We start from the raw sequence: 72,089 nt of genomic DNA on the forward strand, positions 1-72,089 counted from the left end.
CAATAGCAAATAATACCCTACAAACATATAGCAGGATAGAACTGCTCTTTGCCCCAAGGCTGATCATCAAACTCAGTCCACATACCACCTTAGCCTGTCATCAGCCATCATCTGTGTCATCTCAGCCACACAAGACCCAGGACTTGGCTCGGTACTAGTCCATGCAAATGTGACCCTCAGGCCAATAGTAAGTGGAAAGTGGTGCCACAGCCCAGCCTGCCAGGGGGTCTCCTTTCCCTGAGAACCTGTTTCCTTTTCTGCTGTCTGGAGGGCCCACCTTCCCCGCAATGTTCCTCTGCCTCTTGGCTGCAGCACATCTTCCTGTTGTTTACTGCCCATGTCTGATCTTTCATCTGGGCTGCCCCTCTCACCCCCATCCCTAAGACAGCTCACAGAAGCCAAGATACCATGGGCTGTTCTGCCACCCTCAAGTTTGTTCCTGACATGGTTGCTCTGTGTCCCCCAGTTCTTGAAAATGTGTCTGACTACACTTGTTTTTTATAGGCTTCTCTGACCCTCCTGACCTCTCTGTTGTCCCTTCCCGTACTCATAGCCTCAGCTCTCATTCTCAGCTCATTGACCAAGGAGTTCTGACAGACATGTCCTAGGCCCCAAAAGTGATAAAGTAAGCCTCCCTTTCTTCCAGAAGGTGAAAACTCCACCTTGCCTCCCAAGTCATACAGAAATACAACCACCTCTTCCTAAAGATGCACTCGTATACTCCCATACCCACAGACAGCTGCCTCACACATGTTCAGACTCTCCTAGATGGGACACCATCCCTATCTTCACTTCTGAGTGTGTGCTTATAGGCTTACATTCCCAGGCAGACAGACACACACCCAGGCGTACATGCACAATCAGGTGCCATATGTACACACTTGCCATAAGTACACCACATATACTTCCACACCCACTAACATATCTAAAAATTCATAGGCACCTTATAGTCACACATGCCACATGGAAGTACACAAGCATATGCATGTGTACCCATCAGGAGAGAAAAAATCTCAGAAGGGGGTATGACATCCAGAAATACACACAAATGCACACACACACACACACACCTAGAAACTAACACACATTACAAAAGCAGCTATACTCACTAACACATACATGCACACATATATACACATGAAAAGGAGAAGCAAGTTATGTCTACCAAAACTACCAAAACTACCCAAATCTCAAGAAAGAAGGTTAAAGATGCATTTCTAAGCTTCTGGTTCTTCCCTCTTCCCAGGCCTAGAATATATAGATGTGAAGCCAAATGATCTAACAGTCTCTGTCTCTCTCTTTCTCTCTCTGTCTCTCTCTCACACACACAAGCATGCACAGAGACATGCAAGTGCGATCTCACACACAAACACACACACACACACACACACACAATGCTCTCTCACATATTCTCTCTTACACACATACACACAGACAAGCAAGTGGGCTCTCTCACACAGAAACATGTGCACATACATGTATTCTCTCACATACTGTCTCTCTCTCTCTCTCTCTCTCTCTCTCTCACACACACACACACACACACACACACACCTTCCATTGAAATCGTGGGGGGGGGGGGAGTTGAGGGCAAGCAGCATGGTTCCAGGTTCTGAGCAATAGTTAACTGTGAGTAGGTGGCAATTACAGCCTTCCAGGAGGCCTGGGTCACAGAAGAACCCAGTTCCTGGTACCCAGCCTGGACAGCTGCAAAGGGCAGAGACATGCAAGCTTGCTTCTCTGCTCCTTCTGTTCACTGTTCCCTGCTTCCTCCCCCTGCTGTGAGGCCTCCCACCCGCCCTGGCATGACCCTCTTGGAATGCAGCTGTGAAGAGAAAACACATGTATCTGCTGTTCTTTCCAAACACTAGTCTCAAGAATCTTGCTAGAGAAAGAAGAAGATAGAGTGCACGTGTGCAGAGGGTGATGAAGGAGTGAGTACAAACAACCTACATGCCAGGTCAGGGAATAAGAGATCAGGATGCAAAGCTGCAGACAGGTATCTGGGAGGAAAAAGAGGAGTGAGGAGGGAATGGCAGTGGAATCCTACCCCGTGAGCCAGAGCTGCCAACGTAGCAAAGATTTCTTCAGAACTTCCAAGGGGTCTCTCAGCACCCCGTTCTTCCCTGCAACTCTGTAAAATCAGACTGATTCCCTGAGAAAACCTCAGTCCATGGCATGTCGGCCTTTGATATGAGGCTTGGGTCATGTAACTAACAAATACAAAGACTGAGAACTCCTGAAGAACGTCAACAGCAGAGGGCCTCAACATAGGGCCCTGGTCATTGAGCTCATGCTGCCTGAAGAAAAGAATGGCTCCTCCTTCCCGTCACCATGTGACTGATGCCCCCAAACCCTCCACCCTCAGTCAATAGACTCCCACAGGGAAGGTTAAAAGAGCTCCAGCAGCCAGGAGTGGGGCTACCCAGGCCACACCCTGAGGTCCAAGGACCAGGAAAACTGTGACACCCAATATTCTCCAGCCAGGTTTGTAATCATGACCCATATGCCTCTCCAGTCCTGGCAAGAAGTGTGTGGATCAGTGATGAGATTACATGAGAATAAAACCAGCAAATAGATTTTGTTTTTTTAAAAAAAAGCCTCTGAATTATCAGTTGTGTGTTGTTTTGTTTTGTTTTGTTTTGTTTTGTTTTGTTTTGTTTTGTTGTTTTGTTTTGTTTAAAGAAAACTGTCAGAAGTGGGCATGCCAGAAGAGTGGAAGAAGCTGTGTACCTAGAGCAGGAATCCAGTTAGACCACTATGCTAGGGTTTTCCTCAAAGTATCTCACAGTCTATCTCCATCAGCATCTGTGTTCCCACATGTATACTGAAAACAGTTCCATGAGTGTAGTTGGCACCAGAGTGGATATAGGAAAGCAAAGGGGGAACTAGTGGGATGCACCATATCTAGCACTCCAAGAACCCATGGACTGCAGTAGCCTTCCTCTTCCACTGCACCCTACTGTGTCCTGCTTTGCTGTAGGGAGGAACCACTAGCCAAAAAGTCATGTTTATGGCTTTTGGACACCAATGGTGGTAGCAAACCCAGGGTCTGTTGTGTCTCTCTCTTAAGGCAGAGAAGCCAAAAGTGCACTGGTTGCTGTGAGCTCCTTCCTCGTATCTGCCTCCCAGCCCCACTCCAGGTTTGGCAGACTTATCTCTTAATAAGGATATGAACAGGAAATTACTATCTTTCTCTGTCCCACATGATCAAGAGTGTGGACCTAGCTGTCAGTGAGGTCTCTGCACAGCTAAAGTAAGCCTTTGGTGGGTCAGACATTGTGATGTTTGGGAAGGGAAGATGTGGGCCATTTGTCCTTGGAATGGTGGAGTCAACCAGCAGATTATCAGGCATGTACTAAGTCCTTGGCTATGGATGGGAGCCCCCAGGGCTGTGGAAACATCACTCATTGCACTGAGGCAAGTGCCTTTCATTCTTTGATAAACATTCTCTCTTTTAGTGACACCCCCGCCCCCCCCCCCCACACTGCCCTGCATATCCTGGGGTACGATCATCCTTTTTCTCAGTCTTCATGGGTTGGGGCTGCTTGTACTACATTCAGCCTTGGAGAAATAATAGGATTTGGAATCAGAAGGTTTGACTTCCTCACTTTCACTGGGCTGTGTGACAGTGGACAAAGACTTTCATTTATTTGAGTCTCAGCATCCTCAACAGTAAAGTGGCTGTAGCAATGATAATACCTATTTAACAAGATGGCTAGGAACATTAAATGAGGTACAGGGTGCACAACCGCTTTGTATAGTGCAAGGAGGGACTAAGCAGATACTATGATTCTTATGATTGCTAAACATAATAATAGATAGCAACATGCACTTATGAGGCTGGTCACATTCCCACCAAGGTGGAAAAAAGACATCTCTGTCCTGTCTGATTTCTCTGGAAATTGCAGCAGTGTCTATGGCCAGCGGTTTAGTGCAAAGGTCAATTTTCTCATTGTCATTTTACTAGAATGCAAAGCTCCATGGGATCAGGATTCTGTTTGTCTGTTTGCTCCATTTGCTGATATATCCCAGGTGTCTGGAATGGTACCTTGTGCGCATTAAACAGTCAAAAAATATTAGGTGTATGACTGAAGGAATATTTTTGAGAATCTAGTGGAAAAGATGTCAATAATAGTGATGATAAACACTTTCAAGTTAGTGAGGCACTCCCACAAAGAAGTCAGCTGACAGCGGAATATTATTTCACTCATCTTTAAATGAAGGACATGGAATTATTTTAAAATATGAAGACCACTGAAGCTCATGGGGGCACGTGTAGTGAATCATTAAGCTAGAGGTAAATTGTGCAATAGCAAAGCCAGAAAAGTTGCTAGGATGCTCTGAGGATGGCACAGGATTCTCCTCCCATCCTGGGGAAGATTTCTGAATGAGGAAGGAATGTAATTCATAGTTACAGCTCTTGTAAATTGAGCACCTGTTACATTCTGGGCATGTATTTCTATTACCTATGTTATAGCATTTCACCCTCACCACACTGTGTGATAGGGTTCATAGTCCTCCATTTTCCAGATGAGGTATCTGGGGTTCAGAGAGGTTAGGCAGCTTATACAGGGCCATGCAAGGTTTGTACTAAATGGCAGAGTGAAGATTTGAAACCAGGTCTCTCCAAGTCAAAATATGCACTTTGCTCTTAAATATTAAATGGCACTGCCCTCCATTACCTGTAAGCGGTTTCAAAATGTGAATATGGGATATGCCAGCTTTTAGGCAAAGTCTGAAACCACTAGATGGATATAGATACCATAAATTGACAGGGAGGCACATTTACACAGACTGTCTGTTAACAGAATCTCAAAATGTAATACATTAAGCTCTGTTGTGCAAAGACAAAGCGACTTGCTTGTTGCCCATAACTAATCCTGCTTTTCCAGTACACACTCCAATGGGTACCAAAGGTGGACAGGTAGACCACTTACATTTCATGATTAAAGATTCTTCAGGGCTCTTCCAGCTTGGCTTCTCCATTTCAAGCAATTATTGAGTCAATTCTAACTTCTACTTACTTTTCCTTCTCCTCTATAAAATGATGCCACAGACTGTGGCTAAAATGATATCATGGTGGCAGTACAGAGGCACCCTCAGTCTGAGTGCTATTCTTTGGATTCTGTTTATGTGGCAATGTAGCCTGAATACTGCTTCCTTACTGGACTTTTCTCTTGCCAGACTTATGGATCCCCTTGAGATTTGCTTGAAACTCAAAAGTTGATGCCAATGTGGGTGCCCAGTGTGACATTCACTACAACAATGGTCTCTGGTCATTTTTCATTACACACTGTGTACTAGGTTCACTAGCGTGCCCCCAAGATTCATGTCTACCTCAGATTGTGACTTTATTTGGGAACAGGGTCTTTGCAGATGTAATTGGTTAAGATGAGGCCATACTGGATTAGGGTGGACCCTAAATCCAACATGACTGTTGTCTTCATAAAAAAAAAATAGAGGATAGAGAGACAGAGACTCACATGGAGGAGCACACCATTAAAAAAATGGAGGCAGAGACTGGAGTGATGCATCTAGAAGCCAAGGAAAAGTCAGGATTGCCGCCACCCTTCAGAGGCTAGGAAGAGACACGGAAGGATGGTGTCCTCTAGACTGGTACTCAGACTGGTACCTCTAGAATTGTGAGAGAATTGTGAGAGAATACATTTTCATTGCTCTCAACTACTCAGCTTGTGGTAGTTTGTTACAGCAGCCCTGAGAATCTAATACATGCACTGGTAACAAAAGATTTTGAGCACATATCTCCAATATATGCGTATTTATTAATTTATAGATTACATACTAGTGACACTGTATTAGTATGCAATGCTCATCATAAAACATACACTAAAATTAGATATTTAAAAGGATGTGATAAAAATAAATATGCTTAGAATTTCTAGCGTTTCCTTCCTGTACCTCAATGCTCTTCTTACCCACCTCACCTGACGTTGTAGACCGATGTGCTACACAGTCCTTTCACCTCAGTTAGGGTAACCCTGATGCACTCAACAACATTCAGCTGCCTTCTGTACCCTTCCAGAAGGCTGGCGAAATAGGCTTAATCTCTTCTAAAGCAAATGGGAGCTGAGGAAGTTTTAGGGGTGTACATATGGGTCTGATGTCTCCATATCCACTCTGAGTGAAGTGTCTTCACAGACTGCAATAACTCTCTCTTGTCTTCCAACAATCATACTGGCTCCAATGTTGTTGGCACATGCTGCTTCTATATCCAGCTTTCTCATTGATCTAAGACCACCACTTATAGGATTTTTCAGAAGATGATATCAGGACACACATATCTAATTAATATTATTCTCTCTCTCTCTCTCTCTCTCTCTCTCTCTCTCTCTCTCTCCCTTCCTCCCTACCTTCCTCTCTCCTTCACTCACCTCTCTTCCCTCACTTCTGAGAAAGAAACACTTTCTTTTACTTGTAAGAATCAGTGACTGAATTCTCCTATATCATGCCATCCTTCTTCTCAAGGGGACATACACCCTTTCCCCCACCCCAGGGCCATTATGACTATTGGAAGGTGAAAGATTCATTGCAAAAATAATGACAAATATTTACATTTATTATTTCAAACTGGTATTCCCATTTTACAACTTTGCTTCTGGAACTTATTCAATCCTGTGAGGGAAAAAAAAGAAGGTGAGACCATCATGTGCACTGGCCTCTGTCACCTGTCACTGGCCTCTGTCACCTCACTTAGATGAGAAGTGTCAAGGTGGGACTGCTCCTTTATTGAATATAAAACAAGAGGAAACGGCAAGTCACCAGAGGTGAACATGACAGCTGATACACTAGTCTCCAATTTCTACCACTGTTCCTTGGAGAACCTAGTAAGATCTGAATGTAGTGGGTGCAAGGGGCTTTTATTTCCTGGGAATGTGCAGGGATATGCTTAATAATCTTCCCTTTGGGGTAGAGGAGAGCAAACTTTCCAAGGGATCCTGCCAAGATTTACCACTTCCAGTGCGCTAGTTGTAAGGATGGAAAGTAACTGACTGAGACAGTTCCCAGGCCTGATGTGTATGTTTGTGGGTCAAAAATTGATGGAGGGAGATGATCCCTAATTCTTATGAATGGAATGTGGAACATGTAACCATTCCACAATGACAATAAAAACCAGAGCACATGGTCTGACCAAGGGTCCTTTGTTTCTATTTACATCTCTATGTTTCCACTATGAAAGTTATACATATTATGCACATTAAAGCAACCTTTTAAATAGAGAAAAGAAGAAAGGAATGACCCCAAACATGCTCAGACATAACCCTCTGGCCCAAGAACCAGAAAAAAACATGACTGTCATTATGCCCCAGAGGGGCTTCTAATCCAGGAACCCTTTGTTTCTCCAGTCCTGGCAAGAAAGTCAGCAGATCATATTTTCTTCAACAAATAAATGGCATGGAAAAGATGAGGGGGAAATGCAAAACATTAAAAGACTATGCCACATATCAAACATATGCAATGTGTGGGACTTTTCAGATCCTAATTTGAGCAAACAAACTGCACAAATGCATAAATCATGTATAAATACAGGTCTGATGAGGCAATTGGGGAAATGGAAAAGTTATTATTGGGTAGTAGATGATGCTAAGGCAGTCTTGGTCATTTTCTTGGGTATGATATGTGCCATGGTTCTGTTACAATGGATCCTTATCTATTAAGGTGTATTTCTGGATGAAATGAGTTGATGTCCACATTTTGTTTCACAGTACTTCACAGAAACAAAACAAAGCTTTTTTTTTTTTTTTAAGTATGATGAGGGATAGATGAACCAAGAATTGAAGAAAGTTAATGACTGTTGAAGTTGATGACTCTTGAACTTAATGGGTACACAGAGTGCATGGTACTAGTCTTTGTGTTTTTATGTGTTTGAAATATTCCATAATAAAAAGTTAAAAATAAAAAAAATGAAATGCTGGGATTACTGAGGGTAATGTGCGTGTAGAGGGTGGGTTAAAGATGAGAGAAAGAAAAAACAAGAGATAGTCATGTTTATGGGAACAATAGCAAGTAAAATATGAAAAATGCCTGTGAAATATCAGTCACATATTTGTAGACTGTGTGCCAATTGCAGATTCTGGCAGATAGAAGCCACCCTTAAACAAATGGTGCTGGAAATAGCCCTGCAATTTTAAGCAACGTTTATTTACTCAAAGAAAGAAGTTTGAAAGGAGCGGATGTCTTCCTGATCTCTTAAACACATTTTATTTTAGAGAAATCACTTTTTTCTTATTCTTGTTGAAGGACATGTAAAGAAATTTTGTATGTAGTAATATGCACCTCTGGTAAGAATGTTGAAGGTGGACAGGACGTCTGGGTGGCTCAGTCGGTTGAGCGTCTGACTTCAGCTCAGGTTATGATCTCGCGGCCCACGAGCTCAAGTCCCACGTCGGGCTCTGTGTTGACAGCTCAGAGCCTGGAGCCTGCTTTGGATTCTGTGTCTCCTTCTCTCTCTGTCCCTCCCCCACCCATTCCCTCCCCCACCTCAAAAATAAATAAAACATTTAAAAAGTTTTAACAAAAAGAAAGTTGAGGGTGGTGTGCTTGAATTTTTCTTAGTTAAAAGAAACCAGGTGACAGGAATTATTAACTCTCTCTTATGTAAGGTTGGTAGAGAAAATAGTTGAGGTGCAGAGTTTTTAGGGGTCAGAACCAAGGGCACGTCTCCTAAGCAAAGTCAGAGCCACCTGCAATGCAACAACGATATAGCAAGGGAATCTTGCACTCTTTAGGAAGTTCTGCCTAGGGGATCCTCTGTCTCTGGGGATCCATTACCCTGGGACAGGGCATGGCAATCTTTCCACTGTTGTCCACCAAATACCATACTCTGTTCGTTGCTGTGCCAGTGGTAGAACAGGTGTTGAGACAAGTTCCCCAATTTGTGTGCATGTGAGTGTGTATGTATGTATGTGTGTGTGTGTGTAGATGTGATGGGTCCTCTCTGGAAAGAGGAGGTGAGAAGCTGTCCCATTCTACAGAAACTATATTTTAAAAACAAAAAATAGAGAAGTGTGCAGTGAACAAGGTGTGCTATTATTTTCTCATCTTTTATTAAACGTACAACATAGACACATGACAACAATTTGTGGAAACAAAAAAAAAAAAAAAGAGGAAAGAAAGTCAATGTTATCTCATCGCCATAAAGCTCCACTGTTTGTTCTGCAATATATTTGCTCCCCTCTTATGGTCTGTGCATATGCATGTTTTCGATGACTAAGATCATACCATAAATAAGATTTTATGTCCTGATTTTTTGACTTGACTTTGATTTATGAACGTAGGCATATGAATCCTCATAAAGGTACAAAAATTGAATTGTACTTGCCCACGCACTAATCAGACTGCGGTTTTCAAGATGACAAAATTAGATGTAATCAGACCTGTCCCTGAAAATCCAGAGAATTTGATCTACATAGGTCTGATTGTCTCTGATGGTAGATGGGAGGAGCCCCAAGTCTTAATCACTGGCACACTGTGAGACGGGGGCTAGCAGGAGGAGAGGAAAAGAGGATGGTCTAGGGTCACCACTTAACACTGGAGTCACTTGTCCTTTTCACCACCCAACTCATACAGAGTGGGCCAACCCTGCTCCTGGGCACTCAAGATCATTAAAAATGGAGCTGCAATAGGATAAATCCTAATGAAGAATCAGGGAATCAACTGAAAGCCGAAGAGGCTCTATCTTGATTTCCAGAACCCCTGCCACCTGTAAATGAGAGCCTGCATGGGAAAGAAACCTTGAGACCACATACATGCAAAGATGATATTCAAAATAATTTAAAAACAGTTACAGTCATTTAAATGAAAAAAAAACTACTGATGATAAAAATAACACACAATAGAGCTTGTGGCTTGACACCCCACTTTATTAAAGTGTATAGACATTGCTTGATATGATTTCTAAACTCTTTTGCAGCTCTGTCACTATAGGGAGCCCATCAAGGTCCACATGTCCTTCCTATTTTCATTATTTCAGTGTCTAGTTTTCCAGAATGTTAATTCTCTCTGCTGGTTATTTGAAGTAAGGTGTAAACATAAAGTGTATTGGGAAAAGACTTTTGAATATTTACTGTAATGTCTCTGTGGACCAGACAGAGATCATTGAACATGATGACCTACCACCAAAGTAAAACATTTGGGAGATTATATGACAGGTTGGCTAAAATCCCAGACTTTCTCCTTAGCTTTACACTGGTAACATCCTTTCAAATTCCAATACGTTTTCATCTGTGTAGTTTCTCATTAACTCCATTCTCTCAAGCACAGACAATAAAGTTTGGTAAATTATTTCAGATGGTGTTCCTTCCAAATTTCATATTTTAAGTAAAATTTTACAAAGCTTTTCCGGTTGAAACAGTGGAAGGGTAAGGGCACCTGGTTGACTCAGTCAGTAGAGCATACAAATCTTGATTTCAGGGTCGTGAGTTCAAGCCCCATGGTGGTTGTAAAGCTTACTTAAAAAGAACAAAAAGAAAGAGCCTGCTGAGAAACAGTGGAAGGGTGACCAACTGACTGGTTGGCTCAGGGGTATCCCAATTTTAGTGCTAAAAATCCTGTGCCCTGGGAAACCTCTCTCTAGGACATAAAAAGTCCTGGTTTTCACACATGAATGCAGAAGGTTGGGGGGAAAGTACAGAACTCTTATGGTGGCCCCCACAACTGGGGATGAAAGCAACAGTGCTTTTAGTGTCAAATGGACACCACATGGATTACAGCTTTCCCTAGTTGCTGTGGCTGTTTTGCCCCCTGACTGTTGATATTGACAACCATACTTTGGGGTTCACAGTAGTGATCATGAATTTTGCATCACCTTGTGTGATGTGAGTTGAGTGCAACTTAAGCGTGTTGTAATCCTGAGCTTTGAGTCCCTAGCCTGGCACTCAGGAGACACTTAGGAAATGGCTACTGAACAAATTTTCAGGCATTTGTCCCACTGATAGATACACAGATGTGTGAAATGATGTTGTACAACTGTATTCTTTGCAGCATGACTGCATGACAAATAGAAGGAAATGGTGTCTATCATAAAGGAAATGTGCATCTTATGCATTTTTATTTATTTATTTATTTAAAATTTTTTTAACATGAAATTTATTGTCAAATTGGTTTCCATACAACACCCAGTGCTCATCCCAAAAGGTGCCCTCCTCAGTATCCATCACCTACTCTCCCCTCCCTCCCACCGCCCATCAACCCTAAGTTTGTTCTCAGTTTTCACGAGTCTCTTGTGCTTTAGCTTTCTCCCTCTCTAACCTCTTTTTTTTTCTCCCCCTCCCACATAGACTTCTCTTAAGTTTCTCAGGATCCACATGAGAGTGAAAACATATGGTATCTGTCTTTCTCTGTATGACTTTTTTCACTTAACACAACACTCTCCAGTTCCATCCACGTTTCTACAAAGGGCCATATTTCATTTTTTCTCCTTGCCACGTAGTATTCCATTGTGTATATAAACCACAATTTCTTTATCCATTCGTCAGTTGATGGCTATTTGAGCTCTTTCCATAATTTGGCTATTGTTGAGAGTGCTGCTATAAACATTGGGGTACCTGTGGACCTATGCATCAGCACTCTTGTATCCCTTGGTAAATTCCTAGCAGTGCTATTGATGGGTCATAGGGTAGATCTATTTTTCATTTTATGAGGAACTTCCACATTGTTTTCCAGAGTGGCTGCACCAGTTTCAATTCCCACAAACAATGCAAGAGGGTTCCCGTTTCTCCACATCCTCTCCAGCATCTATAGTCTCCTGATTTGTTCATTTTAGCCACTCTGACTGGCGTGAGGTGGTTTCTCAGTGTGGTTTAGATTTGTATTTCCCTGATGAGGAGCGACATTGAGCATCTTTTCATGTGCCTGTTGGCCATCCAGACGTCTTCTTTAGAGAAGTGTCTATTCATGTTTTCTGCCCATTTCTTCTCTGGATTATTTGTTTTTTGGGTGGGGAGTTTGGTGAGCTCTTTGTAGATTTTGGATACTAGCCCTTTGTCCGATATGTCATTTGCAAATATATTTTCCCATTCCATTGGTTGCCTTTTAGTTTTGTTTGTTGTTTCCTTTGCAGTGCAGAAGCTTTTTATCTTCATGAGGTCCCAATAGTTCATTTTTGCCTTTAATTCCCTTGCCTTTGGGGATGTGTCAAGTAAGAAATTGCTGCCGCTGTGGTCAGAGGGATTTTTCCTGCTTTCTCCTCTAGGGTTTTGATGGTTTCCTGTCTCACATTCAGGTCCTTTATCCATTTTGAGTTTGTTTTTGTGAATGGTGTCAGAAAGTGGTCTAGTTTCAACCTTCTGCATGTTGCTGTCCAGGTCTCCCAGCACCATTTGTTAAAGAGACTGTCTTTTTCCCATTGGATATTCTTTCCTGCTTTGTCAAAGACTAGTTGGCCATACTTTTGTGGGTCTAGTTCTGGGGTTTCTATTCTATTCCATTGGTCTATGTGTCTGTTTTTGTGCCAATACCATGCTGTCTTGATGAGTACAGCTTTGTAGTAGAGACTAATTTCTGGGATTGTGATGCCTCCTGCTTTGGTCATCTTCCTCAAAATTACTTTGCCTATTCGGGGCCTTCTGTGGTTCCATACATATTTTAGGATTGCTTGTTCTAGCTTCAAGAATGCTGGTGCAATTTTGCTTGGGATTGCATTGAATGTGTAGATAGCTTTGGGTAGTATTGATATTTTAACAATATGTATTCTTCCAATCCATGAGCATGGAATGATTTCCCATTTCTTTGTGTCTTCTTCAATTTCCTTCATAAGCTTTCTGGAGTTTTCAGCACACAGACTGTTTTACATCTTTGGTTAGGTCCATTGCTAGTTATTTTATGCTTCTTGGTGCAATTGTGAATGGGATCAGTTTCTTTATTTGTCTTTCTGTTGCTACATTATTATTGTATAAGAATGCAAGTGATTTCTATACCTTGATTTTGTATCCTGCGACTTTGCGGAATTCATATATGAGTTCTAGCAGATTTTTGGTGGAGTCTATCAGAATTTCCATGTATAATATCATGTCATCTGCAAAAAGTGAAAGCTTGACTTCATCTTTGCCAATTTTGGTGCCTTTGATTTCCTTTTGTCGTCTGATTGCTGATGCAAGAACTTCCAACAGTATGTTAAACAACAGCGGTGAGAGTGGACATCGCTGTCGTGTTCCTGATCTCAGGGAGAAAGCTCTCAGTTTTTTTTCCCATTGATGATGATATCAGTGTGGGGTTTCATAAATGGTTTTTCTGATGTTTAAGTATGTTCCTTCTATCCTGACTTTCTCTACGGATTTAATTAAGAAAGGATGCTGGATTTGGTCAAATGCTTTTTCTGAATCAATTGACAGGATCATATGGTTCTTCTCTTTTCTTTTATTATTGTGATGTATCGCATTGATTGATTTGCGAATGTTGAACTAGCCCTGCATCCCAGGAATGAATTCCACTTGATCATGTTGAATAATTCTTTTTATAAGCTGTTGAATTCGATTTGCTAGTATCTTATTGAGGATTTTTGCATCGATATTCATCAGGGATATTGGCCTGTCGTTCTCTTTTTTTACTGGGTCTCTGTCTGGTTTAGGAATCAAAGTAATACTGGCTTCATAGAATGAGTCTGGAAGTTTTCCTTCCCTTTCTATTTTTTGAAATAGCTTGAGAAGGATAGGTATTATTTCTGCTTTAAATGTCTGGTATAATTCCCCTGGGAAGCCATCTGGTCCTGGACTCTTATTTGTTGGGAGATTTTTGATAACTGATTCAATTTCTTCACTGGTTACAGGTCTGTTCAAGCTTTCTATTTCTTCTTGTTTGAGTTTGGTGAGTGTGTGGATGCTGAGGAATTTGTCCATTTCCTCCAGGTTGTCCAGTTTGTTGGCAGATAATTTTTCATAGTATTCCCTGATAATTGCTTGTATTTCTGAGGGATTGCTTGTAATAATTCCATTTTCATTCATGATTTTATCTATGTAGGTCATCTCTCTTTTCCTTTTGAGAAGCCTGGCTGGAGGTTTATCAGTTTTGTTTATTTTTTCAAAAAACTAACTCTTGGTTTCATTGATCTGCTCTACAGTTTTTTTAGATTCTATATTGTTTATTTCTGCTCTGATCTTTATTATTTCTCTTCTTCTGCTGGGCTTGAGGTGTCTTTGCTGTTCTGCTTCTATTTCCTTTAGGTGTGCTGTTAGATTTTATATTTGGGATTTTTCTTATTTCTTAAGCCTGGAATGCAATGTATTTTCCTCTCAGGACTGCATTCACTGCATCCCAAAGCGTTTGGATTGTTGTATGTTCGTTTTCATTTTTTTCCATATATATTTTAATTTCTTCTCTAATTGCCTGGTTGACCCATTCATTCTTTTTTTTTTTTTATAAATTTTTTTTTCAACATTTATTTATTTTTGGGACAGAGAGAGACAGAGCATGAACGGGGGAGGGGCAGAGAGAGAGGGAGACACAGAATCGGAAACTGGCTCCAGGCTCCAAGCCATCAGCCCAGAGCCTGACGTGGGGCTCGAACTCCCGGACCGCGAGATCGTGACCTGGCTGAAGTCGGACGCTTAACCGACTGCGCCACCCAGGCGCCCCGACCCATTCATTCTTTAGTAGGATGTTCTTTAACCTCCATGCTTTTGGAGGTTTTCCAGACTTTTTCCTGTGGTTGATTTCAAGCTTCATAGCATTGTGGTCTGAAAGTATGCATGGTATGATTTCAATTCTTGTATACTTATGAAGAGCTGTTTTGTGACCCAGTATGTGATCTATCTTGGAGAATATTCCATGTGCACTGGAGAAGAAAGTATTTTCTGTTGTTTTGGGATGCAGAGTTCTAAATAGATCTGTCAAGTCCATCTGTTCCAATGTATCTTTCAGGGCCCTTGTTTCTTTTTTGATCCTGTGTCTAGATGATCTATCCATAGTTGTAAGTGGAGTATTCAAGTCCCCTGCAATGACCACATTCTTATCAATAAGGTTGCTTATGTTTATGAGTAATTGTTTTATATATTTGGGGGCTCCGGTATTCACCGCATAGACATTTATAATTGTTAGCTCTTCTTGATGGATAGACCCTGTAATTATTATATAATGCCCTTCTTCATCTCTTGTTACAGGCTTTAATTTAAAGTCTAGTTTGTCTGATAGAAGTATGGCTACTCCAGCTTTCTTTTGACTTCCAGTAGCATGATAGTTCTCCATCTCCTTACTTTCAGTCTGAAGGTGTCCTCAGGTCTAAAATGAGTCTCTTGTGGACAGTAAATAGATGGGTCTTGTGTTTTTATCCATTCTGATACCCTATGTCTTTTGTTTGGAGCATTTAGTACATTTACATTCAGTGTTATTTTTGAAAGATATGGGTTTAGAGTCCTTGTGATGTCTGTAGATTTCATGCTTGCAGTGATGTCTCTGATACTTTGTCTCACAGGATCCCCCTTAGGATCCCTTGTAGGGCTGGTTTAGTGGTGGTAAATTCCTCCAGTTTTTGTTTGGGAAGATCTTTATCTCTCCTTCTATTCTAAATGACAGACTTGCTGGATAAAGGATTCTCAGCTGCATATTTTTTCTGTTCATCACATTGAAGATTCCTTGCCATTCCTTTCTAGTCTGCCAAGTTTCAGTAGGTAAATCCATCACTAGTCTTATCAGTCTCTCTTTATATGTTAGAGCCTGTTTATCCCTAGCTGCTTTCAGAATTTTCTCTTTATCCTTGTATTTTGCCAGTTTCACTATGATATGTCATGCAGAAGATCGATTCATGTTATGTCTGAAGGGAGTTCTCTGTGCCTCTTTGATGTCAATGCCTTTTTCCTTCTCCAGATCAGGGAGGTTCTCAGGTATGATTTCTTCAAGTACACCTTCAGCACCTTTCTCTCTCTCTTCCTCCTCTGGAATCCCAATTATGCGTATGTTGTTGTGTTTAATTGTGTCACTTAGTTCTCTAATTCTCCCTTCATTCTCCTGGATTTTTTTATCTCTCTTTTTCTCAGCTTCCTCTTTTTCCATAATTTTATCTTCTAATTCACCTATTCTCTCCTCTGCCTCTTCAATCCAAGCTGTGGTCGCCTCACTTTATTTTGCAGCTAATTTATACCATTTTTTAGCCCCTCCTGACTGTTTCTTAGTCCCTTGATCTCTGTAGCAATAGATTCTCTGCTGTCCTCTATACTTTTTTCATTCCCAGGGATTAATTTTATGACTATTAGTTTAAATTCATTTTCTGTTATATTGTTTAAATCGTTTTTGATCAGTTCATTAGCTGTCACTACTTCCTGGAGTTTCTTTTGAGAATTCTTCTGTTTCGTCATTTTGGATAGTCCCTGGTGTGGCATGGAACTGCAGGGGTCTTCCTCTGTGCTGTCTGGAGTAACTTGCATTGTTGGGCGGGGCTGCAGTCAGACCTGTTGTCTGCCCCCAGCCAACTGCTGGGTCCACAGTCAGCCTGCATTTTTAAATTATGAGTCTTAATCTGACTTTTGTGTGTGCATCAAATGCTGTTATTTGTTTGATACAGTGCTCGTTTAACTTTCACCTTTGTGAATACTGGGATAATGTTGTCTACAAATTCAAATAATGAAAATGAGAATGATTACAATATCAATGCCAGCATGACCTGAATTAAGGACTCTGTTTTAATGGACAGATTGAAGAACATACATAATTGGATTAGAGAGACAAATGACCTGAAACAGAGCATACTACACAAAATTGAGAAAGGAATTTTGTGTCAGACATAGTGGACAAAGGGATGTGAAAGCAATTACAATACTCTCCAAAATATAATCAATAATAGTATAACAACTTTGTATGGTGATGGATTGTTATACTTATTATTGTGGTCACCAATTGAAACCATGTGATATTATATATACTTGAGTGTGTGTGTTTGTGTGTATAATCTTGGTATTGTACATGAAATTAATACTATATTTTATGTCAATTATTCTTCAATATAAAGACTGTCCCCAAAAACACCAATGTCTACCTGTAAACAGAGGCTGCTGAACTAGCTTGGGCATACTAGTCGTACCAACACACACTATTGTTTCCTTTCTGTGATCTTTCTATAAAGCTGAGTAAAGTTATATATCCAGATTCATAGGTTGTTATGAAAAGGCAGATGAACAAAAGAGGAGTTCAGTCATAGATGTGTTGAGTCCTTGTAGCAGAGAGCTAATTCTATCAGATCATACCAGCAATCATACTTTCTACAGTATATCAAGTAATGTCTCAATTCACAGCAACAGCTTACAAAAAAATGTCCCCCTAGCTCTTGTTTAATTTGATTTGAACAATGGAGTTTCACATAATCTCCTCGAATTCTATGAAGATTTTACTAAAACCACAGACACATATACAATGATTGTTGATATCTTGTCCAAATACAAACTAGATTTTGCTTATATATCTGCATATTGAAACGACAGGGAAAATGTAAAATTTGTGAATTCTATTCAGTCTATTAACTTTTTACCAATGAAAGTAAAATGACCTTACTTACTAAATCTCCTGCACAATTTGTCCACAACACCGATAAAAAAAAAGTGTTGTTTGTTTTTCTGTAGTTTTGAAGCTTAAATAATGAAATTTGTGGTCATTTTTTAATTTTCTCAAGTCTTGCAAAATCATATCATGTAATATGATTTTTTTGAGATGCAGTTGTATAAGATGACTATCATTGATGCCAACGAAAGGAAAGATGCTAAAATATCGACCTGCCCATAAAATCATATTTTCAAAGTGTGTAACAAGAAGAATGACTTCATATATTTGGAATAGATTGAAGATGAGAATGGAGAAAGGATTACAATAAAGCAGAAATTTATATTCTGTTTCTCCAAAAATTTTTGGAGAGGTCATAAGGAGCTTAGAAAAGTATTGACTGATTGCACCTGATTTGTTCAATGTTATGTGTAGTTCACAACAAAAACTCATGTAGCTATAAAAATGACTCATTCTTCTTTAGAAATAAGACTGCTTAAGAAGTCAAGAAGAAAAAAAGAAGTCAAGAAAAAAGAAAAATGTCAACAGCAAAGGGCAGCCATGTTTAACAGAAAATTTTTGACTTCTTTACTAAAATTGTACTTTATATGGAATCCAACTTCAATTCAAGAAACTTCAAATTTCTTCTGAGCTTTAAAACATCTTTCCTGAGAAAAAGTAATTTTACATACAAAGACATTGCATGCACTTTGGAGTGTTTGGAAATTCTGGACATTTTAGACATGGGCAGCCTGTAGGATGAACTATTTATGTGATGATTAACAGACAAAACAAACCTAAAATAGAAAATGGATGGACATTATCGGATACAGAAACCAATTTCTACAAATCGAAAATCTGCTCTTAATAGTAAGTAAAATCCTTGTTTAGATGGTTTTGTTGAAAAGATATTGATGACATCACACTGTATTGACACTAGGAATCAGTTTAATAGGGACTTGATAAGAGCAGAGTTGCAAGTCAAAGTAAATTTTAAATTTGTATGCTGCTTAACCACTACATAAAAGAGGGGAAAAAGGGTATCCTAAAAGCTGCAGGCATTTTAGGGAAAAAATAAGTAGAAAAGAAAACTGAAAGCATAAAATACTCCACCATATTGTAGGACGGAATGAAGCAAGTTAATTGTTTTCACTAAATTTAGGTAGTATCTGTATAATTAGTCCAGCTTTATTTGTGTTCTCTTTTAACAAAATCTAACATGTGTGCATGTTAAAAATAAATGATGTAGCCAACAAAATTTAAAAATCCAATAAAGTTTTTAAAAAGAGCTAAATTGCTATATCAGAGGAAAAAAGTATTGTAGAGGTATCATTGTATTTTTACACATACCATATTATGTAACTTGTCCTGGTATTAATTACTACTACTTGCCATTGTTAGTCTTATTGTTGTTTTGTTTAAACAATGGTATTTATGAAATGGAAAAAAACAGAATAATATGCCATTGAAAGTAAACATCTATCTTTCATACCTTGTGTTAATATAATAACATACATGTGTATCATTATTTATTAAATTGTGCTTTCATGTCTCCTATGGTTGTTTCCAAGATTAGCATTCTAAGAAGATTGGTCACCCAAAAATTTATTTTTTTATTTTAAAGACTTTTTTAAAGTTGGCTTTTCATTTCCATAGATAAGCTTTACAATAAAAACTATGCGTCTAAGTTGCAAAGATATACACATCATCTTTTTGAAGTTCCATTAATATTTCATGGCTAAAAAGTATTATTTATTATTATAGAGTAGATATTCTTCAAAAATCTGATATTTTCTGAGTATTTTTCAATCTGTTCTTTGAACATTCAGATAAATTATTTTTGAGTTTTCTATCATCTCAAATCCGTGATTGTATCCCATACATGATGATTATTTAATTTGTTAATGATTGATGACTGTAAATTTAACTTATTTGATCCACTAACATAACAGAACATGACTGTCTGTCTGTGAAATGTGTGTTTAGCAATTTCAACTTTTAGCTATAATTTTTGAGGACTATTTACATCTAACATTTACATTATGTGTAAAAAAATTGTGACTTGAGAGTGGGCTCTTGTGTCTTATGGCTCCATTATCTATTAGTTTGTGACATTGAGCAAATAACTTCATCTCACTTATAAAATGGAGAAGATAATAGCAACCACTTTTTTGAGGTACTTTTTCATTTAGTCAACAGATGATTTTGAAGGCTTAATCCATGTGAGGCTTTCTTCTAGGCACCAAGGATATGGCAGTAAGCAAAAAGAAAACCTCCTGTCCCTTGGGCCACTTTGATTTTATTGAAGAAGACATGGCGTAAATATATATTATGAAGTGGATAATAAAGAAAGGAAGAATACAAAAAAAAAATCCAGGAAAAGGAAAGTAGATTGAAAGGATTTTGCTACCTTAGATGGCTGCTTAGGGAAGGTCTCTCTGGGTGATATTTGAGCAGAAATATGAATGAAGAAAAGGCGAAATATGGGGGAAGACTGCCCCAGGTAGAGTAACATATACAAAGACCCTGAGATAAAAATAAGTTTACATTTTGAAAGGACAGAGCTTACATATGTTTAGCCTTTACTATGTAGCAGACTCTGTCCTGAGCACTTAATATTTATTATTTATTTAATTCTCTCCACAACTCTAAAAGGTACTACTATGGTTGTTAGTCTCATTTAAAAACGAAGAATTCAAGGCAGAGTGTGTTTAAATAACCTGTTGAATGTCGCACAGCAAGTGCTGGATAATCAGGATAAAAACCCAGGTTTGAATCAACAGACTGTGGTGTTAACCACTAAGCTACTCTCTTATGCCTATGGAACCTTCCATGTAATTGATGAGGCAAGAAAGGCACAGAAAGGGGCCCACATTTGTGTGATTTGCCCACATTTACACAGCAAGTCAGGAGAGATGTTGGGACCAGAATCTAATCTCGGTGCTAGAACTGAAGGCCTGGTTATTCCTTCCCAAAATGCTCAATTGAGCCTCCTGTTAAGTCAGACACTATGCCAGGCACAAGGGACAGAGGAATAAGGGTGACCCAGAGAAGAAGTCCCTGATATCACATCAGAAGTAAAGTGATTTATTTTTTTAAAAAATTTTTAAACATTTATTTATTATTGAGAGAGAGAGAGGGAGAGAGAGAGAGACAGAGCACAAGCACGGGAGAGGCAGAGAGAGGAGGAAACAGAATCCGAAGCAGGCTCCAGGCTCTGAGCTGTCAGCACAGAGCCAACGTGGGGCTCGAACTCACAAACCGTGAGATCATGACCTGTGCTGAAGTTGGCCGTTTAACCGACTGAGCCACCTAGGCGCCCCAGAAATAAAGTGATTTATGTAGCATTACTGTAAATTTTGTGGTTAGTGTCTCTCCCTGCTACACCCTATCTTTCTCCATACTATTCTTGTCCTTTCCTGGCTCTTTGCCTGGTGACATATCTGTCTCCCTTGTTGAACTGTGAGATCCATGATGGTAGGGAGAAGGTTTGTCTCAGTCAATCCTCAGTTTAACATCCAGTAAACACAAAGGGAACAGAGATTTTGAATAAATTTCCAGGTATTCATTCTACTGATAAACATAGATGTGTGAAATGATGTTGTACAAGTGTATTCTTTGTAGCATTGATTACAATGGAAATAACTGCAATATTTATCATAAGGGAACTGGTTAAAATTATCAAGGGCAGAAATCTTAGGCAGCCTTTAAAATATAAGACAATTTTTTTTATTTAAAAAATATAATCAGTATTCCACATTTTATTTTTTTATTTTATTTTTTCTTAGGATTCTTCCTAAGTTGTCATGAGTTTACAGGTAAGAATTGCTAATAGCTCAAGTTTTAAAGGTTGTAAGGAATTTTGGGGACTATCCAAACAAACCACCTATTTTCTTACTTGGGTAAAGTGAATAAAAAATGATGTGTAACTTGCATAAGAACACCTCTTTAGACTCCCAGGAAGTTATAATATGTCCCATGTCATGAGGACCATGAAGCCTTGGTGATAGGGAAGCAGGTAAACATACAGGTGAGACATTGGCTGCATTTGAGAGGCATTTTTCCTCATTTTTTCCCAGCAAAATGTGCCTCTTCTACAAAGAAATTTCCTTGCTTGATCAAGAAACTGATGAAATTCTTTACTATGGTGAGGGTGATCCAGGCTTGAGGGCTAAATGTCATTCTTTGAAGGCCTGGGTCTGCAATGTAGGGATGAGCTGGAAGGTTTCTCTAGGTTACTAGCATAAGAAGAGCCCTATAAGACAATCATCTTCCCAAAAAGCTGTATCTCATTATGGAAAAAGAACAGAGACCCATGTTAACAAAAACAGATTTATCATGTCCCAAAGAAGACAACTATCAAGAATTACTCAACTTCCCCACATTCCATCAACCTCTCCAGGACTGGATGTTGCCCTTTATGTCAGGTCATTCACCCAGTACCAACCATATAGCTTTACTCATTCCAGGTCCAGTCACAATTTCTCTGCTGCATGATGCTTCCCTGAGACCAGAATTATGGGTAGGCTTCTAATGCTCTTGTTACACTTTTTGTCTTTGAAAAGAATTCTGTTGGCAACAGCAAGAGTCACCTATTTACTGATCTCTCTGGGCATTGTTGTATTTAGGGACCTAACCCAGCCTAGGAGAATGTAGACTCTGAGATATGATAGCAATGGAGACAGAATATTTACAGAGAAACTTGGCAGTCAGAAGGTCTGGCATGGAATAAGAGTACTCTAGGACCTCAGTTCTGCTCCTGGCCCTGCCACTGATCCCCTTTATGACCTTGAGCAAGTCATTCCATCTATTTCTGAGCCAGTGTATCCTTAAAACAGTGAGAAAACTGAAGGCTAAAGGCTCTCTAGGGATCCTCCCAACTCTCAGATTCTATAAATCCATAAACTTCATGGATTCAGAGTATTACCTGGTTCTTGTTCCAGTAGAAAAAGAGGAATCAAATGAGTTCCTGGTTAAGGGCTTGGACTCAGTACTCTGCGCCCCAGTTCTCCCTCTTAATGACTTCATGATTTGGGGAAAAACATATGCACTCTCATATTCTTTGTCAAGTAGAGCTGACAATAAGAAAGACCCCACTGGTGTGCCTATAGCACAGAAGAAGAAAAACTCAGTGAGGTAAGGAGAGATCTGGTCAATGAGGATTTATATAAAGAAGTCTACTTAGGTGATGATGCCCTGGTTATCTGCATGAAAATAGACTTCCAGAGAGATAGCAGTTCTCATTTTCTAAAAATACCTGGGGGACAAAAGGAATATTTGGACATGGTAAAGTGGGGCAAAAAATGACTTTTATTTTAGTTCCAACTGTGTGCCCTGCTTTATACTAAATACCTTGTAAACAACATTATATTTAGCCCTCCCAACAGCCCTGGGAGGGCTGTGGACAAGGTTCTGTTACTGGCCCAGTGTCACCAGTTAGTAAGTGGTAGATCTGGGATGTGATTTCAGTTTAAGTATGTCTGATGTCTCAAAGTTATCTTCTCCTCTTGCCTAGGCCTACCTCATCACATCTCCTGCATCACAAAGAAGTAGAAATTATAGGGAAGTTTAAATTCTGTGTTAGAGGTGTGGCCAAAAAAGGCTTTAAATGATAAGCTTGCAAGTAGAATACAAGTGTATGTCTTTTTAAGTATACCATTCTGAAAGCAGATCAATTAGGGCATGATTAGATTCTCAATAAGGCATAAAAAAATGATTCTTCACACCTGTCCTTAAAAACACCAACTCCTCTGGTACATTTAAAACACAATCCAGTTTCCTCATATTTTATTTTCTCTTCCTCAGCTCCACCTGCTCCACCCCTACCCTGAGTCCCTTTTTCAGATTTGGTATACCCTCTTGGTATAAGAAAAAGGGAACTTACCCTGAGTGGTAGCCAACATGACAAAATCATGACCTGGATTTGCAAGTAAAGTGGTTTTTTTTTTTAGTTTATTTATTTATTTTGTGTGTGAGAGAGAGCGAGCGAGACAGAGAGAGAGAGAGAGAGAGAGAGCAAGTGGGGGAGGGGCAGGGGGTAGAGAATCCTAAGCAGGTGCTGCACTGTCAGTGCAAAGCCCAATGCAGGGCTCACAAACTGAGATCATGACCTGAGCTGAAGTCAGATGCTTAACTGACTGAACCACCCAGGGGCCCCATAAGGAAAATTTTAACATCAAATATTCCGTGTCTGTTGTCCCACTGTCTTCGATTATCATATATCTCTTTAACAAATGGGATAAAATAGCAAAATAAAGAACTCTGAAAAAATAAGTTGCTTTGTACTTAAGCAAGAGTAGTTTTAAGAATGGTATAGGCAGAAGCTATGTGGGGAACTAAAAGTGATGTAGGAGATGAGTATGTGGCAATGATGTAAGATAAACACATGTAGAATAGCTTGGAAGTGAAAGGAAAAAGAAATAATATCAGGGACAGCAGCATCATGTGAAATTTATGAACTTTTGTTTTAAACAAGAACCTCAAATCAAAACCTTACAATATGTTTTTAATTTCTTCTGGTGACAATATATACCCCAGGAGGAAGCACTGGCAACTGAGGAACACTTCTTATGTATTATAGGGATAATGAAGAGAAGTTTTTGAAGAACCATCATAGAAAATCTAGGATGTCTATTTGCTGTATGTCTAGAAAAATCATGACAGTTGCTGGCATAGAGGGAAGAGTGTGGGAGTAAGGCCTCTTGGCAGTCAGGAATGGGTCAGAGGAGGATGGTGGTGCAGCATCCAAAAGAAAACAGGATTCCTTTTCCTCTAAAACTAGAGGGAAGGTGTGGAGAATAGATGGAAATAGGAGTGTATTGGAGTAGGTGGCATAGATAAATCAGCCACTCTTATAAGTATTTTAACCTTAGAAAAATAGGATATAAAGTCAACTACTAAAGCTAAGTGTAGGATGGAATTCATTTTGTTTATTCATTCATGCATTCATTCAGCCAGCATATTAAGGATCTACCATATAGTGTGATTGGCCTGAGGGATTTACAGACATGTAGTTCCAACTCTGGCCCAGAGTAGATACAATTGTGTGTTTGGAAAGAATCAAGATAAGGAACTGAAAATAGTGTGGAAACAACAGAATTGGACATTACAAATCAGTATTGTACCACCTAGGAACCATATCCTAATAGGCAAGACCACCACAGGTAGTCTTCACCACAGGTAGGTGGGAAGGATCTATGGCTAAGGGGCTGGTATTTATTGTGGGCACTCTGGAAAGACCAGGGGGAAGGTGACTGATTAAAGTGGCACACAACATACTGGTCACAGCATTGAAGCTAGAAAGGAAAACTGGTGTAAATAGAGAGAGATGATGGTTTCACATATGGTAAAAAGATTAGATCTTACAGCCAGGTCTCAGAACTCAGTCAAGCATATGACATTGGGTGAAGCTATATATCTAGTAATGGAGCAGGATTTTAGCCTCCTCCATCCTGTGTATCCTTAGGAAAGTCAATTAGCCTTATGTGACTATCCTAATCAGCCATTGCCATAGAGACATATTCACCTGTAGCATGGGCAATTTTGTTATTATCAATTGATAGATTACTCTCCAGGTTTGTCATCTAGGTTTGTCAAAAGCTGTCTGCCTTCTGCGCCATTTTGGTCTATTGTGTCTTCCATAGAAACATCAGGAAAAGCAAAACAAACAAAAATCTTTGAATTTTCTGTACTGAATTGTAATGGATTATGTACAAGCTTTGGGGACCTGGGTTTGAATATTGACCTCACTACTTAAAACAGTAAAGTGAACTTAAGAAAACGACTTTTCCATTCTGAGTCTCACTTTCCCAGTCTGTGAAATATGTTCAGTAATGATTGTCTTCCAGGATTGCTTTGTAAACTCAGTGAAATACTAGAGGTAAAGCAGTTACCATAGTGCCTGGCCTATCTATTCATGGTACCCATGAAACATTATTGACTTATTCTTTCTTTAGTTGGGAATAGCCACATCATTGCTGTGAGTAAAGTTTGAAGCCTAGAAGAGGTTAATAGCTGAGCTAAAGACATGCAGGGACCCACTCTGGTTTCTCAATCTTATATGACAGAGTTCATTTGAGGTCATCATTCTCTTCCTTCTCTCCCTTTGTGGTCCTAGGAACAGGATCCCCCCCAACCATATAGTGTGTCTGATGTGTTCAAAACGCTTGGCTACAAGTGACGAGATCTCAACTCAAACTAGCTTAAGCAAGACAAAGGATTTTATTGGATCAGAGAGCTGGGAACTTTGGGACTTCAGGAACAGCTGGATCCACAAAGTTCAAATGATGCTCTCTAGGTTATTTTTCCCCATCTCTAATTCTGTTTTTCTCCTCATGGTATGAATATCAACCCCTAAAATTCTCAGATTAATGTCATCCTAGAGACTTCAGCATGGAGAGGGAGCTTCTTTCTCCCAGTGTCTATACATATTCAATTTAGCAATGGGCTCTGATTGGGCCTGTTTAGGTCCTATAACAATCCTCAAAATTGCTCTTGTGGAAGGGGTGTGGGTGGAGGAGTGGAGGAATTGAGAACTCTAATTTGGCCTAGGCTGTGGGACATGTTCACTCTGGGGAGGGTGAGAGGAGCACAGCAAGGTGATCAGTAGCCCCAGTGAAACCACACAGAATGAAAGAAGGGCTAGAGTGCTAAGCAGACAACCTACACCTTCCTCACTAAACAGCCACCAGACATCACTCCTCTGTCACAGTTATAGTGTGCCATGTAATATAAAACATTGTGGAATGGTGAGATACATGGTATCCTGGGAAGGTAAACTTATGCAGTATGCCATGGAGAGGCGTGGCACCCAATCATAAGGTGAGAGACACTGTGGGAAGCTCAGGGAAACTGTGGTGATGGACAGCGTTGCCACAAACATGCCATAAAACCCAGTCTCACTTTCAGCTGCTGGTCCCCCTCACCACCCACTCTCTCAGGACCAATTCTCAAACTTGTGCTCTTTTCTTGCATTGTACCTGGTACCCCCTCCACATAACCTGGTTATTCCTCACTGAGCACCTACTTTGGTAAGCCATCCCATGCAGCTAAGTAGCATTTCATACACTGTTTTTGGGAAAGATACAAACCTGATCACACTGTATTACAGCACAGGGCACTTAATGAGGGCTTGATGGATAAAATGGGTGAGATCACATTACTGAGAGGATGAATAGAGCAAATAACTGAACTCATCCTCATATTCAACAAACATTTATTAACACAGAAATGAATAAGGCTTGGCCCCCTGTTAGCAGAATGCTCAGTACAGAGGGGCAGACAATCACAAAGCTCCAGTAGAATCACAGTAGAATATCACTGAGGTACAGACAAAGTACTTTGAGGCACAGTGAGAGGGATAGAGGGGTGAGGAACAATTTTCCAATTTATGTCTTTGTAGAACATTTAGAAAAGGCTCCAGAGAAGTCATCTGTGAGTTGAGTCTTGAAGGAGGAATAGAAGCCACCAGATAAACAGTCAGAGGAGCCCTACAGGCTGGCACTCAGAAATGTAGGTAAATAAGTGGTTCGGGGAACCAGGCATGAATAATCGAAAAAGGGAAAAAAAAGAGAGAATAAGGAATGAGTAGGACCATCAAGTACAAAGCTTTACTGTACTCTACTGTAGAAATTTAAAGGTCTTGTTTCCCTATGGAGAGAGAAGAGGGAGAGCAGAAGATGGTATGTTCTCAGATATGGGTCCCTGTCACTTCCTCAATCAGGTCATAGGGCTTGAACATCAAAGCCAGAGCTTAAATTGTGATCTAATATCCCTAAGCCACTAAATTGTCAAGAACCACTTTTCAGTACCAAAGAATTTGTATGAATAATGCAGTTCTAAATAGGAGAGAGTCCCTACTATTCACCTTTTTCAGATGCAGTTGATTCTTCCTAAGAAACAGCTCTACTTCTTTCAAAATCAGATGGGGTGTGGAACCTGAAAGGGGAAGGCAGGCTAGAGTTCAGGCCTTGCAGCAATCTCACAATTGGATGGAAAATGATGGTTAAGACTATTTTTTTTTCAAATTCTATGTATGTGTCAACATAATATTCAAAAAATATTCACAAACCCTTTGTTTTGTTTTTCTTATCTCCATTTATTTTTCATACCATATGCATTTTAATGTTTAAATTAAAAATAAACTTGTTTTTTTTAAATTTTACTGTTTTTTCTATTTAAAATGTTTTTAATTTATTTTTATTTACATTAAAAAATTTTTAATCCTTTTTAGTTTTTATTTAAATCTCTCAAATTGGACTTCCTTAAGGTTATTTATATATCTTAAAATTCCTTTTTCTCTATTTTTTTCCTTTTCAAAATTTTTACTCTATATTTATTTATTTTGAGAGAGAGAGAGAAAGGAAAAAAAAAACAAGTGGGGAAGGGGCAGAGAGAGAGAGAGAGAGAGAGAGAGAGAGAGAGAGAATACCAAGCAGGCTCTGTACTGTCAGTGCAGAGCCTGACTTGGGGCTCAATCCCACCAACTGTGAAATCGTGACCTGAGCTGAAATCAAGAGTCAGATGCCTAACCAACAGTCACCCAGGCACCCCTAATTTTTTTTTAATTAAAAAAAGTTAATTTTGTCTTCTTGTCTTGTTCTAAATTTTCTTCCTTTAAAATATTTCTGTAAACTTAAATTTGAATTTTCATCCTATTCTATATTTTTGGAAATTTTATTTCTTAAGCTCTTTGTGAATTTTGCTAACTTCTCATTTTTCAACACGTGTATTTTATGGTCTAATTTAAAATGTTTAATATAAACATTTTATTTAACTTTTAAGAGCTCCATTCCCCTTTCTTCTAAAACTTTAAATTTCACTTTAACTTTTTTGTAAACTTTCATTTTTTATCTTTGTCCTTGTTTTATTCATTTTACCTTTTCTAAACTAAGAAAAATGTATTTTTAAGCCTTAAATAATTTTGAAATTTTAAATTAAAAAAACTTAAATTTTAAAACATTTCTTTTAAAATATTTAACTTAAATTTTTCAACATTTAGAAACATTTTCTTTTAAAATTAAAAAAAAAGTTTTCTTCTTTTTAAATATTTTCTTGTAAGGCTTTAAAAATTTTTTCAATATTCTTTTTTTCAAACCATTTGACTAATCAGCCACAGCTAGAATACCAATTGTGAAACTTTTTGTTGATGTACAAATACTCCCTGATCTCACATGGTATTTTTGTAGAAACAAATGACATACAGCAGTGGCAGAACATCTCCATTCCCACTCTCCCCATCTAAAACAATCTGTTCATTTAAGTATGCTTTATGTGACCATTTTCAACCTCTTCCCCCCCTCCCATTTCTTAAGGCTGAATGGTCACTAGTTAGTATTTTTTTTCCTCTTACAGACCCATAAACCATGGTAAAATAGGTTCTTTATATCAAGGTGCTACTTGTCATATAGGTGCTATTTGTCATTGTCAATGCCAGGTAGGTTTTTGCGAAACTTCAAGAGGTGCTTGTTGTTGTATGGGTATTGTCATTGTCCATTCCAGGTAGGTTTATGTGTCATTTCAGGATCCTTGTATATTCATTTCCTTTTTTTTTTCTGGTAAGTGTCTTGTAAGACTATTCTTTCTCTAGACCCTGTTTGTGATAGAACAGTAAATACCCTTCACTGTAGAGTAAGTCTTCAATGGTAGCCTTGGTGATGATGGCATCATCACAGCTAAACCATTGGTCCTTTTGTTGCCGGATAAAGCTGGTATAGTGTCCACTTTCCAAAGTTCCATGGTGATTAATCACTGCAAACAAGGAATACTTATTCTCATTGGGTGTACAATCTGTTGGTGGCTGGTCTTCCTTCATTCTGCTGTCCTTAGTGGAGGCCAAAAATGGAGTCATATCCAGCTCCAAGGGAAAGGAGATAAAAGTATTAATCTTTCGCCTCTGTTTACCTACATGTTCAAATCGCTTGAGATGAAAACAGGCCACGATAGGTAATTTCTTCATCGTGAGTTGTTTGGTAGATTCCTGATAGCTTTGGCAACTACTGCATTTGATTTTGGCACTGCTTCCTAGGTACTCTGGCCTTGTAAACCACTGTAGGCAATCTGTGAGTGAGGGAATACCTGGTATGTGGTCATCCCTACTCACTGTGCTGTCAGCTCCTTCTGGACTCTGGGAACTGAATGTGGCACAAGAGCCAGGCAAGTCCAAACTGATGTCCCAGCATGGGTCTATTGTGGTAGAGACACTATGGCAAGCTTGACATGTGACATCTGACTGCAAGCCACCTGTAAAGATTTGGTCTATGATGCAGTTACAGCAGTTGGGGTTATTGGCCTCCTGCCCAACACTATCATCTTTGCTGTGTCTATGCAGCACATCTAATATTGCGATAAGGAACTCATGGGCATCCTGCTGCCTATATCCTGCTAAGTGTTCTGCATGAATCCATATTAGATGCAATAACTTATAAGGAATGTGAGGAGTTCGGCTCCCAGAGTACATTGCATGAAAAAGAGAAGACATTTCACAGACAAGACACAAGCTGGGGCTTGTCATTACACATTTATGCTTGTCAGAGAGAAAGAAATCTTTCAATAAAGGAATATGGGTAAGTGCCTGGACAATACAATTCATAAAGCACGTGTTCCCAAGATTGATTAGCCCTCTCAGGCCTACAGTACAGACTGACTTTTTCCTCCTCTTTTTCTTGGGTTTCACCAATTTTGGCTCCTGTTCCTTTGACTCACAGGTTGAATGTTTCTCTTCAACACCTGATGTCATACACTGCTGTTGAGAAACATCTGTTGAGATGGAAGTTAGTAATTTCAGAATTTTCTCTTTTGTTTCTTTGGCAATCTGTTCTATGTCTTTGTCATATACATAATCCTTACACATAAAGCAATATATAACCCCATGATAGAGGTCTACAGCTAAATTATGCTGTTTTGTTTCTGCATGTTTGTGAATATGTTTCTCGGTAAAGCAGCCAAAAAAGACACAGGAGAGACAAGAGTGGAGTCTGTTCATATGGGTACTACATACATGACAGAAGCACGACTTTGCCTTACGTTTCCTAGTTTCTGGGGTCCCACTCCAAACGAAACGCTGGTAGATCAACCGCAGGTTCTTCCTCCAGTTCTTAGCCACTTTAAAGCTCTCCACATGAGAGCAGCCTGTAGGACCCTGATCAAACTCCACCTCCAGCAACCAGTCCCCTAGGCCACCTCGATCCGCAGAGCCACCTAGGTCAGGAGAACAGCTTCGCAGCTTCTGGGGCCTAGACCCAGGCCGGGATCTACGCCGCGATCTGCGCCAGGACTGGGGCCGGGTCAGAAGCTGAGGGGGAGGATGGGCTGGAGGCTGGGGTGGGGCCGAGGGCCCGGGCAGGGCTCGGGCCCGGACCCGGGGCTGGGGCCGAGGGCGGGGCTTGCGGCGCGGGCAAAGGGGCGAAGAGCTGCTGTAACAGCGAGGTGGGGTTGAATGGAGCACCTCCTTATCGCCGCCGCTGTCACTCCACGTCAAGTTCTCCTCCGAAGCAGGCTTACGCTCTTGTAAAGGCTCCAGCTTCACCTCCTCAGCTCCCTGGCCTGAACACATCTTTGCCTCCCCCACCGCCTCCTTCTCCATTTTCCCCGCCTTTTCAGCCGCCTCCTCGGGCGAGGCTCCTCCCCCACCGCCCGAGCTCTAGCGGACCAAAGAGCTGGAAGACAAGGAAGTTTCCCGAACTTGGGCCATCAGCTCACCGCCCGGCCTGAGAAGAAAGGTCTGGAATGGAGCTGCGACTGTAGATGGAATGAGACAGGGATTTCTGTGAACGATCTGGCCAGCATCATGGCGGCGGCGCGCCATTAGCGCCCTCAGGACCCCTCCCACCATGAGCTCAGCCAGAGACCAATGCGGGCTCCACCCCCTCTACTCAGGGGCTCCCGGAGCTGCTGAGGAGACAGAAGCAGTTACCTGGTTTAAAAGCGATCCGATCGTGCTGGGAGTGGGGGGCTGGGGTGGGGGAAAGGGAGGAGGACAGAGGGAGGAAAACGTGGAGGTGGGGTGTGGTACGGCCTGAGCTTTAGGGTGGAGATGGAATCTTCTTTGAAAAAAGGCGCCACCCTCTAACTGACTTTCCTGCGCTTTGCGCAGCCTCACTTTGGCATAGCTTCCTCTGACGTTCTTTCCTTTTATTCTAAAAACACACTGGGGTCAAAATTTACCTTAAAAATTGCTAAAAGGGGACCACCTATGGAAAATGGGCTCAGGGAAAGAAAGTGTCCTCCTCCTCCCTGGAATGGAGCTCCTCCCACCTTACCTATGCTGCTGGGGCTGGGTATGTTCCACCCTTGCCGCTACCTCCAAGGGCACTGTCTTTTGGTCAGCCAAACTCTTGCGCCCTCTCACGCTCTTTTCGCGCTTGTGTTCCTTCTCACACCTCGTTTCTTGCTTCAGCACCTTCATTCCCTATTCCTCCGAGAATTCGGACTCTCTCACGCCCTCCACGCGTTCATCGCCCCTGTCTTCAGTGTTCGACCCCCAAGATCTCTGCCCCTTCCCGCCTTCGTCCCCGCAACGCCCCGGCTCCGCTGTTTGCTTATAGGTCTGGGTTACCTTGGGCCACAGGCGCGTGATACAGAACGTCAGCAGCTGCTGCTGTACAGGCGCTCCTCAGCCAACGTTCTCTCCTGACCTCTCCTCAGGGCTGGTCACAAGGGGGCCGTCCCCTGGCCCCTCCCCTCTCGACGTGTGGCCCCCAGCCCCGGATTCTGCCCTCCTGCAGTGATGAATGGCACCGCTGTCCGGTTTGGTCAGACCTCTTCCTGAAACAGATTATACTGGAGGTAACCACAGCGACGGATTCTAGAGAAAGCCCCTGAAATGGAGGTTCTGGTCTCACCTGGCTCCAGGCCCGGACTCCGCAGATAAAAAAAAGATTCATTGGGGTGGCGGTTGGGGTTGCAGGAAGGGCAACTCTCTGGCATGAATCCCTCAGGGAACCATCAAAAATTGATCTCTGGGAATTCAGTGGAGAGAGGAGTATTATTCTGGAGTGTGGTGAGAGGAATCATAAGGGCTTCAGGCCCTAAATAGAAGATACCAAGCACTTGCTAGCTTTGTGAGCTCAGATAAAACACCTGATTTCCCTGAGCCTTAGTTATGTCATCTGTTAAACAAAAATGGGAATAATAATCCTAACCTGTTATGAACACTAAATCATAGTATATATAAAGTAAAAGTTCCTTAAGTTACCTGTTTCTTTCACACCTGTTTCTCAGTCCACATCTTAAAATCTGCCTATAGCACAATGCCTGGTACTTAGAATACAGAAAAGGAGAACACTGTCTTTCCAAATTCTCTCAAAGTTATTGCTCAGTTCACTGAATTATCCCTCCTAACCAGTTCATGTAAATGAACACACACTTAACAAGTGTACATGAACAGATCCCATAACTGTATTACTGTGCTAAATTGTGCTGTGAGAAATACAGAATAAAACGATTTGTGTCCTCCAGATTTTGTCTTCCCTTTAATAGATACAGCGTCCAAGGCCACAACCTCTGTGAAAGCTGCTATCTCTGGGGCTTGTTGCCCTTCCTGCCCTATCCATAGAATATTCCTGCTTATCATTGAAGATGTTTAATGCTACATTTAATCTTTCTGGGACAGTCATGCACCTCCTTTCTCAACCTCAGGATAAGGATTCAGTTCTCTCAGGCTCAGGATTGGTATCTTGTAGGTGCCTTCCCAAAAGAATGTCAGTCATTTTAGGACATCAAAGAGATTCAGCAATCTGTATGAATTTCCAGAGTGAGCACAGATCACCATGATCTTGGAGAAAAGAACCACCATAACTGTCCTGTAGCCCAAAGTGACTATAGGTTGAGAGGTTCAAATAAGAGTTAGTCTTCAGATGAATATGTTTGTAGGAACATTTGCCTGGGAGACAAGAGAGCAATGTTCTTATACTTTCCCACCATTATTAGCTATATATCACTTCTACAATTCAGTTTCCCTGAGTAAGAAAAGGGTTGATTTGACCTTTTAGCAGTTCTTACCATAAATTCATGGCAACTTAGCAGAAATCCTAATGAGGCTTCCGGTTCACAGATACTTGGCCCCCAAGTCAGATTAATGGCCGTGTGGCTGACTGGAAAGACTTTAACTGCCATGACTTCACACCAGAGAGGGGAGGCTTACTATTTTCTGGCTAGTCTTTTCCATTTCTCTGGATGCAGCTAAGCTGCATTAGAGGAGCCTCAGGAGATGGGATGACCTGTTCAAACTGAGGTACCTTTTGGCAGATTAGTTTGTCTTCCTATGGAGTTTACAAAGGACTTTTAAGCAAGGGTATCAGGGTTTTCCAACATCAAGGAAATTGGCCTTGTATAAATGTTAAAGATTTTGACTTGGGATTTAGACAGATTGCACCAGAGGGTGAAAGAGCATACATACAAGGAAGCAGTAGGTGAGAGAAGCAGAAATGGAGTCACCAGTGGGTACTCAGGAGGACTTTGAGGGGAAGCAGTATCAGAGGCAATGACATGCCCTCCTGCTGGTGAGTGGTTGAGTGACACAGAGGAAGGTGAAAACCTCTGGTGGCTTATAGGGAAGTCCTTTCTATCTCCCTCACTTCTTTTCCTCTATCTGAATTACCCTTTCTCTTGTGCATTCCTCCTTTGACAGAAATCTAGAGTGAGGTAAGGAGGGAGCTTACCTTCCTGGAAGTCCCAGCAGTGCCACCCTTACCCGAAGAACAGCTAGTCATTGCCCCCCCCATACTTGCCTATTCCATCCATACCAAACCTTGTGATTTTGATCCACTTCTTGACAATAAATCCTTGAGGGTTAGTTAAAACGGGAAGAGAGGGTAGCTCATCAGGGTTCCATGAAGTAACCCCAGAGGTCCTACCCCAGTTCCATCCCCAGAGTTGACTTTGTTCTGGACCCATCTCCAAGGATCCAGTGTCCCTCCAGATTACCCCCTGTTTTACACCTAGTTCAAATGTTCCCTCCTCCAGGAGGTCTTCTCTGACCCCCCCAGATCTGGAGGGTGTCCCTCAGAATACAGCAGCACTTTATAGACAGAGCCCTTCTGGACCCAGCCTCTTTAAAGAGGATCCTCTCTAAAGAGGTCCCTCAGTTTGGACCCTGCCCTAGCCCCTCACCCCTTTGTCATGAAGAGACCACCTACAAAGAAAGGTGTCCTGTTGAAGTGGAACTGGAAAGCATATTCAAATCTCAATCATGTAGAAGTACCTGGAAGAAAAGCTCTTTAGAACTATAGACTAATTTATGAAGGAATTTTTTTCCCCCTAGGTAAGGGCATTTGCTCACCCATGGCTAACAAAAGACTTGGCTTATTTCTGGGATAGCAGACCTAGATGGAAATGCTGACTCATTTTCTAGCTGTGTAACTAGGATGAGGCCCAGTAGTTTGTTTTTGACAATTGACTAGCTAATGCTGATGCAGAATGTTGATGCTGTTGGTATGGGGACTGGACTTTGAAAACAACTGTTGTGGGTTATTGTATAAAAACCCATAGGTCAAGACCTTAGTAACAGGAAACTTTTCCAATGTGGCTGGTTTCCCAGGGGTATTGGCATCTCTTGTTTTTTTTTTTTTTTCCTGACCACAGAAGATGCTGTAGTATCTGGGGGTGAGTAGAATAGAAAAGAGAGATATCTGCAAAAAGCCTGCTTCTGTACTCCTGGTGCCCCAGGACTTTTAAAACAAGCCTTTCAAAAAGAAAGAAAGAATATTTCTCCCAATCTGGGCCTCTTTTCAATCACCTCACTTCTTTGAGGCCAGCATTCCAAAAGGCAGACTTGTAGCCATTGCCTGCTCCTAACTAGGTTTGCAGGAAGAGTGCTGTGGATTGGGTTCAGGTCTTTTGGGACCCACATTGTCTGCCAGCCATTTGCCCCCTTTTCCTTTGTATCCCTTCTTCTGCTCCCTTTCTTCCCTGTGCCTCAGCTCCTAGCTGGTCCACATCCAGCCTTCCAAAGCAACAGCTTCAAACAACACTGCTGTGTGCATTCTCCTGCCCACAGACCCATGGTGACTCCCTGTAGCCGCTTGGTTTTTTAAAAACAAAAATTTCTAACTTACTCCAACTTTCCCTACCCATAAATATGTCCAGCCTCATCTTTTTTCTTGTTATTATGTTTTTTGTTATTATTATGGGTTTTTTTCAATTTTTAAAAAAATATTTTTAGGTTTATTTTATTTTAGAGAGAAAGAGAAGGGGGGGGGGGGTGGGAGAGAGAGAGAGACAGAGACAGAGACAGAGAAAGAGAGAAAATCCCAAGCAGGCTCTGCAGTGTCAGTGTGGAGCCAGATGTGGAGCTTGAAGTTGAACTGTGAGATCATAACCTGGGCTGAAATCAAGAGTTGGATGCTTAACTGACTGAACCGCCTAGGTGCCCCTCAAATTTTTATTTAAATTCTAGTTAGTTAACATACAGTGCAGTATTGGTTTCAGGAGTAGAATTCAGTGATTCATCAATTACATGCAATACCCAGTGCTCATCATAACAAGTGCCCTCCTTAGTACCCATCCCTCATCTATCCCATCCTGCACCCACCTCCCTCCAGCAACCCTCAGTTCTCTGTCTTTAAGAGTGTCTTATGGTTTGTTTCCCTCTGTCTCCCTCTCTATATGTTCATCTGTTTTGTTTCTTAAATTCCACATATGAGTGAAATCATGTGGTATTTGTCTTTCTCTGACTAACTTATTTCGCTTACCATAATCCACTGTAGCTCAATCCATGTCGTTGCAAATGGCAAGACTTCATTCTTTTTGATGGTTGAGTGATATTCCATTGTGTGTGTATGTGTATTACATACCACATCTTTTTTATCCATTCATCTATTGATAGACATTTGGGATCTTTCCATAGCTTGGCTATTGTTGATAATACTGCTATAACCATTGGGGTGCATATACCCCTTCACATCTGTATTTTTGTATCTTTTGGGTAAATACCTAGGAGTGCAATTGTTGGATCATAGGGTAGTTCCATTTTTAACTTTTTGAGGAAACTCCATACTGCTCTCCAGAGTGACTGCACCAGTTTGTGTTCCCACCAACAATGTAAGAAGGTTTCCCTTTCTTCATATCCTCACCAACACCTGTTGTTTTTTGTGATGTCCAACCTCTTCTTCACTTTCTGCCCTCCATGACTCCAGTGCTTCAACCATGGAAGCCTCTTTATTGTCCCTGTCTGTGAGATAACATATATGAAAACATTCAGTATGTCAGCTCAATCCCTTTCCTTCCCCATGGGTTCTCACTTCAAAACACTTCCTAGCACAGACATTCTCAAATGTTTTACACCTTGGGTCCCTTTGGCAGCTAGATGTAGCCTGTAGCATATTTTTATAAATGCATAAAATTAAATGAATAGAATTATAACTGAAATTTATTATATTGAAATATGGTTTTGAATTTTAAAAAAAGATTGTAATTTGATAACATATGCTTATTTATTAATACATTAAATAAGAGTATCTAGTGATAGACATAACTATCATAATTTCAATTGTAGTATATGTGCTGCCGAAGCGAGCACATAACTATCATAATTTCAAAGTGATAAGCATAAATGATACTTTAAGAAATGTGAAACAAATGTAATGTGATGAAAGTCTTTATTGGTGACATTATTGTGGTTCCTTGCCTAGGTTAGTAATTGAAAGACATGCTCAAATTAAGTTAAAGGTAAGTGAAAATAAAGGCATAGGCCTTTTCCCTGTATATGCGTAGACCTCTATGCATTCCATATTCTGACTGTTCTTGCTTCATAATGCCCTAACTACCTTGTTTGCTTAGTGGACAAATTTATTACAAACCATTTATTTATTTTTTACATTGGTTACATGTTGAAATAATACTGTAGATATATTGGGTTAATAAAATATACTACAAAATTAATGTAACCCAAAAACGTTGGTGAGATGCCATGAAATAATAGGTGGCAGTGCCTTAATTGTATGCATGTTGTCAGGCCTGAGGGCCTCTTTCATCCTTGTGAAGGGGAGTGCTAAACTTCTCTCCTTTCATAAAATGCTATTACGAAAAAACTATTAAGTGCATATTATGTGCTCTTCTCTCTGTACCCATTAAAATGTATCTTATCACTTGTGATGTGAGGTAGATATTGCTATCCATACCTTAAAGGTGGGAAAATGGAGGGATCATTTCACATTGACTTCAGATCACACAGGTAAGAAGGGACTGCTAGCCCTGGAGCCTCCAGAAATTTTGACACAGAGTTATGCTCTTTCTTCTTATTTATTTGTTTCAGCTCTTTGTTTTACTTTGTTCTTATTTTTTATTTAAATTCAATTTATTTAACATACAATGTACTATTAGTTTTCAGGTGTACAATTTAGTGATTTGGCACTTACATACAACTCACAGTGCTCATCACAAGTTCAATCATAATCCTCATCACCTATCTAACCCATCACCTACATACCTTCCCTCTAATAACCATCAGTTTGTTCTCTATAATTAAGAGTCTGGGGGCACCTGGGTGGCTTAGTCGGTTAAGTGTCCGACTTCAGCTCAGGTCATGATCTCACGGTTATTGAGTTTGAGCCCCGTGTCAGGCTCTCTGCTGTCAGAACAGAACCCACTTTGGATCATTTGCCCCCCTCCCTCTCTCTCTGCCCCTCCCCTGCTTGTGCTCTGCTCTCTCAAAATAAATAAATAAAACTTTAAAAAGTTTGTTTCTTGGTTTGCCTTTTTTCCCCTATACCTGTTTGTTTTGTTTCTTAAATTCCACATATGAGTGAAATCATATGGTATATGCTCTTTGGATGGTAGAATATAATTGGAGCATGTGGCTCAGTTTAGTAAATTACTGAGTATCTGTGTGAGGGAGTAAGGAAACCTTGTTCACTGAAGAAGCCAACAGACTGCATGTCCCAGTAGGGGAGGGACAAGGATGCTGGAGCTCTAACTGAGAGTCTCCTCAGGTCTCACTACGAAAAGATTCTGAAGGAGGGGCTTATGCCTGCTAAATTGGCATCCAATTGTAGTGATAGCTGAGAAAATCAAAGGCACTTATTGACTACAGGTTTGACCTGTCTCCTGGTAGCCGGTGCAGTTGTACTTTCCATTCTTTATCAAGTACTCAGTGCTTTACAAGTTACTACTTTCCCACTAACCTTAATTATATAATTGGTACTAGTATTGAATACATTGGCTTTTATATCGATACATTTTTCTTTTCGGTTCTTCATTCTTTTTTTAATGTTTATTTTTTATATTTGAGAGAGAGAAAGAAACAGAGGGCAAGTGGGAAAAGGACAGAGAAAGAGGGAGACACAGAATCTGAAGCAGGCTCCAGGCTCTGAGCTATCAGCACAGAGCCCAATGCCAGGCTTGATCTCACATCCATGAGATCATGACCTGAGCCGAAGTTGGACGCTTAACCCACTGAGCCACCCAGGTGTCACTCTTAATTCTTTTTGAAGTTGTAAATGGGTAGAATATTTTGATATCTAAAATGCTAAGATTCTTAGATTATAAAAAAAAAAAACACATACAGAATCAAGAGACTACCAGTTTTGGATTATTACCCAACTTTTATCTCTTGGATAATAAAAGAGATATAAAAATGAACTACCACCTGGCCCATCTCATAGTATTGTGAAAAAAATAAAGTAGTCTATATCATCTTTGAACCGTATAATAATCTGTAAAACATGAAACAATGTATGTATCTAATATTAAATCCATAAATTATATAATTTTAGGAAGGAGTGATTTATTTTAATTTTTAAACTGATATTTTGAACAGATATATGCATATGAAAGAAAATTCAAAAAGTACAAAACTGTATATAATGAAATGTTTTCCTCCTTCTCCTGACCTCAGACTTAACCTTCATCCTGCCAGAGACAACCACTATTCCTAGATTCATGTATATGCTTCCAGAAATATTCTGTCCAAATACAAACCTAAATGGGTACTATCTAGTTCGTGTTTAACACAAATGTCATCAATGATATAAATATTGTACTTCCCAGGGTTTCTTAAACTAACAGTACATCGTAGAAAGCATTCCACATCAGAACAAAATGAATCAAAAACTTTCAGTTTGTATAGGATGTATGTCTTATGACCTAATTTACATGAAAAATATAGTTAATAATACCGTATAGAATACTAAACTATTGCTAAGAAGGTAAAATTGAGGTATTCACATCACATACAAAAATGGTAGCTGTTTGAGGAAATAATGTATTAATAAGATTGACCATAATAATTTCAATATGTATATTAATCATATCCTTAATAATAAATATATACAATATTTAACAACACATTTTATTTAAGTTTTTATTTATTTACTTTGAAAGAGAGTGAGTGCAAGTCAGGGAGGAGCAGAGAGAGGGAGGAGAGAGAATCCCAAGCAAGTTCTATGCTGTCAGTGCAGACACCAATGCGGGGCTTGACCCATGAACCATGAAATCATGACCTGAACCAAAATCAAGAGTTGGATGTTTAACCACATGAGCCACCCAAGTGCCCCAACATTGCAGTTTTAAATGCAATATGAAAATTAGAGTTTTTAAAATAAGAACGTCATGAGATGATTTATATTCCAATGATTGCATAAATCTCTGACTTTGGTAATTTTTTTATGAAATTTATTGACAAATTGGTTTCCATACAACACCCAGCGCTCATCCCAAAAGGTGCCCTCCTCAATACCCATCACCCACCCTCTCCTCCCTCCCACCCCCCATCAACCCTCAGTTTGTTCTCAGTTTTTAACAGTCTCTTATGCTTTGGCTCTCTCCCATTCTAACCTCTTTTTTTTTTTTCCTTCCTTTCCCCCATGGGTTCCTGTTAAGTTTCTCAGGATCCACATAAGAATGAAACCATATGGTATCTGTCTTTCTCTGTATGGCTTATTTCACTTAGCATCACACTCTCCAGTTCCATCCACGTTGCTACAAAAGGCCAGATTTCATTTTTTCTCATTGCCACGTAATATTCCATTGTGTATATAAACCACAATTTCTTTATCCATTCATCAGTTGATGGACATTTAGGCTCTTTCCATAATTTGGCTATTGTTGAGAGTGCTGCTATGAACATTGGGGTACAAGTGGCCCTATGCATCAGTGCTCCTGTATCCCTTGGATAAATTCCTAGCAGTGCTATTGCTAGGTCATAGGGTAGGTCTATTTTTAATTTTCTGAGGAACCTCCACACTGCTTTCCAGAGCGGCTGCACCAATTTGCATTCCCACCAACAGAGCAAGAGGGTTCCCGTTTCTCCACATCCTCGCCAGCATCTATAGTCTCCTGATTTGTTCATTTTGGCCACTCTGACTGGCGTGAGGTGATACCTGAGTGTGGTTTTGATTTGTATTTCCCTGATAAGGAGCGACGCTGAACATCTTTTCATGTGCCTGTTGGCCATCCGGATGTCTTCTTTAGAGAAGTGTCTATTCATGTTTTCTGCCCATTTCTTCACTGGGTTATTTGTTTTTTGGGTGTGGAGTTTGGTGAGCTCTTTATAGATTTTGGATACTAGCCCTTTGTCCGATATGTCATTTGCGAATATCTTTTCCCATTCCGTTGGTTGCCTTTTAGTTTTGTTGGTTGTTTCCTTTGCTGTGCAGAAGCTTTTTATCTTCATAAGGTCCCAGTAATTCACTTTTGCTTTTAATTCCCTTGCCTTTGGGGATGTGTCGAGTAAGAGATTGCTACGGCTGAGGTCAGAGAGGTCTTTTCCTGCTTTCTCCTCTAAGGTTTTGATGGTTTCCTGTCTCACATTTAGGTCCTTTATCCATTTTGAGTTTATTTTTGTGAATGGTGTGAGGAAGTGGTCTAGTTTCAACCTTCTGCATGTTGCTGTCCAGTTCTCCCAGCAACATTTGTTAAAGAGGCTGTCTTTTTTCCATTGGATGTTCTTTCCTGCTTTGTCAAAGATGAGTTGGCCATACGTTTGTGGGTCTAGTTCTGGGGTTTCTATTCTATTCCATTGGTCTATGTGTCTGTTTTGGTGCCAATACCATGCTGTCTTGATGATGACAGCTTTGTAGTAGAGGCTAAAGTCTGGGATTGTGATGCCTCCTGCTTTGGTCTTCTTCTTCAAAATTCCTTTGGCTATTCGGGGCCTTTTGTGGTTCCATATGAATTTTAGGATTGCTTGTTCTAGTTTCCAGAAGAATGCTGGTGCAATTTTGATTGGGATTGCATTGAATGTGTAGATAGCTTTGGGTAGTATTGACATTTTGACAATATTTATTTTTCCAATCCATGAGCAGGGAATGTCTTTCCATTTCTTTAAATCTTCTTCAATTTCCTTCATAAGCTTTCTATAGTTTTCAGCATACAGATCCTTTACATCTTTGGTTAGATTTATTCCTAGGTATTTTATGCTTCTTGGTGCAATTGTGAATGGGATCAGTTTCTTTATTTGTCTTTCTGTTGCTTCATTGTTAGTGTATAAGAATGCAACTGATTCCTCTGCCTCTTCAAGCCGAGCTGTGGTGGTTTCCATTTTGTTATGCATTTCGTTTAAAGCGTTTTTCAGCTCCTCGTGACTGTTCCTTAGTCCCTTGATCTCTGTAGCAAGAGATTCTCTGCTGTCCTGTATACTGTTTTCAAGCCCAGCGATTAATTTTATGACTATTATTCTAAATTCACTTTCTGTTATGTTATTTAAATCCTTTTTGATCAGCTCATTAGCTGTTGTTATTTCCTGGAGATTCTTCTGAGGGGAATTCTTCCGCTTGGTCATTTTGGATAGTCGCTGGCTTGGTGAGAACCTGTAGGGCACTTCCCCTGTGCTGTGGTGTATAACTGGAGTTGGTGGGCGGGGCCGCAGTCAGACCTGATGTCTGCCCCCAGCCCACCGCTGGGGCCACAGTCAGACTGGTGTGTGCCTTCTCTTCCCCTCTCCTAGGGGTGGGATTCACTGTGGGGTGGGGTGGCTCGTCTGGGCTACTTGCACCCTGCCAGGCTTGTGATGCTGGGGATCTGGCGTATTAGCTGGGGTGGGTAGGCAAGGTGCATGGGGGCAGGAGGCGCAGGCTTAGATCCCTTCTCCTTAGGTGATCCACTTCAGGAGGGGCCCTGTGGCAGCGGGAGGGAGTCAGATCCACTGCTGGAGGTTTGGCTCCGCAGAAGCGCAGAGTTGGGTGTTTGTGTGGAGCGAGCAAGTTCCCTGGCAGGAACCGGTTCCCTTTGGGATTTCGGCTGGGGGATGGGCGGGGGAGATGGCGCTGGTGAGCGCCTTTGTTCCCCACCAAACTGAGCTCTGTCATCAGGGGGCTCAGCAGCTCTCCCTCCCTTTGTCCTCCAGCCTTCCCGCTTTCCGAGCAGAGCTGTTAACTTATGACCTCCCAGATGCTAAGTCGCGCTTGTTGTGGGAACACAGTCCGTCAGGCCCCTCCGCTTTTGCAAGCCAGACTCGGGGGCTCTGCTTGGCCGGTGAGCCGCCCCTCCGCCCCGACTCCCTCCCGCCAGTCCGTGGAGCGCGCACCACCTTGCCACCCTTCCTACCCTCTTCCGTGGGCCTCTCGTCTGCGTTTGGCTCCGGCGACTCCGTTCTGCTAATCCTCTGGCGGTTTTCTGGGTTATTTAGGCAGGTGTAGATGGAATCTAAGTGATCAGCAGGACGTGCGGTGAGCCCAGCGTCCTCCTAAGCCACCATCTTGCCCACACCCCGATCTGACTTTGATAATTTTAACCAATTCCGTTGTGTCCATATTTTGGTTATTACTTCTATTTGTCATGCAGTCATGCTGCAAAGAATACAGTTGTACAACATCATTTCACACATCTGTGTATCTATCAGTGGGACAAATGCCTGAAAATTTGTTCAGTAGCCATTTCCTAAGTGTCTCCTGAGTGCCAGGCTAGGGACTCAAAGCTCAGGATTACAACACGCTTAAGTTGCACTCAACTCACATCACACAAGGTGATGCAAAATTCATGATCACTACTGTGAACCCCAAAGTATGGTTGTCAATATCAACAGTCAGGGGGCAAAACAGCCACAGCAACTAGGGAAAGCTGTAATCCATGTGGTGTCCATTTGACACTAAAAGCACTGTTGCTTTCATCCCCAGTTGTGGGGGCCACCATAAGAGTTCTGTACTTTCCCCCCAACCTTCTGCATTCATGTGTGAAAACCAGGACTTTTTATGTCCTAGAGAGAGGTTTCCCAGGGCACAGGATTTTTAGCACTAAAATTGGGATACCCCTGAGCCAACCAGTCAGTTGGTCACCCTTCCACTGTTTCTCAGCAGGCTCTTTCTTTTTGTTCTTTTTAAGTAAGCTTTACAACCACCATGGGGCTTGAACTCACGACCCTGAAATCAAGATTTGTATGCTCTACTGACTGAGTCAACCAGGTGCCCTTACCCTTCCACTGTTTCAACCGGAAAAGCTTTGTAAAATTTTACTTAAAATATGAAATTTGGAAGGAACACCATCTGAAATAATTTACCAAACTTTATTGTCTGTGCTTGAGAGAATGGAGTTAATGAGAAACTACACAGATGAAAACGTATTGGAATTTGAAAGGATGTTACCAGTGTAAAGCTAAGGAGAAAGTCTGGGATTTTAGCCAACCTGTCATATAATCTCCCAAATGTTTTACTTTGGTGGTAGGTCATCATGTTCAATGATCTCTGTCTGGTCCACAGAGACATTACAGTAAATATTCAAAAGTCTTTTCCCAATACACTTTATGTTTACACCTTACTTCAAATAACCAGCAGAGAGAATTAACATTCTGGAAAACTAGACACTGAAATAATGAAAATAGGAAGGACATGTGGACCTTGATGGGCTCCCTATAGTGACAGAGCTGCAAAAGAGTTTAGAAATCATATCAAGCAATGTCTATACACTTTAATAAAGTGGGGTGTCAAGCCACAAGCTCTATTGTGTGTTATTTTTATCATCAGTAGTTTTTTTTTCATTTAAATGACTGTAACTGTTTTTAAATTATTTTGAATATCATCTTTGCATGTATGTGGTCTCAAGGTTTCTTTCCCATGCAGGCTCTCATTTACAGGTGGCAGGGGTTCTGGAAATCAAGATAGAGCCTCTTCGGCTTTCAGTTGATTCCCTGATTCTTCATTAGGATTTATCCTATTGCAGCTCCATTTTTAATGATCTTGAGTGCCCAGGAGCAGGGTTGGCCCACTCTGTATGAGTTGGGTGGTGAAAAGGACAAGTGACTCCAGTGTTAAGTGGTGACCCTAGACCATCCTCTTTTCCTCTCCTCCTGCTAGCCCCCGTCTCACAGTGTGCCAGTGATTAAGACTTGGGGCTCCTCCCATCTACCATCAGAGACAATCAGACCTATGTAGATCAAATTCTCTGGATTTTCAGGGACAGGTCTGATTACATCTAATTTTGTCATCTTGAAAACCGCAGTCTGATTAGTGCGTGGGCAAGTACAATTCAATTTTTGTACCTTTATGAGGATTCATATGCCTACGTTCATAAATCAAAGTCAAGTCAAAAAATCAGGACATAAAATCTTATTTATGGTATGATCTTAGTCATCGAAAACATGCATATGCACAGACCATAAGAGGGGAGCAAATATATTGCAGAACAAACAGTGGAGCTTTATGGCGATGAGATAACATTGACTTTCTTTCCTCTTTTTTTTTTTTTTTGTTTCCACAAATTGTTGTCATGTGTCTATGTTGTACGTTTAATAAAAGATGAGAAAATAATAGCACACCTTGTTCACTGCACACTTCTCTATTTTTTGTTTTTAAAATATAGTTTCTGTAGAATGGGACAGCTTCTCACCTCCTCTTTCCAGAGAGGACCCATCACATCTACACACACACACACATACATACATACACACTCACATGCACACAAATTGGGGAACTTGTCTCAACACCTGTTCTACCACTGGCACAGCAACGAACAGAGTATGGTATTTGGTGGACAACAGTGGAAAGATTGCCATGCCCTGTCCCAGGGTAATGGATCCCCAGAGACAGAGGATCCCCTAGGCAGAACTTCCTAAAGAGTGCAAGATTCCCTTGCTATATCGTTGTTGCATTGCAGGTGGCTCTGACTTTGCTTAGGAGACGTGCCCTTGGTTCTGACCCCTAAAAACTCTGCACCTCAACTATTTTCTCTACCAACCTTACATAAGAGAGAGTTAATAATTCCTGTCACCTGGTTTCTTTTAACTAAGAAAAATTCAAGCACACCACCCTCAACTTTCTTTTTGTTAAAACTTTTTAAATGTTTTATTTATTTTTGAGGTGGGGGAGGGAATGGGTGGGGGAGGGACAGAGAGAGAAGGAGACACAGAATCCAAAGCAGGCTCCAGGCTCTGAGCTGTCAACACAGAGCCCGACGTGGGACTTGAGCTCGTGGGCCGCGAGATCATAACCTGAGCTGAAGTCAGACGCTCAACCGACTGAGCCACCCAGACGTCCTGTCCACCTTCAACATTCTTACCAGAGGTGCATATTACTACATACAAAATTTCTTTACATGTCCTTCAACAAGAATAAGAAAAAAGTGATTTCTCTAAAATAAAATGTGTTTAAGAGATCAGGAAGACATCCGCTCCTTTCAAACTTCTTTCTTTGAGTAAATAAACGTTGCTTAAAATTGCAGGGCTATTTCCAGCACCATTTGTTTAAGGGTGGCTTCTATCTGCCAGAATCTGCAATTGGCACACAGTCTACAAATATGTGACTGATATTTCACAGGCATTTTTCATATTTTACTTGCTATTGTTCCCATAAACATGACTATCTCTTGTTTTTTCTTTCTCTCATCTTTAACCCACCCTCTACACGCACATTACCCTCAGTAATCCCAGCATTTCATTTTTTTTATTTTTAACTTTTTATTATGGAATATTTCAAACACATAAAAACACAAAGACTAGTACCATGCACTCTGTGTACCCATTAAGTTCAAGAGTCATCAACTTCAACAGTCATTAACTTTCTTCAATTCTTGGTTCATCTATCCCTCATCATACTTAAAAAAAAAAAAAAAAGCTTTGTTTTGTTTCTGTGAAGTACTGTGAAACAAAATGTGGACATCAACTCATTTCATCCAGAAATACACTTTAATAGATAAGGATCCATTGTAACAGAACCATGGCACATATCATACCCAAGAAAATGACCAAGACTGCCTTAGCATCATCTACTACCCAATAATAACTTTTCCATTTCCCCAATTGCCTCATCAGACCTGTATTTATACATGATTTATGCATTTGTGCAGTTTGTTTGCTCAAATTAGGATCTGAAAAGTCCCACACATTGCATATGTTTGATATGTGGCATAGTCTTTTAATGTTTTGCATTTCCCCCTCATCTTTTCCATGCCATTTATTTGTTGAAGAAAATATGATCTGCTGACTTTCTTGCCAGGACTGGAGAAACAAAGGGTTCCTGGATTAGAAGCCCCTCTGGGGCATAATGACAGTCATGTTTTTTTCTGGTTCTTGGGCCAGAGGGTTATGTCTGAGCATGTTTGGGGTCATTCCTTTCTTCTTTTCTCTATTTAAAAGGTTGCTTTAATGTGCATAATATGTATAACTTTCATAGTGGAAACATAGAGATGTAAATAGAAACAAAGGACCCTTGGTCAGACCATGTGCTCTGGTTTTTATTGTCATTGTGGAATGGTTACATGTTCCACATTCCATTCATAAGAATTAGGGATCATCTCCCTCCATCAATTTTTGACCCACAAACATACACATCAGGCCTGGGAACTGTCTCAGTCAGTTACTTTCCATCCTTACAACTAGCGCACTGGAAGTGGTAAATCTTGGCAGGATCCCTTGGAAAGTTTGCTCTCCTCTACCCCAAAGGGAAGATTATTAAGCATATCCCTGCACATTCCCAGGAAATAAAAGCCCCTTGCACCCACTACATTCAGATCTTACTAGGTTCTCCAAGGAACAGTGGTAGAAATTGGAGACTAGTGTATCAGCTGTCATGTTCACCTCTGGTGACTTGCCGTTTCCTCTTGTTTTATATTCAATAAAGGAGCAGTCCCACCTTGACACTTCTCATCTAAGTGAGGTGACAGAGGCCAGTGACAGGTGACAGAGGCCAGTGCACATGATGGTCTCACCTTCTTTTTTTTCCCTCACAGGATTGAATAAGTTCCAGAAGCAAAGTTGTAAAATGGGAATACCAGTTTGAAATAATAAATGTAAATATTTGTCATTATTTTTGCAATGAATCTTTCACCTTCCAATAGTCATAATGGCCCTGGGGTGGGGGAAAGGGTGTATGTCCCCTTGAGAAGAAGGATGGCATGATATAGGAGAATTCAGTCACTGATTCTTACAAGTAAAAGAAAGTGTTTCTTTCTCAGAAGTGAGGGAAGAGAGGTGAGTGAAGGAGAGAGGAAGGTAGGGAGGAAGGGAGAGAGAGAGAGAGAGAGAGAGAGAGAGAGAGAATAATATTAATTAGATATGTGTGTCCTGATATCATCTTCTGAAAAATCCTATAAGTGGTGGTCTTAGATCAATGAGAAAGCTGGATATAGAAGCAGCATGTGCCAACAACATTGGAGCCAGTATGATTGTTGGAAGACAAGAGAGAGTTATTGCAGTCTGTGAAGACACTTCACTCAGAGTGGATATGGAGACATCAGACCCATATGTACACCCCTAAAACTTCCTCAGCTCCCATTTGCTTTAGAAGAGATTAAGCCTATTTCGCCAGCCTTCTGGAAGGGTACAGAAGGCAGCTGAATGTTGTTGAGTGCATCAGGGTTACCCTAACTGAGGTGAAAGGACTGTGTAGCACATCGGTCTACAACGTCAGGTGAGGTGGGTAAGAAGAGCATTGAGGTACAGGAAGGAAACGCTAGAAATTCTAAGCATATTTATTTTTATCACATCCTTTTAAATATCTAATTTTAGTGTATGTTTTATGATGAGCATTGCATACTAATACAGTGTCACTAGTATGTAATCTATAAATTAATAAATACGCATATATTGGAGATATGTGCTCAAAATCTTTTGTTACCAGTGCATGTATTAGATTCTCAGGGCTGCTGTAACAAACTACCACAAGCTGAGTAGTTGAGAGCAATGAAAATGTATTCTCTCACAATTCTCTCACAATTCTAGAGGTACCAGTCTGAGTACCAGTCTAGAGGACACCATCCTTCCGTGTCTCTTCCTAGCCTCTGAAGGGTGGCGGCAATCCTGACTTTTCCTTGGCTTCTAGATGCATCACTCCAGTCTCTGCCTCCATTTTTTTAATGGTGTGCTCCTCCATGTGAGTCTCTGTCTCTCTATCCTCTATTTTTTTTTTATGAAGACAACAGTCATGTTGGATTTAGGGTCCACCCTAATCCAGTATGGCCTCATCTTAACCAATTACATCTGCAAAGACCCTGTTCCCAAATAAAGTCACAATCTGAGGTAGACATGAATCTTGGGGGCACGCTAGTGAACCTAGTACACAGTGTGTAATGAAAAATGACCAGAGACCATTGTTGTAGTGAATGTCACACTGGGCACCCACATTGGCATCAACTTTTGAGTTTCAAGCAAATCTCAAGGGGATCCATAAGTCTGGCAAGAGAAAAGTCCAGTAAGGAAGCAGTATTCAGGCTACATTGCCACATAAACAGAATCCAAAGAATAGCACTCAGACTGAGGGTGCCTCTGTACTGCCACCATGATATCATTTTAGCCACAGTCTGTGGCATCATTTTATAGAGGAGAAGGAAAAGTAAGTAGAAGTTAGAATTGACTCAATAATTGCTTGAAATGGAGAAGCCAAGCTGGAAGAGCCCTGAAGAATCTTTAATCATGAAATGTAAGTGGTCTACCTGTCCACCTTTGGTACCCATTGGAGTGTGTACTGGAAAAGCAGGATTAGTTATGGGCAACAAGCAAGTCGCTTTGTCTTTGCACAACAGAGCTTAATGTATTACATTTTGAGATTCTGTTAACAGACAGTCTGTGTAAATGTGCCTCCCTGTCAATTTATGGTATCTATATCCATCTAGTGGTTTCAGACTTTGCCTAAAAGCTGGCATATCCCATATTCACATTTTGAAACCGCTTACAGGTAATGGAGGGCAGTGCCATTTAATATTTAAGAGCAAAGTGCATATTTTGACTTGGAGAGACCTGGTTTCAAATCTTCACTCTGCCATTTAGTACAAACCTTGCATGGCCCTGTATAAGCTGCCTAACCTCTCTGAACCCCAGATACCTCATCTGGAAAATGGAGGACTATGAACCCTATCACACAGTGTGGTGAGGGTGAAATGCTATAACATAGGTAATAGAAATACATGCCCAGAATGTAACAGGTGCTCAATTTACAAGAGCTGTAACTATGAATTACATTCCTTCCTCATTCAGAAATCTTCCCCAGGATGGGAGGAGAATCCTGTGCCATCCTCAGAGCATCCTAGCAACTTTTCTGGCTTTGCTATTGCACAATTTACCTCTAGCTTAATGATTCACTACACGTGCCCCCATGAGCTTCAGTGGTCTTCATATTTTAAAATAATTCCATGTCCTTCATTTAAAGATGAGTGAAATAATATTCCGCTGTCAGCTGACTTCTTTGTGGGAGTGCCTCACTAACTTGAAAGTGTTTATCATCACTATTATTGACATCTTTTCCACTAGATTCTCAAAAATATTCCTTCAGTCATACACCTAATATTTTTTGACTGTTTAATGCGCACAAGGTACCATTCCAGACACCTGGGATATATCAGCAAATGGAGCAAACAGACAAACAGAATCCTGATCCCATGGAGCTTTGCATTCTAGTAAAATGACAATGAGAAAATTGACCTTTGCACTAAACCGCTGGCCATAGACACTGCTGCAATTTCCAGAGAAATCAGACAGGACAGAGATGTCTTTTTTCCACCTTGGTGGGAATGTGACCAGCCTCATAAGTGCATGTTGCTATCTATTATTATGTTTAGCAATCATAAGAATCATAGTATCTGCTTAGTCCCTCCTTGCACTATACAAAGCGGTTGTGCACCCTGTACCTCATTTAATGTTCCTAGCCATCTTGTTAAATAGGTATTATCATTGCTACAGCCACTTTACTGTTGAGGATGCTGAGACTCAAATAAATGAAAGTCTTTGTCCACTGTCACACAGCCCAGTGAAAGTGAGGAAGTCAAACCTTCTGATTCCAAATCCTATTATTTCTCCAAGGCTGAATGTAGTACAAGCAGCCCCAACCCATGAAGACTGAGAAAAAGGATGATCGTACCCCAGGATATGCAGGGCAGTGTGGGGGGGGGCGGGGGTGTCACTAAAAGAGAGAATGTTTATCAAAGAATGAAAGGCACTTGCCTCAGTGCAATGAGTGATGTTTCCACAGCCCTGGGGGCTCCCATCCATAGCCAAGGACTTAGTACATGCCTGATAATCTGCTGGTTGACTCCACCATTCCAAGGACAAATGGCCCACATCTTCCCTTCCCAAACATCACAATGTCTGACCCACCAAAGGCTTACTTTAGCTGTGCAGAGACCTCACTGACAGCTAGGTCCACACTCTTGATCATGTGGGACAGAGAAAGATAGTAATTTCCTGTTCATATCCTTATTAAGAGATAAGTCTGCCAAACCTGGAGTGGGGCTGGGAGGCAGATACGAGGAAGGAGCTCACAGCAACCAGTGCACTTTTGGCTTCTCTGCCTTAAGAGAGAGACACAACAGACCCTGGGTTTGCTACCACCATTGGTGTCCAAAAGCCATAAACATGACTTTTTGGCTAGTGGTTCCTCCCTACAGCAAAGCAGGACACAGTAGGGTGCAGTGGAAGAGGAAGGCTACTGCAGTCCATGGGTTCTTGGAGTGCTAGATATGGTGCATCCCACTAGTTCCCCCTTTGCTTTCCTATATCCACTCTGGTGCCAACTACACTCATGGAACTGTTTTCAGTATACATGTGGGAACACAGATGCTGATGGAGATAGACTGTGAGATACTTTGAGGAAAACCCTAGCATAGTGGTCTAACTGGATTCCTGCTCTAGGTACACAGCTTCTTCCACTCTTCTGGCATGCCCACTTCTGACAGTTTTCTTTAAACAAAACAAAACAACAAAACAAAACAAAACAAAACAAAACAAAACAAAACAACACACAACTGATAATTCAGAGGCTTTTTTTTAAAAAAACAAAATCTATTTGCTGGTTTTATTCTCATGTAATCTCATCACTGATCCACACACTTCTTGCCAGGACTGGAGAGGCATATGGGTCATGATTACAAACCTGGCTGGAGAATATTGGGTGTCACAGTTTTCCTGGTCCTTGGACCTCAGGGTGTGGCCTGGGTAGCCCCACTCCTGGCTGCTGGAGCTCTTTTAACCTTCCCTGTGGGAGTCTATTGACTGAGGGTGGAGGGTTTGGGGGCATCAGTCACATGGTGACGGGAAGGAGGAGCCATTCTTTTCTTCAGGCAGCATGAGCTCAATGACCAGGGCCCTATGTTGAGGCCCTCTGCTGTTGACGTTCTTCAGGAGTTCTCAGTCTTTGTATTTGTTAGTTACATGACCCAAGCCTCATATCAAAGGCCGACATGCCATGGACTGAGGTTTTCTCAGGGAATCAGTCTGATTTTACAGAGTTGCAGGGAAGAACGGGGTGCTGAGAGACCCCTTGGAAGTTCTGAAGAAATCTTTGCTACGTTGGCAGCTCTGGCTCACGGGGTAGGATTCCACTGCCATTCCCTCCTCACTCCTCTTTTTCCTCCCAGATACCTGTCTGCAGCTTTGCATCCTGATCTCTTATTCCCTGACCTGGCATGTAGGTTGTTTGTACTCACTCCTTCATCACCCTCTGCACACGTGCACTCTATCTTCTTCTTTCTCTAGCAAGATTCTTGAGACTAGTGTTTGGAAAGAACAGCAGATACATGTGTTTTCTCTTCACAGCTGCATTCCAAGAGGGTCATGCCAGGGCGGGTGGGAGGCCTCACAGCAGGGGGAGGAAGCAGGGAACAGTGAACAGAAGGAGCAGAGAAGCAAGCTTGCATGTCTCTGCCCTTTGCAGCTGTCCAGGCTGGGTACCAGGAACTGGGTTCTTCTGTGACCCAGGCCTCCTGGAAGGCTGTAATTGCCACCTACTCACAGTTAACTATTGCTCAGAACCTGGAACCATGCTGCTTGCCCTCAACTCCCCCCCCCCCACGATTTCAATGGAAGGTGTGTGTGTGTGTGTGTGTGTGTGAGAGAGAGAGAGAGAGAGAGAGAGAGAGACAGTATGTGAGAGAATACATGTATGTGCACATGTTTCTGTGTGAGAGAGCCCACTTGCTTGTCTGTGTGTATGTGTGTAAGAGAGAATATGTGAGAGAGCATTGTGTGTGTGTGTGTGTGTGTGTGTTTGTGTGTGAGATCGCACTTGCATGTCTCTGTGCATGCTTGTGTGTGTGAGAGAGAGACAGAGAGAGAAAGAGAGAGACAGAGACTGTTAGATCATTTGGCTTCACATCTATATATTCTAGGCCTGGGAAGAGGGAAGAACCAGAAGCTTAGAAATGCATCTTTAACCTTCTTTCTTGAGATTTGGGTAGTTTTGGTAGTTTTGGTAGACATAACTTGCTTCTCCTTTTCATGTGTATATATGTGTGCATGTATGTGTTAGTGAGTATAGCTGCTTTTGTAATGTGTGTTAGTTTCTAGGTGTGTGTGTGTGTGTGTGCATTTGTGTGTATTTCTGGATGTCATACCCCCTTCTGAGATTTTTTCTCTCCTGATGGGTACACATGCATATGCTTGTGTACTTCCATGTGGCATGTGTGACTATAAGGTGCCTATGAATTTTTAGATATGTTAGTGGGTGTGGAAGTATATGTGGTGTACTTATGGCAAGTGTGTACATATGGCACCTGATTGTGCATGTACGCCTGGGTGTGTGTCTGTCTGCCTGGGAATGTAAGCCTATAAGCACACACTCAGAAGTGAAGATAGGGATGGTGTCCCATCTAGGAGAGTCTGAACATGTGTGAGGCAGCTGTCTGTGGGTATGGGAGTATACGAGTGCATCTTTAGGAAGAGGTGGTTGTATTTCTGTATGACTTGGGAGGCAAGGTGGAGTTTTCACCTTCTGGAAGAAAGGGAGGCTTACTTTATCACTTTTGGGGCCTAGGACATGTCTGTCAGAACTCCTTGGTCAATGAGCTGAGAATGAGAGCTGAGGCTATGAGTACGGGAAGGGACAACAGAGAGGTCAGGAGGGTCAGAGAAGCCTATAAAAAACAAGTGTAGTCAGACACATTTTCAAGAACTGGGGGACACAGAGCAACCATGTCAGGAACAAACTTGAGGGTGGCAGAACAGCCCATGGTATCTTGGCTTCTGTGAGCTGTCTTAGGGATGGGGGTGAGAGGGGCAGCCCAGATGAAAGATCAGACATGGGCAGTAAACAACAGGAAGATGTGCTGCAGCCAAGAGGCAGAGGAACATTGCGGGGAAGGTGGGCCCTCCAGACAGCAGAAAAGGAAACAGGTTCTCAGGGAAAGGAGACCCCCTGGCAGGCTGGGCTGTGGCACCACTTTCCACTTACTATTGGCCTGAGGGTCACATTTGCATGGACTAGTACCGAGCCAAGTCCTGGGTCTTGTGTGGCTGAGATGACACAGATGATGGCTGATGACAGGCTAAGGTGGTATGTGGACTGAGTTTGATGATCAGCCTTGGGGCAAAGAGCAGTTCTATCCTGCTATATGTTTGTAGGGTATTATTTGCTATTGTTTGGGCTTTCCTTTTGCCTCTTAGTACAATTCCTCAAGGCAAATACTAGTTTTGTCCTGTATGACCCAAGGAGCAAGGGGATTCCTACACAAGAAGGGTGGGGAGACCAGAGTTCAGAGGCAGCCAGCTTCTCTGAACTGCCCCGGGTGCACAAAGAGAGGGGGAGCTGTCATATCTGTTCATTCCCCAGCTAGGCAGTTTCTCTTCAGCAATGCATTAATTGTGTATGTATGAGAGTACGTGCATGGGTGGGTGCATGCATGTACACACTTTGAATTGTCCAGATCAGTGTTTTAGAGTTTCCAACTGCTAGGTGCATTGTGTTGGAGATTGGGGACTTGTTTGAAGATAACCTTGATTGGAGGGTAGGAGGTGAGGGGGATTGGTATTCTGAGAGGGGCAGTGTGGGTTTGGCAGAGATGCTTCAGAGTTCACATTTGATACAAGGTTGGGGACAGGACCACGTCATGTACCTCCACACAGAATGCAGCTTGACTCTGGCACCTGGGCCCTGGCAGCTGTGTGAACTGCTTGGGATCAATATTGACATATTGAGGGTCATCATCTTACCTGGAGGCTATACTGAAGTTCTCTCAGGGGACTTCAAGATTGCTTGTTGGAACTGTAGTGAATAGATAGGTCTTGATAGCAATTTGTGTCACCCTTCTGGGACTCCCAGGCACAAAACCTGTGGGAATCTTGGCCAAGAGTGCTGATGGGATCAACAGTGATAATAGCGGGGGCTCTGAGTCATGGTACTTGTTTCTACTGATGTACAGAAAACTGGTATAAATGTTTATAAATATATGTGTGTAGCATTAAATATTAAATGTATAGCATAAAGATATATAAATATCTTATATATATATAATATAACCTTATATTATATAATAGTTGTGATTATAGTTTTTATCATATTCATTATTATTATCATCAGTAACACTTTCCTCACTATACACTGAAAGTGTACCCACAAAAATTAGCACAGGTAACTTCTGGATGGTGGGATTAAGACTAAATATTTCTCAAACTCTTTCTACTTTCAGGGCTTGCAGAAATGTGTGCAATGAGCATGAAGCTTTCCTACAACCATAAAATACAAAAAGCTACAAAGTAAGTTCCAGCCTTCCTTGACCGTCAAGACCCAGTGGAAGTCTTGACCACTGTGATATATCTTCTTTTTGAACTCCCATACTCCTTCTTGGGCACACAACTCTCTTGATGCTCCATCAGCAATCAAATCACTTGGTATTTCTTCTTCTTTTTATTTGCAACTTCTTGTTATTCAATCTCCTTCATGATAAGGACCATATTTTGTAATAGCAACCACTGATTGGATGTCTCTGATGGGCCAGGAACTGTGCCAGAGCAGAAGGGATGAAAGTGCAGTCTTTGGACGCTTGATGCTTTGGAAAAGTGCGTCACCAATCTGTGGTAAGTACATAATTTAAGAGTACATGTATAGAAAGTTCTTACAGCACGTGGTGAGAGTCTCTACGATGTTAACAAAAATCGGGGCTTGTATTTTGTGTGTCTTTGCCATTTTTCTGCTTTCTGTTACTTCATTTTCTTTGCATTAAACAAATGTATTGATCCATGAGTGACTGACTTGGGGAAAAACAAATACTCATCCTTCACCACAGACAGTTTGAGAAGCAGTAGTCTAGGGGCTTTGTGAAGATCAGGTGATTTATTTTCTACAGCATGTCTATAAAGCAAGAGACATTATTCATGTTTTCAGTGGCATACACGGAGGCTGATACAACTTAGATAATTTCTTTTTTAATTTTTAAATATAATTTATCGTCAAATTGGCTAGCATACTGTGTGTGAAGCATGCTCTTGGTTTTGGGGGTAGATTCCCATGGTTCATCGCTTACATACAACTCCCAGTGCTCGTCCCAACAAGTGCCCTCCTCAATGCCCATCACCCATTTTCCCCTCTCCCCCACCCCACCCCAATCCACCCTCAGTTTGTTCTCTGTATTTAAGAGTCTCTTATGGTTTGCCTCCCTCCCTCCCCGTTTGTAACTGTTTTTTCCCCTTCCCTTCCCCCATGGTCTTCTGTTAAGTTTCTGAAGATACACATAAGAGTGAAAACATATGATATCTGTCCTTCTCTGACTGACTTATTTCAGTCAGCATAATACCTTCCAGTTCCATGCACGTTGCTGCAAATGGCGTGATTTCATTCTTTCTCATTGCCAAGTAGTATTGCATTGTATATATATAAACCACATCTTCTTTATCTATTCATCAGTTGATGGACATTTAGGCTCTTTCCATAATTCGGCTATTGTTGATTTCAACTAGGTCCCCAAGCTACCACATAGAAACCTTGGGTTTGGGACCAACTCTTGCTCCATTGGTGCCCAGCACTTGTTTATCTTACTAGGACTTTGGAAATTCTGATTACATAATCCTGGTGGCTGCTCTCCACCTTCTACGTGGACCAGTGATGCCTGAGGACCAGCTTAATGACAGCCTTTATTGCAATCCCTGCAGCAGGGATGGGGAGCATCTTGGAGGGGCTTGTCTCTGAAAAGAGGGATACAGTTTCAAGCATGTTACCTAAAGCACAGTTTGAAGGGAAAACAGAGTAAAACAATACTTGAATGTTCATTTACAGAGACGTGGGTGCCTAAAGGCCTTGATTGCCATTTCTGGGTCAGGGCTATTGGAGTGTGTGTGTGTGCCTCGAAGGAGCTCATCTATAAAATACTCTGACCTCCAAATCTGGGCTTCTGGTCTCTTTCTTCTTTCTCTGTTCTTTTTTTCTCATAGAGTCTGAATTCATTCTTGCTGGCTTAGATTAGCCATATGATTATTCTTTTTCTGGGATAGGCCTAGACCCTATGACCTGAGACCCAATCCTCTGAAAGCTTTATCTGGCCTCAGGCTTATTCTGCAGATGGGGTTTCACCTCACTGTGAAGCTCATTCCTTGGGGTCATATCAGATGGGGTTGTTTTCTAGACAAGTTTGGTAGGGAGTAGGAAGACTCGAGAATGAAACCAACTGAAGGAAGCCCAACGAGAACAAAACGAATCGTGTCTCTGTGTGTGTGTGTGTGTGTGTGTGTCCAACAGCCTGAAGGATAGTGTTCTGAATGGCACAGTGGCCTTTAGTTTGATCAGAGTTGTTAACGGCCCCAGGGAGCTGCTGTCCTGGCTTGGTTGGACAACAGATCTTCAGGTAGTAAGGATGTTCTAAAGGTCAAGGAGAGGTCAGTTCTGTGGTTCTGGGATGTCTGCCCCACTTGGAGCTGGGCCAGTCGTCAGAAGAGGGGTCTATTTTAAGCAAGCCAAGATCACAGGGGCTGTGCTACTCAGCCTCAGACTTAGAATAAAGCTCCAACACTGAATAGAGCACCAGCTGTGTCATATAGGAAACTGAGGCAATTGTATTTTGTGTGTCTTTGCTGTTTTTCTGATTTCTGTTACGTCATTTTCTTTGCATTAAACAAATGTGGCTCTCATGTGGTCATTTCAAGCAGCTGTGGTTCAGTGGGGAGGCTCCATAACAATGTAAGAGGAAGGAAGAGTACTTCCACGCTGACTTGCCAGCAGGTCTGTGCCTGTGGTTATAAGGCTGCCTCAGGAGTCAGACTGGATTCAAAACCTTACTCCTCCGATTGCTTGCTTGGCCAACAAGTACCCTTGGCCAACCAACCGGAACAGCTTGTGCAGCACATCTCTAACTTATAAAATGGGGAATTTCACTCCTCCCTGCTGAGTACTTCCCTTCAGCACCATGCTATTTCTTCCATCTGAAGTAGTCTTTTCCTGACTCTCTCTTCCCCCAGCAGATGCTGCTCAATTTCTTTGCTCCCCTTTGCAGCAAAACTCCTTTTAAGTCTTCTCTACACTTACTGACTCCTCCCTTCCCATTCTCTCTTAAACCTGTCCAAAGCAGACCTTATCACCCAATCCTCTAATGAAGCTGCTCTCATCAAGGTCACCAGAGGCCTCTGCATTGCTAAATCCAACGGTTAACTCCTCCTCTTATCTCACCTGGTGTCGGCACTTTGAGCATAGTTGACCACTGGCTCTCCCTTGATACACTTTGCTTCACATGTCTCCCGGGACACTACATTCTTGGTCTACAGCACTGATGAAACTTCTCAGTCTTCTCAGTTGCCATCTCCTCATCCCTCTGATCTGTTTATGCTGCGGGTCTCTGTCCATGATCTTCTGCTCTTCCCTATGTACACTCACTCTCTAGCTGATCTCATATAGTCTCATGGCTTTTAAATGCCATCTATACATCTTAGGCACGACCATTCAGCCAAATTCCTGACTTCTCTACAACTGCCTACTCAACTCACACTGAGTGCCAAAGAGACATTAATTCAATATGTCCAGAACTGAATTCCTTATTCCCCGTCCCCCCCCCCCCCCAATCTATAAAACTCATTCCAACTTCACTAACTACAGTCATTACTCATATCAGTTGGCAGCCATTCCATTCTACTAGTTGCTCGGCCAAAAAAACAAAACAAAGAAACAAAAAAACCACCACCACCACCACCACCACCACAACACACACACACACATGAAACCCTGGAGTCAGTCTTGAGTCCTCTCTGTCACTCTACATCCAAACCATCAGGAATTCTGTTACGTCGACCTCAAATGTATCCAGAAACTGATTAGTTCTCACCATATCTACTACTACTGGTAGATGATCCAAATCACCATCATTTCTAGCCTGACTTATAGCGATAGCTTCTTACCTGGTGTCCCTGCTCCCACCTTTGCCTGTTTTCACTCTATTGTCAACATAGTAAGCAGTTCAAAGTTATCCTTCCAAAAGGTAAGTCAGATTGTGCCACTCCTCTGCTCAGTCCCTCACTACCTCCCTCCTCTGCCCCCCCCCACATTCTACTGCACACAAGAGCCAAGTTCCTTAAAATGGCCTACTAGCCCCCACATAATGTGGGATTCTGTTAATATCTCTGACCTCATCTCCAACTCTTGTCCTTTTTGCTCACTCCACAGCAGCCACACTGGCCTGTCCACCCTTCCTCGAATGTGCTTAGACACTCCTGGGCCTTGGAGACTTTGCACTAACTGGTTCTTCTGCCTGAACAATATTTCCTTTATATATCAGCAAGGAAACCCCCCTCACCTTCTTCATTTCTTTCTACCCTACTTACCCTTTAGTAGAATTTAATGCTTCCTTTCTTTCCTGGCATCTCCAATCTGCCCGAACCCTGTTCTGTGTGAGCTTACCACTGCCCCCTCCCCACCCCTGCTGACCAAAGTACTTGTCACCTTCTAAAGTACTGCCTAATTTGTTACTTAAAAGGTTTACCTTTTTATTTTCTGTTTTTGTGCAGAATAGCTTGTGATTTTTTCATATATGTATTCCAGAGGACTGACACAAATAGACCTTTAAATGTGTGTCGAATGAGTAAATGGATGACTTGATAGATAGTCACAACATCCAAAATAACATAGGCCCGGTTATTTTCAAGACTTTACAGGTAGAGAATGAATCTAGGGGCCTCCTTGGTCACAGTTACAGAGGGGATTTCTGGCACTTGCTCATACGTTGCACATTTTGAGATAACATTTGCAAGGGTGTCATTTGTTGCAGGGAACTGAGGCAGAAGTTGACCAGTCAAGAATTGGGCCTGATTCCTCATAAGTTTACAAGAATTGAAATTATACCATGCTTACTTTCAGACCACAATGCTATGAAGCTTGAAATCAACCACAGGAAAAAGTCTGGAAAACCTCCAAAAGCATGGAGGTTAAAGAACACCCTACTAACGAATGAGTGGGTCAACCAGGCAATTGGAGAAGAAATTAAAAAATATATGGAAACAAACGAAAATGAAAAGACAACAATCCAGACGCTTTGGGACGCAGCGAAGGCAGTCCTGAGAGGAAAATACATGGCAATCCAGGCCTATCTCAAGAAACAAGAAAAATCCCAAATACAAAATCTAACAGCACACCTAAAGGAACTAGAAGCAGAACAGCAAAGGCAGCCTAAACCCAGCAGAAGAAGAGAAATAATAAAGATCAGAGCAGAAATAAACAATATAGAATCTAAAAAAACGGTAGAGCAGATCAACGAAACCAAGAGTTGGTTTTTTGAAAAAATAAACAAAATTGACAAACCTCTAGCCAGGCTTCTCAAAAAGAAAAGGGAGATGACCCAAATAGATAAAATCATGAATGAAAATGGAATTATTACCACCAATCCCTCAGACATACAAACAATTATCAGGGACTACTATGAAAAATTATATGCCAACAAATTGGACAACCTGGAAGAAATGGACAAATTCCTGAACACCCACACTCTTCCAAAACTCAATCAGGAGGAAATAGAAAGCTTGAACACACCCATAACCAGCGAAGAAATTGAATCGGTTATCAAAAATCTCCCAACAAATAAGAGTCCAGGACCAGATGGCTTCCCAGGGGAGTTCTACCAGACGTTTAAAGCAGAGATAATACCTATCCTTCTCAAGCTATTCCAAGAAATAGAAAGGGAAGGAAAACTGCCAGACTCATTCTATGAAGCCAGTATTACTTTGATTCCTAAACCAGACAGAGACCCAGTAAAAAAAGAGAACGACAGGCCAATATCCCTGATGAATATGGATGCAAAAATTCTCAATAAGATACTCGCAAATCGAATTCAACGGCATATAAAAAGAATTATTCACCATGATCAAGTGGGATTCATTCCTGGGATGCAGGGCTGGTTCAACATTCGCAAATCAATCAACGTGATACATCACATTAACAACAAAAAAAGAGAAGAACCATATGATCCTGTCAATCGATGCAGAAAAGGCCTTCGACAAAATCCAGCACCCTTTCTTAATAAAAACCCTTGAGAAAGTCGGGATAGAAGGAACATACTTAAAGATCATAAAAGCCGTTTATGAAAAGCCCACAGCTAACATCATCCTCAATGGGGAAAAACTGAGAGCTTTTTCCCTGAGATCAGGAACACGACAGGGATGCCCACTCTCACCGCTGCTGTTTAACATAGTGCTGGAAGTTCTAGCATCAGCAACCAGACAACAAAAGGAAATCAAAGGCATCAAAATTGGCAAAGATGAATTCAAGCTTTCGCTTTTTGCAGATGACATGATATATTATACATGGAAAATCCGATAGACTCCACCAAAAGTCTGCTAAAACTGATACAGGAATTCAGCAAAGTTGCAGGATACAAAATCAATGTACAGAAATCAGTTGCATTCTTATACACTAACAATGAAGCAACAGAAAGACAAATAAAGAAACTGATCCCATTCACAATTGCACCAAGAAGCATCAAATACCTAGGAATAAATCTAACCAAAGATGTAAAGGATCTGTATGCTGAAAACTATAGAAAGCTTCTGAAGGAAATTGAAGAAGATTTAAAGAAATGGAAAGACATTCCCTGCTCATGGATTGGAAAAATAAATATTGTCAAAATGTCAATACTACCCAAAGCTATCTACACATTCAATGCAATCCCAATCAAAATTGCACCAGCATTCTTCTGGAAACTAGAACAAGCAATCCTAAAATTCATATGGAACCACAAAAGGCCCCGAATAGCCAAAGGAATTTTGAAGAAGAAGACCAAAGCAGGAGGCATCACAATCCCAGACTTTAGCCTCTACTACAAAGCTGTCATCACCAAGACAGCATGGTATTGGCACCAAAACAGACACATAGACCAATGGAATAGAATAGAAACCCCAGAACTAGACCCACAAACGTATGGCCAACTCATCTTTGACAAAGCAGGAAAGAACATCCAATGGAAAAAAGACAGCCTCTTTAACAAATGGTGCTGGGAGAGCTGGACAGCAACATGCAGAAGGTTGAAACTAGACCACTTCCTCACACCATTCACAAAAATAAACTCAAAATGGATAAAGGACCTAAATGTGAAACAGGAAACCATCAAAACCTTAGAGGAGAAAGCAGGAAAAGACCTCTCTGACCTCAGCCGTAGCAATCTCTTACTCGACACATCCCCAAAGGCAAGGGAATTAAAAGCAAAAGTGAATTACTGGGACCTTATGAAGATAAAAAGCTTCTGCACAGCAAAGGAAACAACCAACAAAACTAAAAGGCAACCAACGGAATGGGAAAAGATATTCGCAAATGACATATCGGACAAAGGGCTAGTATCCAAAATCTATAAAGAGCTCACCAAACTCCACACCCGAAAAACAAATAACCCAGTGAAGAAATGGGCAGAAAACATGAATAGACACTTCTCTAAAGAAGACATCCGGATGGCCAACAGGCACATGAAAAGATGTGCAGCGTCGCTCCTTATCAGGGAAATACAAATCAAAACCACACTCAGGTATCACCTCACGCCAGTCAGAGTGGCCAAAATGAACAAATCAGGAGAGTATAGATGCTGGAGAGGATGTGGAGAAACGGGAACCCTCTTGCACTGTTGGTGGGAATGCAAATTGGTGCAGCCGCTCTGGAAAGCAGTGTGGAGGTTCCTCAGAAAATTAAAAATAGACCTACCCTATGATCCAGCAATAACACTGCTAGGAATTTATCCAAGGGATACAGGAGTACTGATGCATAGGGCCACTTGTACCCCAATGTTCATAGCAGCACTCTCAACAATAGCCAAATTATGGAAAGAGCCTAAATGTCCATCAACTGATGAATGGATAAAGAAATTGTGGTTTATTTACACAATGGAATATTACGTGGCAATGAGAAAAAATGAAATATGGCCTTTTGTAGCCATATTCTCCAGTTCCATACTGGAGAGTGTGATGCTAAGTGAAATAAGCCATACAGAGAAAGACAGATACCATATGGTTTCACTCTTATGTGGATCCTGAGAAACTTAACAGGAACCCATGGGGGAGGGGAAGGAAAAAAAAAAGAGGTTAGAATGGGAGAGTGCCAAAGCATAAGAGACTGTTAAAAACTGAGAACAAACTGAGGGTTGATGGGGGGTGGGAGGGAGGAGAGGGTGGGTGATGGGTATTGAGGAGGGCACCTTTTGGGATGAGCACTGGGTGTTGTATGGAAACCAATTTGTCAATAAATTTCATAAAAAAAAAGAAATTCACAGGAAGATTAAATTGCCATTAAACCAGTTCTTTCAAAAAAAAAAAAAAGAATTGGGCCTGATTTTCACCGTTTATGGGCTCTACCTTCCCACTCCAAACCACCCTGGGTGAGATTTATGTCTGTTGAGTGGTGAGCGGTACAAACCCAGAGTCCACTTCCCCTCCCCAAATCTATTTTGCAAGCGCTGGATTGCTCCAGACCTATTCTTCTATATAGCGTTGGCTGAGTCGAGACCTTCCTTTGTGCAAGTGTCCTCACTCAGATTTTCAAAGAAATTCCATTAGCTCTTTGACGTTTAACTTTTTCATGGCTCACAAGCCCTGGAATAACCTGTATACAGGTCTCAGTACATCTTCATACCAATCACCCTCTTCTACCACCACCACTGCTTCAAAATCATTTCCTTTAGAGCACTGGAATTCTTTGCTTCTGCCAAAGGAAGGAGACAGAGGGATCCTGCCCCTACCCGCGTCACAAGGGTGAATGTGAGCCCAGGTAGAATCTGTATCTGTCTTTCACCATGGCCATGATCTGCTGTGCACCTGACTGCTGAGGCCATGGCCACAACACTGGGCCCAAGGAGGACCCCCTCCCCTCCCATCAGCCTGTCTTCTTGCATGGCCAGATAGCCAACTGCTTGCTGCCTGTGTCTTATCCCAGGCACTCTGCTCAAGGTAGGGTTCTGGTGGTCCATTGTACCTTCTGGACAGAAAACAGCATCATCCAGCAATGTTTCTGGCCCAGAAAGATTGCCGTTTGGTTGGTTCACTGTGTGATAGCCAGGGCCTGGGATTTGAGGATTGATGGAGCATTCAGGGTGGTGAAGTTTCTGAGCAATGTTTCATGATGGAGAAGACACATTTGTCTTGTAAAGGCAATACTCATTCTACACACAGCAACCCCTGAATGATGCCTAGCAATTGGGGCCACAATAATTCAGAATAAAGGAACACCCACAGCTAATCCCGAAATGGTTTATTAATCTTATTTTCCCATGCCTCCTCACCCGCCTCAGCACGCTCCTTCTCACTTTTACCCTGGGTTGTGGTGGACTTTGAAGACAGAGGACTTCCCCAAGGCTAGGTGGAGGCCCAGGTGTCCTGTTGATGCATTCTGTTGTTTTACTGTAATAGTGTGAGCTTTAGACTTGTCCAGCCCTGAGTTCATGTCCAAGGCTGTCACTGACCAACCAGGTGACCCTAGCAACTTTCTTCTGATATCTGACCATGAGTTTCCTCCTTTGTAATCTTGGCCTGGGGGGCCAACATATCTCGTTGGACTGTTGCAAACATTAGAGACAATGTATGAAAACAGCCACCAAAGTGCCTGGCACAATTTAGGCACTCAGGAAATGGCAACTGTTACCCTTACTTTTGGGCTCTGTATCCCTGAGCTCCCTAAACAACTGGACTATTCTAGGACCCAGAAACTCAATCCACTTTAGAGGCATTCTGGAAACTAAAACTGCAGCTTTTCCACTCACTGTGTGGAAACTCTGTTGGGGTGGGGCTAGCTTAGGTTGCTGACTTACACAGCAAGAGGTTCCCAGCTTGTGTCCCATCTGGATACTGCTCAAAGCTCAAAGAATCTATGTAAATGGAATGAGGGATATTCTCTTTTTCTCACCACCTTCCAGAAGCTCCTCTCCCTGCTTCTCTCTCAGCCCTGCCATTCATTTCACAGCCACAGGAAATCCCACCCTTGCTCAGCATTTACCTAATCAAATGAAGATTAACTCTTTGCAGTACCCATGTGGTATGTTGGGGGGTGCAAAGGGGCGGGAGACACACTAAACCTCCAGGCCAGGGGAAGAGTGAGCCTGGGTCATTAATTGCTTCCTTGCTGGGCTAAGGCAGGTCACCCAAGCCTTTGTGCCTCCCTGTGGAGCCTCCTGCCTGAGGCTTTCAGGATCCCAGCAGTCATTTCTTTTACAGTGCAGTTTGTGGCATATTCCCACTCTTTCTCCCTTTATACTGGGTACTACTGGTTCTCTGACTGAATTAAGCTTCTTGGCCCACACTTGCAAATAACCAATTTTAGACAATTGGGTGATTATTCCCCACCAGAGCCAAAGAAAACATAGATTCAGACAGGCGTTGGAAGGACATCATTTCTTCCCCTGAGCTAGCTGGGGCTTCCTATAAAACAGGAGTAAGTATACTGACCTGGCAGAGATAATATGTGACAAGCCCCTGGTACAGAGGAGACGCTCAATAAATCTTTGCTTTGCAAGCTCTCCCATTTACTAGCTGACTGACCTGGAGCTGACGGACTTCTATGAGCCCCTTTCCATTAAAGGGGGAGAATTTAAAGTCAGCCTTGTCCCCAAACAATTTGAGGCTGCAGTTGGCATTACTGAGACCTGTCCCATGGACTTCACATGTTTCTTTTGAAGACGGACCTTGTAAGTGCACTGGCAGGCAGAGATGGAAAGCAGGGTAGCCTATAGGAAAGCACTCTGGGTTTGCCGGGACCAGATGTGTGGTCTTGTCTAGGATCTGTCACTTGCCACCCCTGCGGCTCTAGACAGGAAAGTCACTTAGGAATCCGAACCTCAGATTTACACCTTATCTACCTCTGGAGGTGGCATTGACAAATACAGCTCCCCTGGGACCAGAAACATGCCTTTTCATTTTTTGCAGCCCCAGTTTCTGTCACACTGCCTGAATCATAGAAGGCTCTCACTGTTTTCTTGTTTGCTGAATGAATTTGGAGCTGCTGAGGTGTCATAGTTCCTACTTTTGTTTGAAGCCTCCTTAGCCTTCAGGCTGATGTCTATGGGTCCCTGGGCCTTTGCCAGAAAGTCATTTGTTAGCCTGCCCTGGCCCAGTGACTTTACTTTGCATACAGCCAGAAGCAAGTTAAGACTAACTGGAGGCAAAGAAAGAAGAAGGTACCCTGGCCACTCTTTTGTGTGTGATAGCTGCTCCCTCTGAGCCCCACAAAGCTAGGTGAGGCACCCTTCCTTGGGGTTCCCTATTAGAGGACTTAGTTCATACAGTGTCTAGCTCTAGGGGTAGATGTGGTAGGCTTTGGGGGTGGCCAGAGCATCTTATGTGTGTTCTTTGCCTATAGCTGAAAAGAATTTGAGGGACAACTCCTACATCTCCAGAATTGCTGCAGGGTGAGGTAGAGGATTCAGAACTCCCTGGTGATAGCATAGATGGGAAGGGCATTGAGCTCCTTGGTATAATGAGGTGAGAAAGCATGAAAGCTCCTGGAGGTGGGAAGAAACCTGATACCACATGCTTAGTACACCATGAGCCACCATGCCAGGTAGCCCTCTGGACTAGCTACCCGGCTGAAGGAGAGAGTCAAAGTGCTAACTCTGCTCCTCTCTCACCCCAGAGTGTGTACCCCCCACCCCCACCCCCACTTTTAAAACAATTGGTACACCTTAACAAACTGCAGGGGTTTTTTGTTTTTTTAATTTAATGTTTATTTTTGAGAGAGAGGGAGACAGAGGGTCTGAAGCAGGCTCTGCACTGGCAGCCCAGAGCCCGATGTAGGGCTCAAACTCAGGAACTGTGAGACCATGACTTGGGCCAAATTCGGCTGCTTAACTGACTGAGGCACCCAGGTGCCCCAACAAACTGTAGTTTTTGAGAGAAGTGCCAGGTTACCTTTCAGAGATGCCACAGGCCCAGTCTTCTCTCTGACTCATCCAAGAGGCTCTGCTGTTTTTTGGTTTCTTAAATTATTTTTATTCCGGGATTATCACTATTACTGACCATTTTTGTTCTCATTAAGATCAGCCATAACTCCCACCCTTTGAGTCTCTAGCTTCTGCTCACCTCTTTCCCACCTTATTTCTTTTTTCTCCACTTCCCCCCCTTGACATAACCTTAATCCTACAGTGGAGCATTTTTTCCCCTAATGTCCATGCTGCCTTTAGTGCCTCCATAATTACTCCTTTCCCATCTTCAATACTATTTTCAGACCTCAGGTTATCATTTCACCATGAATTTTCTGACAGTCTCATCTTTTTAATTTTTGTAGTATCCCACAATGTCCTTTATCCTGCAACCACCCCACTCTCCCTTGCCCTCCCCTCAGGATGATTAGGTGTGTTTTCTATTTCCACAGTACCCCATGATAGTCCCTCCCCTCTGCCAATGCCCCTTCCCCCAGGCTGGGTTAGGTATCCAAAAGTACCTAATGCACAGTATTTCATACTATGCTCTGAGGCCCCTTTTAAATTTCCCCAAGCTTATTTAAGCATCTTTTGGATTTTCATAGAATCCTGTGATATCCTCTCTCCTGTCTCACCTCCAAGACAGGTCACAGAAGTGTTTCTAAATTTTTGTGGTAGCCCACACTCACTCCCTATTACAGCATTTACCACACTGCCAGTTTACATATTTGTCTTTCCCATGTAATCTAGAACATTCTTTAGAACTGAGGGCTGTGTGCCATGGAGGATCCCCAGAACCTAGACTGGTGCCTCATACATAACCGGTGGTCAATAAATGAACAAGGTGTCCTCGTCATTATAGTTTTATTTTTTTCTATATTGTGCAGTAGCTAAGGAAATTCATGGTAGTTGTCAGTTTTCTTTATACAACAGTAGACACAAAGGTTTCAGAAAGGTCAGACATAAAAGAATTTCCCCATCCGTCTCTCACATACCGGTTTATTTCAAACTTTTCAGAATTACCTATTTCAATGATGTAAAATATGTACCAGATCACAGAATATGATGGACTCATTTTATAAGGGTAGCAAAACTGTTATACTAAGTCTCAATGACAGACAAAAAGAAAAAACATATCCTTTCTGTAATCATCTTTTTAATCATATTATGACCTTCATCAGCACTATATTAAGACGTATACAATTGTACAATATTTTGCAGTTAACAATTAGCACTGATCACAAATACCAAATGTCTCCCTTTTCACATCATGTTCAACTCAGCACCCAGCTAATCTACTCCTTTGGGTACCTCTGATGCTGTTTCCAACCCCCTCAAGTGTCTGCTCCAGATTTCCCTAAGGTGCAGTGTAACCCCTAGCACCTGAATTAAGGATAGCCTCAACTTCTGCATCATCATCGGAATCCCAATCATAATTACATGGCCAGTCCTTGGAGCATCGGTTACGCACCCTTGCCACAAAATGCATGACTTTCAGCTTGCTCGATTCCACATGTGCTCTAGGTCCCCAGAAGAACTCATACTCCACGGGACTGCTACGTGGCACCGGCTTATAAATCAGGTACCCTCTGCGCACAAACTCCTCTGTGACGACCTTCTTTGGATCTCCAAAGATGCTGTGCTGCCGGCCAGGCTGCATCCCCAACTTCCCAAGCACTTTCCAGACCAGGGCCTCCTTGGCGCTGTTGCCCATGATGAAGATGAGGGCTAATATGGACATCAGGAGACTTTTCTTGGTGCCTTGAAAATTGCTCCGGGCTACGGAAGGCTTTTGTACTTGAGCAGTGCTGGAGGCTTCCTCAGGTGTAGTGGAGGCCTCCTCCGGAGTGCTAGGGTCTTCCTCAGGGCCACTCTGGTCGTCCTCCGGGGTGCCTGGGGCCAGAGAAGAGGCCATCGGGGTCTCAGAAGCTTCTGAGGCCTGGATCTTACGATTGTTGCGGTTCTCTTCCGCGGCTCTTGCGTTACGGCGGCGCCGACTCTTCCGACCCCGAGGCATGTCTCCCACTATGGGCGCCGAGCCTATTGCAATTCTAGGGAATGATGCCTGCAACTTCTGCAGAAAGCAACTATCTCTACCTTAAGCGGCCGCTGCTGAAACCACCAATGTCAATAGTCTTTGTAGCAACAAGCCAGATTTTCTCAGCGACAAAGCTCACTCCCAGGGAAACAAAAATGCGCAAGCAACAGCCGCCTGCATTCACTCCCGCTGCAAGAGCCAGAACGCTAGGCAAAATTGACTCCGCCTTTTCTGCCACGCACTCACTGAACTCCAAAGAGGAAGTGGGCGGCTCCTCCACCCAAATATCCGCTCTCAGATAGGAAAAGAGGCATGACAAGGCAGGGGTGGGACTAGGGCAGAGATGGCAGCTAGGGATTGACAAGGGCAGGAGAATGCACAGGAGAAAAGAGCATAGGGCTCCTGTATTTTTCAGTCTAGTACAAAATTTGCTAGCGGGTATTGAGAAAGAATGTGTCTTTAGTTCATTCTCACAGAAGGCAGGCTGTACATATATGAGTATCGAGGGGGTGGTGGTGGAGGGTTTGGGGGGATGGAGTTGAGGGGTGTATTTATGGAAGGTTCAGCTGGTCTCAGTTCTCCTATCCTGTGTTGGCTTACACAGCATATTCATTCACCATCCCCGTTCTCAGAAATAGTTTATGTGTATAGGAATTAATTTGTGGGCCATCTAGGATCCACCTAAGATGTCTATGGCTGAATCACTGGGTGATTAGGGGAAGTGGGGCTTCAAAAGCAGCAAACAGTGTGCAAGAGGTGCAGAACCTTTAAAATGTTCTATATTGACGGGATTGTTAAGCAGAGCACTGACTGGATCAGACTTTCATTGCACAGCTTCACAGAGGCTGTACAGACTGTTGTCTGGCAGGTCACTTAGGAAGCAATTAGAATAAGAAGCAAGAGGGAAACAAAGTGAGCCTTAAAGCAGTTTCCATGGGGATGGAGAGGCAGAAAGGCATTTTAAGGGTGATGATGGACAGGCTTTAGGGACTGATTGGATGGAAGAGGGGAAAGAGGAGAGGGTGGTGGAATGCAGATTAACTCTGAGGTTTCTAGGCTCCAGTCCACCTGAATGCGTGATTTATTTTGGTTGTTTAATTCATTTGGCAACCCTAATGTAATTCAGAGCATACTCTCAACTTTATCCACTCTGGTTCTTTGCTTACTGCTTTCTCTGTCTGAATTGTCTTTCCTTTCATCTCCAACTATCTAAATTCCGTCTGCCTGCTTACAGGCCTCTTCCTGCCTGAAGTTTGTCTTCCTGGAAGAGTAATGAGTCCATGTTTGCTCCTCTACCCCTGAGGGAGGAGTCTCTATAGCAAGCACTCTGTATCTTTCTTATGTCATTCCAAAGATACTATTTTGCATAAGTCACTTCACCTCTCTGAGCCTCGGTTTCCTCATCTATAAGGTGTGGTTAATTAAGTGCTGGCCTCATAGGGTTGTGAGAATTAAATGAGATAACAAATGAACAGCACTTGCCATGCAAGAATCACAGCCTTTGCCTCTCAGGTGTTTCAAGCAGTGTGTGAGAGTGGCATTTAATATGCATGTTGAAAGAATGCATCTTGCATGTGTGTTTACCTGAACATTTTAAAAGCAAGCAAAAACTTTATACCTTTATGGCTGGAAGAGATTAAATGCTTGCTTGACAGAACCTCGGATTATAATCCCATTGAGGGGAAGGGGCCCTGTCTAGCCTCTTGATGTCTCCCAGACTTCAATAGAGTTTGTGGAGTATCAGGATATGGTTACTCCTGGTGAATAAGTGTTGGGGTGGGGCAGTAGGTCCCATTCAGAAAGCAGAATTGCCAGCTGAATTGCACCCAAAAAGGCCCAGTCCTCTGTACATGTGTAGAAAAGGGATGCTTGGTATAGAGTAACGAACATTGAACTGAGACCTAGGAACATGAGTTCTGGCCCAACCTGTGTTGCCTACAAGCTCTTTGACTTTGATGAGCTCACTTACCACCTCTGTCCTGTGACTTGTCCTCTGAACAGACAGGAAAAGGCTAAAAGGCTAATCTCTCCAGCCTTGTCTGCCAGGCCTGTTGTCAGGCTCTCTAGAAATCCAACAGTACATCCTGGCAACCCTGGATGAAAGCAGGTTCCTCTGAGCTCAGTTTTTTTTCCTTTTGTTTGTTTTATGTTTGCTGTTTATGAATTGGTGTGGCTAGAGGACTGCAAAATCACCTATATGCTTTCAAATAGCTTCTCCATTCTGATGGGACTTTATGGGAATGTAAGCCAGCAAACTCATTCTCTTCCCAACGGTCACTTTCTAACTGAAATTTTCCTTATACCCAGAACCTACCAAGGCCTCCTGTTGAAGAAGCCTGGCCATAAACTAATTTGGGGAAGTGTATGCTTACTGCTGCATTTCCTTCTGCATACCAACCAGCTGGGTGAGGAGGGGGTGCCATCTCTCTGCCACAGCCTTCATCTGAGTGAACCTTTGCTCCACTCCACAACTAGGACAGGGCAGCTGTGCATAGCACCCTGGGTAGATCAGAGCCTACCTGAAGAAATGTACAACCTAGGACTGTGACTTCCAACCAATTTCCTCAAAGGAGTAATCAGGAACAGTGTTTAAGTTGTGAGCTACACTCAATGTTCACAAAAGCTTAACAGAAATCACATTTACATAAGACAGGCCATAGAAGTTGTTAGTCAATAAACACTGTATTTAATACCCAGAATATCATCAGGCATGGTTTAACAGGAGGATATAAAAAAACCATGCCTCTGGGACATTGCGGACCACAGCTTTGTTTAGAGCAAGTAGCACATGACAAAGGAAGGGCAACTGACTTGTGAGGGCCTTAGGAGTACAAAGAGAGGAGGGAAACTAACACTGTTGTGGTAGGCTATGTGTCCAAACTACCTTCAAACTGAAATCTTTACAACAACCTTTAATTACCAATGAAGCTAGAGAAAGGTTAGCTCTCTTGTCCGTGATCATAGCACTGCTGATGAATGTCAATATTTGGGCTCACATCTTCAGATTTCCAAGCCCTGGCTTCTGCCATCACACACCTCACAGCTGCTCCAATTGAGTGCACATTTAGTGGTTCCAGAGGGCTTAGTATGGAAGGGAGTATTATTGCTCTCTTGAATAGGAGCAGAAGGAAGAGATGAGAAAAGGGACAGATGT

The 72,089-nt window shown here is 41.9% G+C and overlaps 2 protein-coding genes and 1 non-coding gene across 3 annotated transcripts; all 3 read right to left on the minus strand.

The window, feature by feature from the left end:
• Positions 1-28,493: 28,493 nt before the first annotated feature.
• On the minus strand, positions 28,494-31,863 carry USP51 (ubiquitin specific peptidase 51). The gene is given in 1 exon segment (XM_043569945.1): positions 28,494-31,863. A coding segment is annotated over 1 exon segment (2,259 nt). The 5' UTR covers positions 31,313-31,863; the 3' UTR covers positions 28,494-29,053.
• A 5,503-nt stretch (positions 31,864-37,366) lies between these two features.
• Positions 37,367-37,495, minus strand: LOC122478145. The gene has a single exon (XR_006295895.1). It is a non-coding gene; the product is annotated as a U6atac minor spliceosomal RNA (small nuclear RNA).
• A 30,249-nt stretch (positions 37,496-67,744) lies between these two features.
• Positions 67,745-69,177, minus strand: MAGEH1 (MAGE family member H1). The gene has a single exon (XM_043569917.1). The coding sequence runs from the start codon at positions 68,912-68,914 to the stop codon at positions 68,255-68,257; it is 660 nt and encodes a 219-aa protein (XP_043425852.1). The 5' UTR covers positions 68,915-69,177; the 3' UTR covers positions 67,745-68,254.
• Positions 69,178-72,089: the final 2,912 nt, after the last annotated feature.

Source organism: Prionailurus bengalensis, chromosome X (assembly GCF_016509475.1).
Source record: "Prionailurus bengalensis isolate Pbe53 chromosome X, Fcat_Pben_1.1_paternal_pri, whole genome shotgun sequence".
NCBI classification, from domain to species: Eukaryota; Metazoa; Chordata; class Mammalia; order Carnivora; family Felidae; genus Prionailurus; species Prionailurus bengalensis.

What these genes read in the sequence shown, in the direction of transcription:
- MAGEH1 (XM_043569917.1), bottom strand. Translation starts at nt 68,914, where the DNA reads ATGCCTCGGGGTCGGAAGAGTCGGCGCCGCCGTAACGCAAGAGCCGCG.